Source organism: Zingiber officinale, chromosome 11A, assembly GCF_018446385.1.
Source record: "Zingiber officinale cultivar Zhangliang chromosome 11A, Zo_v1.1, whole genome shotgun sequence".
Taxonomy (NCBI): Eukaryota; Viridiplantae; Streptophyta; class Magnoliopsida; order Zingiberales; family Zingiberaceae; genus Zingiber; species Zingiber officinale.
Window position 1 is genome coordinate 94768998 of NC_056006.1, and position 71096 is coordinate 94840093.

Here is a 71096-nt window from a genome sequence, read left to right on the forward strand (position 1 = left end):
TGGGGGATTTGATAACCATGATTTTACTGTATTATTTTGATTCATTTATGAATGGTTTGATGTTGATTTCATAGGTTTAAATCATGGTTACATCACTTTTTTGTGCATTGTCTTATTCTTGGACTTAATTTCAAATTATTGTATTTTTGTGTTATTTGATGCTAATATTTGATTCTTATTTTGTAGGCATCAAAGGATCTTGGATTTGGATCTATTTGGACCAAATTTGTGCTTGAATCAGAGTTGAAACGAGAAGATCAAACCTTGGAGTTATTTGGACCGTTCATCTACAATCAAGCAGATCTGAGTCATCCATTGGAGATCTAGCTCATCCAACCTAATGAGGAGGAGATCTCAGCCATAGATGAAGATCTAGAGGTTTTGATTCAGATCTGAGTTCATACAGCCATTGATCAAGCCTGAATTAATCTGGACCGTTCATCGAAGATTGGGCAGATCTGAACCATCCAGTGAAGATCTGGTCGATCCGACCTAAGGGAGAGTAGATCCAGACCATAGATAAAGATCAGTACCTCCGGATCGAATTTTGGATGACTTTCCACCGTTGATCAGGAGCCAAATCGATCACAGCCGTCCGTTCAGATCTGGATCAGATTCAAAACAGAAGCTACAGTAGCTTCCCGGCTTCGTCGACTCCTCCACAGCGCAGCTTCGTCCCGCGGTGAGTTCTTCAGGATTCCAGCCCCTTTCTCTTCTCCAATCAATTCCCGAGCTTCAACCTTGGTGGAGAGCTTCTTAGCGGGGTCATCCCGATCATCTGGAGCCTCCGGCGGGTGTTCCCTCTGGCGAATTATGCACTTCCGGCCTTCTCTGTTCCAGCGCCGATTTGGAGGTGGTCTTCCAATCGGCGACTCCGATTCCCATCAGCAACATTTGGAGGTGGTCTTCCGGTATTCCTGAACTCCATCCGACATCACACCAACATCCACAGCATCATTCCAGATTCAGAGTTTGGAGGTTGCAGAAATCCAGATTTTTGGCCATTATTGGGTTTAGGGTTGTTTCTAGCGTGTCGAGGGTGGTTCGTCAGCACTGTTGAGCACTCCTTGAACTGAGACGCAGCTGAGATGCTCCACTGAGGTCCAAAATTGGGTGGTCTCGACTTTGGCACTCTTGTGTGACGACAAGAGTGTGTAGCTTGGTAGATTGATTGTGAGAATGGATTGGTTTACCTTTTTAGTTCATTTTGTTACTGTTTTGTAGCTTAGAATAGATTTCTTGATGTTTGTTAAGTTGTTTTAGCAAGTAATCTAGCATTTCTTTCCTTGTTGAAGTTTAGTTTGTGTTTGGTTAATTGTTAAGTGGATAGGTTTAAATTAGGGTTTTAATTGGTGCTTTAGATTAGGTTTTTCTGATGTCTTGCTATTTAGTTCTATTCTTAAGATTAGATTTAATTGCATTTCATTATTTCATATTTAGTTTAAGTGTGTTGATGGTTTAATTATAATGTAGGGTGACAATGTATTATGGTTTGATCATTGACACATAGTTAGAGTTTCATTTATGCATTAGATTAATTTCTTATTTGCTGTGCTTTTCATTTGTTAGACTTCGATTCAAGTTTAAACCCCCATTTATATGTAAAAACCTCAAAAATAGGAATAACGTACAATCCTAGATTGCATTCTACCGCAGTTCCTCGAGGTTTGATCCTGGGCTCGTTATTACAATATTATTGCGAAATTAAGGGGTTCATCGAAAATACACTTGTTAATTTGATTTACGAGTGTGACAGACATCGTTATCACTTGTCAAAGGTGTTAGAGGGTCATGTCACTCATTTATTGTAATGTGGAGATCTTGAGGGAATCACGCTATGTCATATATACAATTCCACGTGTCTGGACACCCATGTCTTCTAACAATCCATAGGAGGGCCACATACTAAAACATTTAGATATTTAGACCTAGGAGAGGCGTCGGGTTGGAGTGGAGGTGAGCCGGAGTGTCCGATCAGCAGAGCTGGTCGACCATGAGCTGGATACCCTATCAAGGAGCTGAGCCCCTAGAGTTGATATAGGACCACTCAGTGGTAGTAGGTCGGCTCGGCTGGACTGACTAGCGAGTCAGCTCGGCTGGACTAATTAGCAGGTCAGCCTTGAAAGAATGGTCAGTTGGCTCTGACTGGTTGGCCTTGGAAGATTTGTCGGTCGGCTCTGGCGAATCGACCGTGGAAGACTGGCAAGTTGCCTCTGGTAAGTCGATATTGGAATACTGGTCGGGTAGCTCTTGCAGGTCGACCGTAGAAGATTGGTAGGTCGGCTCTAGCAGGTTGGCCTTGGAAGACTGACTGGTGTGCTAGCTTGGCCGAACTAATTGTCGGGTCAGCCTTGGAATACTGATCGACCTTGGAAGACCAGTCGGTCAACTCTAGCAGGTCGGCCTTGGAAGACTGATCAGTTGATTCTGGTGGGTCGGTTGTAGAAGACTGGTCGATCAGCTCTAGAGGGTCAACCTTGGGAAATTGGTTAGTCAGCCTTGGAAGACTGGCTGGTTAGCTGAGCAAGGAAAATTGGCGGGTAGGCATTTGAAGACTGACCGATCGGCTAAACCAAGAAGATTGGTGGATCATCCTTTATTGGGTGGACTGCCTGTCAGCTTGATTGGGTAGAGATGGTCATGTTGACCACCTTTGACTTTAACCTAACTCAACATTTGATTGACCCTCATCTGTATTCGTGGTAGCTTTAATACTCATTGTATCACCCAGATTAAATGGTCGGTATTTCCGATGTTCTTTGGGAAGCAACGACTATGTTGTTCATATTTTTAGTGAGCAACAACCTATAAAGGTGAGTATTGGGTTAAAATCGAACTAAAAATAATCGAAATTGAACAAACCAATTTTTTTTTTCGAGCAAATCGAACCAATTGAAAATTTTAACACAATTGACTAAACTGAACCTATTTTTTTTCAATTAATTCAGTTTTAAATCAAATTAACCGAACTTTTGATAATTCTTCTCCCAACACTCAAAGCCGTAGGGGCAGAATTTCATGGCCAATGTTGTTCAACATCAGTAGGAATCAGATAGAATTTCACAACCAGCGGTTCGATGAAACTTTAGATCTTACCGTGTAATAAATGGCTACTAAATCAAAAGTAGGGAAAAATATATAATAAATTCGACAGTTTCTTGTGGGTGAGTTCTACAAAGAAGAAAGAACCGATGACAATTTGTGATTCAATATACGAGTGCATAATAATTGATAAGATACAATTTACAAACTTTAAAATACTAAACAAGATAGTAATCCCGTCGGTGGTCACTGATTACTATAGCGTGAGGACGAGAGGATGAGGGAAATCGGGTCTCGAAAGTAATGAGCAAGAGGTGGTGAGACGATAGTGTTGGTGTAGTAAGCACCAATGGTCAAACTTAGGTTTTGATGAATGATAAAGAGATTAAAGTTAAATGTTGTGTTGTCTAACCTTGTTACCAAGTGCAGGAATTAACGGATCTAGAGGACCTGACACCAGGCTGAAGCCCAATTAGGTCTGAGAACCTGATAACTGGCACAAAATCGATATAGGTTAAGGAGTGACCCGATATTTGGCAGAACGTCCAGCTGGATCTGTCGGACCTGACAACTGGCCAAAGTCCAGTTGGGTCTGTGGATCTGATAACTCGTGGGAAGACCTGGTGAGTCAAAGGCAAGTCAAGTGACTACAAATTGTAAGTAAGGTAAGTCACTGGAGAAGAGTGATATAGTGAGAGTGAGTCCAAGCTGGAATTATAGGCGTTGATCCAGTTTAGGTCTATTTTGAAAACCTAAACTGAGATCATAATTAGATCATGGTCTTGGTAAGACAGGATCTAATTTATAAATCTTATATTTAATTACGATAACTCTATTTTGTAAGGTATAATTTGTTATTTGGACTAACACATTTTACAAGGGTGAAATACATTTTTAAGCCTCGGATGAATAGTGTTGGAGGTGCCCTGGACAGATTGAAGGCACCCTCGCATGTTGGTTGAAGGTGTTGGAACCTCAAGGTTGTTTTGGTGTGATCAACAAGTTAAGTTAGGTCCTGTGTTGTTTTAACCTTGTGTCTAAGTGTGCAGGAGCTTAGGAGCACAAATACTCGAGCGGAAGACGTAGCTAGCGAGAAGGACGGCACGCGCAGTGCGTCCGAGGGACGAGTTGCTGCGGAAGAGTACCCCGGTAGATGAGAAGGAAGCGTGCGGTGGTTCCGAGGGACAAAAGCTGAAGCGGAAGATTGCTCGGGGAGCAAGAGACGCAGCTAGCGAGAAGGTCGGCATGGGGTGCGACCGAGGTATGAAGACTGCGGATGAGTACGCTGGTGGAGGAGAAGGAAACACACGGCGATTTCGAGGGACGAGAAGCCGGAGTAGAAGGCTGCTCGAGAAGACCAGAAGTTGGGTTCGGGTGAGCCCTTTTCCGGATGGCAGAGATCACCCAAGTGAGCGGATCCGGAGGAGAAGAACCGGACCGAGGTGGGACTGAACCAGAGAAGAGGTCCCGGATGAAAAAGTCAACATCTGTTGACTTTGGGTTCCGGGGCGCCCGGAGCCCTCCGGGGCGCCCGGAACCCTTCCGGGCGCCCAGACCAGACTTTTGACCAGGATCGAGATTTGACTCGATCTGATCGTTGGGGGATAAATTTAATCCCCCCAGGGCGCCCGGAACCCCTTCGAGGCGCCCCGACCAAGGCTATAAATATAGCCTTGATCCAGAAGCTTTTTAACGAACTCTGAATTGTAATTCCAACGCTTGTAATCTTTAGTCTAGAGTTGAGCTTCTGTTTTCTGCGCTTCAACACTGTACGAGGCTTCTCCGCCTGAAGAAGTTTTTAGTGAGCTTAATCTTCCTTGGATTAACAACCATATCGGTTGTAACCAAGTAAATCCTTGTGCCTCGCTTTTTCTTTATGCTTTTAATTTATCGGCTTACTTTATATATACAAGTGTTAGCTTAAAGAGTTCGAGGAAGGGTTGTTTTGTTTGTTTTGTTTTTGTAGGATATCCAACAACCCCTCTTCCAGCCGGCCGTAACGGTCCTACAAGTGGTATCAGAGCTGAGACGCCTCAGAAGGACTAACCGTCGTCTGAAGCAACAAAACGATGGCCGAAGCTAGCGACTATCCACCTGCATTCGAGGGGGAGTTTTCCGTCTGGAAACAAAAAATGGAGATATACCTTAATTCAGATTTTGGTATCTCTTTAATAATGAAATTTGGTTATGAAGAACCGAAGAACGCGTATGGAGAAGAAATCGATAAACGTCTCCAGACTCACAAGCAACGTGAGGAGTTTATGGCAAACACGCGAGCTAAATTTTACATTCTAACCGTAATACCAAAAAAAGATCTCGACAGAATCGGAGAATACAAGAACGCAAAAGAACTCTGGGAAAAGTTCTTGAAGATCTACGAAGAACCAGCTGAAGCCGAATCCGACTCCTTGATGGACACCGAGCCGCCAACAAAACAGTCCGAGAATAAGAAAACTGCCGAGATAGTTGATCTCTCACCGCCGAGCATCTACCAGAAGACGCAATCAGCTCTACCTCAATAAACATCGAGAGCATCAATAAAGGGGGAGTAACGTCGGAAGAAAACAACTCGACAGGGGGAGAACCAACGGCCGAAAAAGTAAGTCAGGTATGGACTTCAACTTCTGAACAATTAGTTAAATCAATCAAAATGTCGCAGAAAGAATTTTGCGAATTAAAAATTGAATCGTCGAAAGAATTTTTCGAATTAGAAAATCTTCTGACGAATAAATTTTGCAAAATACGAAATATTTTTTCAAACGAATTTTGTAAATTAGAGATATTATCGAAAGAGTTTTTCAGATTATCAACAGATTTGTTCAAATTAAAATTTATGTTGTCAAAATATTTTTACAAATTATAAAATATTTTGTCGAACAAATTTTGCAAATTGGATATGTTGTCGAAAAACTTTATCAAATTAGAATTTAGATTATCAAAATATTATTGTGAAATAGAGATTAACATGATACAAATCTTTACATGTTTAATCATGGTTGCTTTAAATATGGAAAAGTGTGATTTAAGAAGCTATGATAAATTAAAATTGAAATTTAAAATTTAAAATTTTCTGATAAAAGCATAAAATAAAATTAAAAATAAATGCATAGAAATTTTTTTTATGCATAAAGTTTTCTACTGAGAAAACTCTTAATTTTCATGACGAAAACTTAGAAATTTTCCAAAAGTTTTTTTTAACTTAAAAATTTTCTCTGATATTTTGAGATTGCTTTTGTGAAAATTATTGTAAAATTTTCAAAAGTCTCAAAATTTTCTAAAAGTTCTTAATGCTTAGAAATTTTTTAGAAATTTTCCTTGACTTAGAAATATTTTCCAGAAAATCATTGAAATAGATCTTTATAAATTTTCTAAGTGTCAACCCTTAGATTTTTCTTGTAACCCCAATTTTTTATGTGATTAAAGGGGGAGAAGAAAAAGTATAAGTCAGGGGGAGGTAGAAAATTGAAAATTGAAAATTGAAAATTGAAAATTGAAATTTTTGAAATTTAATTTTTTCCATCATGTTGCATGTTATTGCAATAAATTGTTTTATTCTATGTCTATTTTTGACCCTACCTTAACTTGGGTTGATCACATCAAAAAGGGGGAGATTGTTAGAACCCCAAGGTTGTTTTGGTGTGATCAACAAGTTAAGTTAGGTCCTGTGTTGTTTTAACCTTGTGTGTAAGTGTGCAGGAGCTTAGGAGCACAGGTACTCGAGCGGAAGACGCAGCTAGCGAGAAGGACGACACGCGGTGCGTCCGAGGGACGAGTTGCTGTGGAAGAGTACCCCGGTGGGCAAGAAGGAAGCGTGCGGTGGTTCCGAGGGATGAAAGCCGGAGCGGAAGATTGCTCGGGTAACAAGAGACGCAGCTAGCGAGAAGGTCGACACGGGGTGCGACCGAGGGACGAAAACTGCGGATGAGTACGCTGGTGGACGAGAAGGAAACACGCGACAATTCCGAGGGTCGAGAAGTCGGAGCGGAAGGCTGCTCGAGAAGACCGGAGTTGGGTTCAGGTGAGCCATTTTCCGGATGGCAGAGATCACCCAAGCGAGCGAATCCGGAGGAGAAGAACCGGACCGAGGTGGGACTGAACCGGAGAAGAGGTCCCAAACGAAAAAGTCAACATCTGTTGACTTTGGGCTCCGGGGCGCCCGGAACCCTTTCGGGCGCCCGGACCAGACTTTTGACCAGGATCGAGATTTAACTCTATCTGATTGTTGGGGGATAAAGTTTATCCCCCCCCCCCCCCCCAGAGCGCCCGGAACCCCTTCGGGGCGCCCCGACCAAGGCTATAAATATAGTCTTGGTCCAGAAGCTTTTCAATGAACTCTAAATTGTAATTCCAACGCTTGTAAGCTTTAGTCTAGAGTATAGCTAAGTTTTAAAAGATGTTTACTTTTCAAAACTGATTGAGTTTGTAAAAACTTTAAATTTAAAAACTAAAATTTAATCTCAAAACTGAAAAAAACTTAGAAAAGATATTTTGTTTAAGGTGGAGAAATAATTTTGGTGTTAATTGTTGATTTAATTCTCTCCCTAAACCTGACATCTAAAATAGCTGTCTAACCAATTAGGTACTTACTGACTATCAGAAGATAGCAGCTTTCACTTGGTTAGTCAAGTTAAGTTCATTGTAATCAGTTAGCGGTTGACTTAACTGAGTAACTTAGCTTGATCAATGTATGTTTTATATTTAACGCCCAGACTTATATCGATGCACTGATATAAGCATCTTAAGTCCAGACAATTGGCCTATACATCTCACCCCTTTCTATGTTTGTCAATCACAAGCAAGGTAAACCTAGGGTGTTGGTGAGATGCTCAAATACTAGTCTTGGGGGAACATGATTTCTAAAGGGATTTTTCTAGTCTAAGGCTAAAATTGTTTTGAAATTCTAAAAGTAAGAAAGTTTTTTTAAAAAATAAAATAATTTTAACCTAGAATTTAAAACAATTATTTTTGAAAAATAGTTTTGAATTTTGAAAGGTCCTAGTCTATTAAGCACATTCCTAATTTTCTACGCAGATTGCTAAATTCACTTTCAGGGAGTGGTTTTGTGAATATGTCAGCTAAATTGGATTTGGACTCAATGTATTTGAGTTCAATGTCCCCTTTTGTAACATGATCCCTGATAAAGTGATGTCTAATTTCAATGTGTTTAGTTCTGGAATGATGCACTGGATTTTTTGTTAGGTTAATTGAGCTAATGTTATCAATTAAGACTTTGACATTTGTAAGGTTCAAGTTAAAATCTTTTAGGGTGTGCATTATCCATAATAATTGTGCAACACACTCTCCTATTGCTATATATTCTGACTCAGTTGTGGATAAGGCAACACAGTGTTGCTTTCTACTAAACCAGTTGACAAGTGATGGACCCAATAATTGACATCCGCCACTTGTGCTTTTGCGGTCTAATTTGCATCCAGCATAATATGAGTCAGAGTACCCTATTAATTCAAAATTATTAGTCCTAGGATACCAAATACCTACATTTGTTGTTCCTTTAAGTTATCTAAAGATTCTTTTAACTTGAGTCAAATGAGATTCTTTAGCACCGGTTTGGTATCTGGCACACATACTAACTACAAATAAGATATCTGGTCAACTTGCAGTTAAGTATAGTAGGCTACCTATGACACTCCTATAGTGTTTTAGATCAACTGGTTTTCCATTGGGATCATCATCTAGGATTGTGTTTACTGCCATAGGTGTTTTTATCTCTTTGGTGTTTTCCATTCCAAATTTTTTAAGTAATTCCTTAGTATAATTTTGTTGATAAATGTAGTTACCTTCATTTGTTTGTTTGATTTGTAATCCTAAAAAGTAGGTTAATTTGCCTACCAGACTCATTTCAAACTCGTGTTCCATTAAACTTGTAAATTCATCTAAAAATTCTGAATTTGTTGAACCAAAGATTATGTCATCTACGTAAATTTGTGCTATAAAAATATCTTCTTTTATTAATTTGACAAATAAGGTTGGGTCAATTTGACCTTGGTTAAACCCTTTAGAGATTAGGTAAGACGTTAGTCTTTCATACCAAGCCCTAGGTGCTTGTTTAAGTCCATATAAGGCTTTCTTCAATTTATAGACATAATCAAGGTGTTCTAGACTCTCAAACCCAGGTGGTTGTCCTACGTAGACTTCTTCTTTTATTAGTCCATTTAGGAATGCTGACTTAACATCCATTTGGTATAGTCTAAACCCTTTGTGTGCTGCATAACTTAGTAACATCCTAATGGACTCTAGTCTAGCCACTGGGGCATATGTTTCATCATAGTCAAGTCCTTCCACTTGATTGAACCCCTTAGCAACTAGTCTGACCTTATTTCTAGTAATTTCTCCAGTTTCACTTAATTTGTTTCTAAATACCCATTTTGTTTCTATTATTTTCATATTCTTGGGTGGTGGTACCAAGTCTCAAACTTCATTACGCTCAAATTGAGCTAACTCAAGTAGTGATTCGGCTATGGTTTTGGGTTCAATTTTTGAGATTAAAGATATTTGACTTAGATTTCTAAAGGAAGATCTAGTTTGAACCCTAAGATCTGGGTCACCAATTATTTGATCAGTTGGGTGATTTGGATTGACTCTTATTGTTCTAGGGGGTTGACTCTCCTAAGGTTGTTCTTCTTCTTCATGACTTAGGATTTGGTTGGTTCCTTCAGAGTTTTTATTTTCTTGAACAAATTCAATTGATTGATGTTGTGTTTGTTCTAGGTTTTGTCTGGATTCTTCAAATTTCACATTAGTAGTTTCTTCAATTCTTAAGGTAACCTTATTGTAGACCCTGTAGCCTCTACTATTTAGGGAGTAGCCTAAGAAAATTCCATTTTCAACCTTAGAGGTGAATTTTCCTAAATGTTCTCTTGTGTTTAAGATGAAAGTTGGGCACCCAAATACTCTAAAGTATTTTATATTGGGTTGTTTATTGTAATAAACTTCAAAAAATGTTTTGGTATAGGTTTTGTTTAGTGTTGTTCTGTTTTGTACATAGCAAACTGTACTAACAACTTTCGTCCAAAAATATTTAGGTAAGTTGTATTCATTTAACATCGTTCTAGAGGCTTCAAGTAAGATTCTATTTTTTCTTTCTACAATCCCATTTTGTTGGGGGGTTTTAGGGCACAAAAATTCGTGATGGTAGTCATTTTCAAGACAGAATTTGTTAAAGTTATGATTTTTAAATTCTCCCCCATTATCACTTCTAATTCTTTTAATTTTAAGGTCCTTTTCATTTTCAACTTGTTTACAAAAGTTTGTAAAAATTTCAAAAGTTTCATCCTTATTTTTTAAAAATTTTACCCAAGTGAACCTAGAATAGTCATCTATTATTACTAGACAGTATAGACTTCCATTTATTGATTTGACTCCATGGGAGTCAAATAAGTCTAAATGTAACAGTTCTAAGATTGAGTTGGTTTGTGATTCATTAGTTGGTTTATGGGTAGATTTTGTTTGCTTACCTTGTTGACAAGCATTACATATGGTTGAATTAAGGTTAAGTAATTTTGGTAGTCCTCTAACTAGTCCATTTAGTTTGCTTATATTTCTGAAATTTGTATGTGACATTCTTCTATGTCATAACCAGGTTTCTTCTTTTTGTGTTAAATAACACTTAATTGAAAAAGTGGTTAAGTTAATCGCATAGATATTGTCTTTCCTAAACTCTTTTAGGCTTATGTTAGGGTTGTCTAAGTGTTGATTACGCATTCTGTAGATAAAAACCTAACCTTATACCTAGTATCACACAGTTGACTGATACTTAAAAGATTATACTTGAAATTTTCAACAAGTAAAACATTTGTAATAATAAAGTCAATTTTTAATTCGATATCACCTATACCAATTACCTTGAGTTTGCCGTTGTTCCCAAAGGCAACTGTTCCTAGGCTTTTGTAGGTGAGTTGAGTGAATTTTGTGTAATCTCCAGTCATATGTTTGGAGCAACCACTATCCAAATCTACTTAGTTTCCTACAATAGGTAGGAATTGGGGTTAGTCTAACAATTGGACCAAAAAATTAAGTTAAGTTTTAAAATAAAATTTTTTTAATTAAGTTTAATTTTTAAAATAATTTTTAAGTAACAAAAATTGAGTTTTAAAATAAATTTTTAAGTTAAAAAAATAAAGTTTTAATAAATTTTTAAAATGAATTTTTAAGTAACAAAAATTTAAGTTTTAATTTTTAAAATAATTTTTAAGTTTAAAAAAAATAAGTTTTAATTTTTAAAATAATTTTTAAAATAATTTTTAAAATAATTTTTAAAAGAATTAAGTTTTAATTTTTAAAATAATTTTTAAGTTAAAAAAAAAATTAAGTTTTAATTTTTAAAATAATTTTTAAGTTTTAAAAAATTAAGTTTTAAGTTTTAAAATAATTTTTAAGTTAAAAAATTTAAGTTTTAATTAAAATAATTTTTAAGTTTAAAAAAATTAAGTTTTAATTTTTAAAATAATTTTTTAAGTTAAAAAATTTAAGTTTTAATTAAAATAATTTTTAAGAAAAAAAATTTAAGTTTTTAATTTTTAAAATAATTTTTAAGTTAAACACAATTTAAGTTTTAATTTTTAAAATAATTTTTAAGTTAAACACAATTTAAGTTTTAATTTAATTTTAATTTAATTTAGTTTTAATTTTAATTCCTTAGTCATCTCACCCGATCTATGTTTTCAATCAGGGAATCCTATAATTTTGTGAGATGAATTAAGTTCAATTTTAGGATTTGTTTTTAACTTGTGTTAGATTCAGGTTTAGCTTTGGGTTCAACAAATAGGCGTTCTCTGGATAAACTTTTGGACTATGGTGAGTCACTCGGACATCATTAAAGTAACCATGCCTTCGAGGTTTTCCAAATAGTCTATCCACTTGACTTAGTACAAAACCTTGGTCTAACTGGTTAGGATTCATAAAGGGTAGCTTCGGTCGGTTCCACTTAGCCAAATGTACCAGGTCGAAGCCATATCTTCCTAGACATGCATAAACTAAGCTTCCCTAACGTACTATCATCCAATATTTCACCAGTACCATTTTTTAAGTTAAACTTGAACCCTTTTTAACTAATCCTAATTACCCTGTCGGGTAAGTTGGTTAGGGTTACCCTGCCCAGGTAGGTTAGTTTTGGAGGTGCCAGCTATTCTGGAGCCTCCTCCTGAATTAATGGCTATTTAATTTAATTTTGTTCTTGGTTTATGTCTATTTCTTTTATAATTATATTTTACTTGGTGATAGTTTACATTTTGTTGAGTTTTAATATGTTTAGATTTTAAATTTTTTTGGTTCAGGTTTGTATTCTAGTTTTTTATTTGGTTTATTTGACTTTATATAATATATTTTATCTTTAGGAATATAATATTGGTTAGCTCCTATTTGCGTGGTCAAACACGCTTTCGGAACCCAGGCTTTGTTCGTTGACTTGTATTGGGTTATTAATGATTTAAACGTTTTATTTGAGTTCGACTTATATCCGAGTCCGGTTTTGTTATAACATGCTTTTTGATTATTTAGAATTAAGTCTAAATTTTTTGATCTAGTAGTAAATTTTTCTAACATATTTTTTAAATTATTAATTTCTAATTTTAATAATGAGTTCTCCTCCTCAAGTGTTAGATCTTGAGTTGGTTTATTATTTACAACTTGTTCCTTGAGGATTTGAGTTTCCTCGAGGAGCAATTTGTTTTTATTTTCTAATTTAACTAATTTATTATTTAAGCACGAAATAATTTTAAAAAATTTCTGGTTTAAGGTTAGGAATACCTCTTCGGAACCTTTGGAAACGAGTACGGACTCGTGGCTCGATTCGGGTTCGGACCCGTCTTCCGATTCTTCTTCCGATTCTGCTTCATGGGGCATCAGCGCGAGGTGGCTCTGGTGCTTCTGCTCTTCTGCTTCCGATTCTTCCGAGGAGGAGTCGTCCCACGTCGCCTTGAGGGCCTTCTTTTTGGTTGGCTTCGGTTTGTCGATCTTCAATATTGGGCACTCGTTCTTGTAGTGGCCCTTCTTGATGCATCCGAAGCACGTCACGCTCCTCGATTTGGTTGGAGAATTGATCTTTTGAAGATCCTTCTTGCTGAAGCTTCTTTTCCTCCTAGTGAACATCTTCCTTACCAGGTTCACCAAGTGTTCTTCATCTTCAGAGTTCTAGTCAGAATCTTCTTCCGGTTCAGACTTGTTCTTCTTTTCTTTTGAGGAACCTGCAAATAAAGCTACACCTTTCTCGACCCCGGCGTTAGTTCGCTCATACAGTTCTAATTCACAGAAAAGCTCATCTAATTTTAATTTAGATAAATTTTTAGAGATCTTGTAGGCATCTACGATGGATGCCCACAAGCTGTTGCGTGGAAAAGCATTTAGGGCATACCTTATTAAATCTCGGTTCTCCATTTGGTGCCCTATTGCGTGGAGTCCGTTGAGAATGTCTTTAATTCTTGCGTGGAGTTGGCTGGCCATTTCTCCTTCCTGCATTTTTATGTTAAAAATTCTATTTAAGAGCAAGTCTCATTTTGTTACCTTAGCGTCGCTCGTTCCTTCGTGCAGCTCGATCAGTTTGTCACACAGCTCTTTAGCGTTCTTATGTGGTCCGACCCGGTTCAGTTCTTCTCTAGTCAATCCGCACTGTAGGGTGTTGATTGCCTTGTTCTCTGTTGATGCCTTCTTCTTTAGGTCTGTTGTCCAATCTTCTGGATCCAGTAGATTCCCGGAACTGTCTACTGGTATTTTGTAGGGTCTTGTGACGCTCAGCCACTGGTCGAAGTCTGTCTTGAGATACACTTCCATTCGCTTCTTTCAGTACGGGAAATCATCCCCGTTGAAGAGGGGAGGTCGTACTGTGCTGAAGCCCTCGATCTGCGACATTTTTAATCTGCACACAAAAAATATAGAGAGGTTCCAAGACTTGGTCTTGGATTAGTAGTGCGGGAGGAATTAAAAAATAACTAAATTGGTATTGTACCAATTTAGTTTCAATTATGACGAAAAAAATTCCAAAAGGGTAATAATACCAGTTTGGATCTTTACGAAAAACTGAAATCTGAAAAAAATAAAAAAGCAAATCACCCCCTTGTCTGATTGGTGGTTGCACCAAATCAGAGCGGTACCTGCTCTGATACCACTTGTTGGATCGTATTCGTTCGATAGAGGGGGGTGAATATCGAAAAACGTTCGTCGATAAGAGAGTTAAACGCAGCGGAAAAATTAAGACAATGCAATGCTAACACAAGAACCAATTTTACTTGGTTCGGAGCCTTTGGCGACTCCTACTCCAAGGCCTGCACACAAGGCTACTTTCGTTGGGCAATTCACAAGCAATTCGAAGAATGTTACAATTAAGAATTACAGGAATGCTAATAAAAAAAATTAATACCGACAAACTGAAAAGAAGTAAACTGAAGACAGTGCTTTGTCGGAGTAGCCTCAAGGCGTCGCAGGAGCACAGTAGAGCAGAGAGTTCTGAGTTGTTGTTGAAGCTCCACCCCTGCCCCTTCTTTTATATGAAGCTCGGGGTGCCCCGGATCCCTTCCGGGCGCCCTGGTGGGGCGTGGCAGATCCAACCAGTGAGCTCCACGTGGCGACGATGAGTTTGGATAAAAGTTGCATCCCGGGCGCCCGGATCCTTTCCGGGCGCCCGGACCTCCTTTCTCCAGAAGAATTCTTCTCCTGCAAGACAAGATTAGTCCGAGGCAAATATATAATTTATAACCTGCAAAATAGAGTGTTAGTTCAGTTTATAGTTTGACAAAAAGAGTATGACTTAGATTCCATCTTTCCGAGACCGGAATCTAGTCACGATCTCGACTTAGATATCCGAAATGGATCTAAGCCGGATCGACGCCTAATGTTCCCTTCCCGGGAACGGGTCCTCACAGTCACTCCCTTCCAGTGACTTACCTTTACTCACCTGTCAGACGTCCGGTCAGCCCTTCGACCCACCTAGACTTCTCGCCAGCTATCCGGTCAGCCCGTCGACCTAGCTGGACTTCTCGCCAAACGTCCGGTCAGCCCGTCGACCCGCTTGGGCTTCGTGCCAGACATCTAGTCAGCCCGTCAACTTGTCTGGACTTAGCCTGCACACTCGATCAGAGTGTTAGATAACGATGAACCTAACTTAACCTGATTTGTCATTCATCAAAACCTGAGTTAGACCGTTAGTGTTAACCGTACCAACAAGTTCGACATCCAATACTAGCCCCGAACGACCATCAAGGTGTAGTAATTAGTGGATTTCGTCATTGTGGTACACAATCCTGAGACTGAAGCCATTTGGAAAATATATGTGGATGATTCATCTACTCGGCAAGGGAGTGGGATAGGTATATTGCTCATCTCCCCCTAGGAAGAGTGGATGTAGCTGTCCGTTCGGCTGGACTATAGGGCACAATGAAGCCGAGTACGAGGCGCTGATAGCTAGCCTGCAAGCCGCTCGACACGTTGGAGCCATTAAAGTCTTCATCTATTCGGACTCATAATTAGTCGTCTAGCAGCTGACCGGGACGTTCGAAATAAGTAACACTCGTCTCAGACTCTACGTCGAAGCCTTTGAAAGCTGAAAGCCAATTTCCGAGAAGTTATCATACAGAAGATCCCCCGATCGGAGAATCAGGCTGTAGACGAGTTGGCCAACCTGGCCAGCTCATTATCGTCGATCGTCATTGCACAGCCGATCGAGTAGGTATCCCTAGTAGCCCACATCGACAAGATGGAAGGACTCACCTTCCTGAACGATTGGAGAACTGCTCTGATAGAATTCTTACGGTTGGGAGCTACGCCAGCCGATCAGGAGGAGACTCGCTTATTGACGAAAATGGTTGGTCGGTTCACCCTCATAGGAGATCATCTCTACAAGAAGGCCTTCTCTCGTCCTCTACTTAAATGCGTCAGATCGGAGGACGCTGACTACATACTGCAAGAGGTACATCAAGGATCCTGCGGAGGACACCCGGGCAGCCGATCGTTGGCATGGAAGATTCTGCTGGCCGGATACTTCTGGCCAACCCTTTAGGAGGATGCTGTTAATACAGTCTGACCTGGCTGTTGTTTTGATGTTGATACTGATTTAAATTTGTATCAGATATTAATTAAACTCAGACTGATTAATGATCAAGGTTGATCATGTGGAGAGGAAAAGTCCAAGTACGGATACTTGGCACGCGTAGTCGGAGAGGGCTCGGTAGCTCGTTCTCCGGACTAGGTCAGAGAGGGCTCGGTAGCTCGTTCTCTGGACCGGACGAAGTTGGAGAGGGCTCGGCAGCTCGTTCTCCGGACTAGGTCAGAGAGGGCTCGGTAGCTTGTTCTCTGGACCGGACGAAGTCGGAGAGGGCTCGGCAGCTCGTTCTCCAGACTAGGTCAGAGAGGGCTCGGTAGCTCGTTCTCTGGACCAGGAAGACGTTAGGATTTAGGGCTGGGAAGTTGAGAAACTCAAGAAAATGCTTGAGAAATTCTCAACTAGCTCTAAGACCTTAGATATGATTCTAAATGCCCAAAGGGCGGTCTACAACAAGGATGGGTTAGGATATCAACCTAAGGAGTCTAGTTTCATTTCCCTAGTGTCTAGAACCCAATTTCATATATCACATGCTTCTAGGGTTCATGAGACTAGGAAGGGTGTGACCAAGGCATGGGTTCCTAGGTCTTTCATTGTAGATGCATTAGGTCCCAAGATTTGGGTACCTAAAACATCTATCTTTCGTGTCTTGTAGGCATTTGTCAAGGGGGAGCATCTATCAACTTGGTTTGTTGATAGTGGATGCTCCAAGCACATGACCGGGGACAAGTCACTCTTTACTACCCTTTAAAATAAAAATAGAGGTAATGTGTCCTTTGGTAATAATGGTAGCCTTAAGGTTATAGGAGTTGGAGATATTCATATATCTGAATGTTTCCAAATCAAAAATGTCCTTCTAGTCAAGGGGATGACCTTTAATCTCCTAAGTGTCAGCCAATTGTGTGATACGGGTTACACAATTGAGTTTCATTCAAGTCAATGTCTGGTCAAACATATTGACACACTTGACACGGTACTAGTAGGCACAAGGGTAGATAACATTTATCAAGTATTTTTTAAAAGTGCTACTAATGCCTCTACTAAGTGTTTCATGTCAAAAGAAGAAGAATCATGGCTGTGGCATAGGAGGTTGGCCCATGTGAACATGAAGAATATTCGAAAGCTAGCCAACAAAGGATTAGTGCAAGGCCTACCAAGCATCAAGTACCAAAAGACAAAATTATGTGATGCATGTCAAAAGGGTAAGCAAACAAAAGCGTCTCATAAAGGTAAAAGTGCTGTAAGTACCTCTACTGCTTTAGATTTATTGCATATGGACTTATTTGATTGTAGTAATGTCATTTCATTGAATGGAAGTAGATATTACTTAGTGATCATTGATGACTTTACTAGATATACATGGACTTTCTTTTTGAAAAATAAGGATCAAACCATAGATATTTTTGTTTCCTTTTGTAGAAGAACTGAAAATGAAAAATCAACAACAATTAAAACAATTAGAAGTGATCATGGTGGAGAATTTCAAAATCATAGATTTTTAGAATTTTGTCAAGAAAAAGGATATAGGCATGAGTTCTCTACTCCAAGGACCCCACAGCAAAATGGGGTTGTGGAGAGAAAGAATCGAGTCTTGCAAGAAGCTGCACGAAGCATGCTCAATGAGTACTCACTACCGAGTTACTTATGGGCTGAAGCTGTAAATACAGCTTGCTATGTGCAAAACCGAGTCTTGATACATAGGTTTTTAGGAAAGACCCTCCATGAACTTTGGTTTGGAAAACCCCCTACAATTAAACATCTTAGGGTGTTTGGTTGTAAGGTGTTCATCTTGAACACCAAGGATCATCTTGGAAAGTTCACGGCTAAGGCTGATGAAGGGATACTGGTCGGGTACTCTCTCATCAGCAAAGCCTATCGAGTCTACAATAATAGGACTAAATTGATTGAAGAATCCTCGGATGCAGCATTTGAAGAAATACCTAAATCAAATGATAAATCGAGGGATGTAGGAGAAATTCAATTTGAACTTAGAAGGCTAAATTTGAATGATTAAAACATAGAAAGAGTCGAAATTGACTCCGATGATGATGAGCAAAGGCAAGAGAGGGCTCAGTCTGATCCTTTGCCTGATACTGAGCCCTTGCCTGTGTCTAGTGAGACCACTCATGAGGCACCGCCAACACCAAGGCAATCTAGGATAGCCTCTAGTCATCCCTAAGACCAGATTGTGGGAGACATTCAACAAGGGGTTAGGACTAGATCATTCTTTAGAAATGAGTCTAATGAGGTCGCCTTGATCTCAGAAATCGAACCAAAATTAGTTGATGAGGCATTGCACGATCCTGATTGGATCGTAGCTATGCAAGATGAGTTAGGTCAATTTGAAAGGAGCCAAGTGTGGGACTTAGTTCCTAGACCTAAGAAGACCACCATTATTGGAACCAAATGGGTCTTCAAAAATAAGTTAAACCAAAAGGGAGAAGTCGTAAGAAACAAGGCAAGACTTGTAGCCAAGGGCTATAGTCAAGTCGAAGGCCTCGATTATTATGAGACTTATGCTCTCGTGGCCCGATTAGAGTCCATTAGTTTGATGCTAGCTTTTGCTGCACATAGAGGCTTCAAGCTCTATCAAATAGACGTTAAATCGGCCTTCTTAAACGGTTTCATTAAAGAAGAGGTCTATGTTGAACAACCACCGGGGTTTGTGAATACCGAAGCTCCAAACCACGTGTACAAGCTCAAGAAAGCTCTTTATGGGCTTAAACAAGCACCTCGAGCATGGTACGAAAGGTTGTCAACTTACTTACTAGAAAAGGATTTTGTAAGAGGTCAAATAGACCCAACACTATTTCTGCGTAGAGATGGTGAAAACATATTTGTAGCCCAGGTGTATGTCGATGACATAATTTGTGGCTCAAATAATAAGGACTATTTGAATGAATTTATCACTCACATGGAAAGTGAGTTTGAGATGAGTCTGGTGGGAGAATTGACATTCTTCCTTGGATTTGAAATCAAACAAACTCAAGATGACATTTATGTCCATCAAACAAAATACACTCAAGAGATGCTCAAGAAATTCAAAATGAGCGACTCTAAGGAAGTATCAACTCCAATGGCGACGAACACTCGCCTTGACAATGATGAGAATGGAAAACCAGTTGATCTAACGCAATATAGAAGCATAATCGGTAGTCTTCTAAATCTCACAGCTAGTCGATCGGACATACTTTTTGCTGTGGGCATGTGCGCTAGATATCAAGTATGTGCCAAGGAATCTCATTTAATTGCAGTTAAGAGAATTCTGAGATACCTTAAGGGCACAATTAGAGTAGGTCTCTGGTACCCTCGTACTGAGTCTTTTGATTTGATAGGTTATACCGACTCCGATTATGCTGGGTGCAAATTGGATCGGAAAAGCACTAGTGGGGGTTGCCAATTTTTAGGTTCATCATTGGTTAGTTGGTCAAGTCGGAAGCAACATTGCGTTGCTCTCTCCACAACCGAGGCTGAATACATTGTCATGGGAGAGAGTGTATCACAATTGTTGTGGATGATCCACACCCTAGAAGATTATGGGCTTTCGTATAAGGGAGTGCAAGTGCTATGTGACAACATCAGCACAATAAACCTAACGAAAAATCCAGTCCATCATTCAAGGACCAAACACATTGAAGTGCGTCATCACTTCATTAGAGATCACGTAGCTAGGGGAGACATTGCGCTCACATATGTTGAGTCAAAATCAAACCTAGCTGATATTTTTACCAAACCTCTTCCGGAAAATGAATTTAGTCATTTAAGGAGAGAATTGCGAATGTGTTTGGCTCAATAGGCCATTAGGACTTCATCATGATCGATAAGGACATTAAAACGACAAGAGGAATTGGGAAATTAACTTGGGCAACTTAGGGACATCTCACACAAACTATAAGGTTTAACAAATTATTTTTGTTTGCTAGAAATGGGGTGAGATGCTAGGATCAGCCGAATTATTCAAAATGTATCATGCATCCCTTGAATAATTAGGTTGAAGAGACATAAATTGAGTATGGGGAAGACCATTACATAATTCATGTGTATTTGGTTCCTAGATCTTACTCATATATTCCGACCAAGGAAACTTTGTTGGACCTTTACCTAGAATTTATCTAACTTTGGTTAATGTGTTGATTGATATCTTTGATCGATACCTTTCATGTTTTTTATTGAAACTAGGACAAGTCCTTGAAATAATGATAGCAATTTGGTTATATTTTGACAAACTTGAAACTGAACATAACAAGGTCGAAAATTTCAGTTTTCAAGCCTTGAGTTGTCTTTTTTCCAAATGTCTGAAACTTTCGGACTATAAACAATTTCAGACCATAATCGTTAGGAAATAGTTATGCTTGTAGATTCTTCAGGTTCTAGGTACTGAATTTGGAAGTTTTACTGGAGAAACTTCTACAAATTATCGAACACCTCTACGAATTTCAGTTACTGAAATTACTAGAGAAACTTCAGTATCAAACATTGATCGGTCTACAGCCCGATTAAGAGAAGGTGGATCGATCTGTCGACCGATCCAAAAATCTCTCCAGACCCTCCTGTTTGTAATCTGATCGGTCCAGGGACCGATTAGGTTCGTTTTGTACGCCAGGAAGCCTACTGATCGGTCTACAGACCGATCAGGTCAGTCTGGTACGCAGAGAGGGCTACTGATCATTTTCTGATCGGTCTACAGACCGATCAGGAGGTTCTCTGATCGGTCCAGAGACCGATCAGGAGGTTCCCTGATCAGACTGGTGACCGATCAGGAAGTTTCTGATATCTCCTGATCGGACAGCCGTCCGATCACTTCAACACCTGGACCCTAGCTGATCTCTCTTAAATCTTCCCGATCCTTTCTCTTCTCCTTTCACGCTGAAGCCCTAGCCGACACTTTCCTACACCTCAACTCTTCTCTTATCTTTGCATGCCGAAGCCCTAGCCAAAGCCCTAGCCAAAAGATACTTCAATGGCACCAAAGTAACTCCATACTTCCCTAGAACTACTCACCTTGGCATTTCAGTATCATTTCTCACCGTATCTGTGCATTTTGTTTTGGCTTTCGGTTGTTGGTGGCTCCGGTGCTCACTTATTTACCCCATTGTATCACATTGTTAAACCTTAGGAAGAAACAAGTGGGTGAAGGAACCTCTAAGTCGCCTGAGAAGTCTAAGACTAAGGCTCCCTCTCGACCTCAACCATCTGTCTCCGGGAGATTCCCAAACCACCATTTTGAACAAGCCTTTAAACAACGGAACTTCAAATTGCTCCCTTGTAGGTCTATGGATCGAAAATTCATGGACGAATTTTGTCCATCTGTGTCAGAAATCATTGCCTATTACAAACTTGATTCACTTGTCTATTTAGAACGAGATATCAATTATGACTTAGTATCTGAGTTTTATAACAATCTTCATCAAACTAATAATGTAAGTTATAAAACAAAAGTTGCTAAGCAGACTCTTGATTTCAGTTTCTCAGCCTTCTTTGATTATCTAGCTTGCCGTAGGTGTTCAGGAAATGTATTTTCCATATATCCTGACTTACCAGACCCCTTATCTTCACTCTTTGATGTCTCATCTGACTCCATTTATGAGTATTTCTTCGGACATCCTAGACCGGGTGGGCTAGATGAATTAGATGTTGATTTTCCTACTTTTGCAGCCTTGAGATTATCTGCCCCAGATTACATTCTCTTTAAGATTGTCACAAACTGCCTTCTGCCAATCACATCTAAACCCTTGTCTGAGATCCGACCATATCATTGCCTGATGCTTTATGGATTGCGTCGGCGTCTCGACTTTGACATCATGTCTAGCATCTATTCTTCGATCATCTCCTATAGTGAGCCAAACAGCTTCACTGTTTATATGCCTTATGGGCATATAATTACAGATTGGCTCGAGACCCTTCAGATTGATGTCTCCAAGGGTAGAATAGTCAAGATGGTCAGGCAGGACTGCAGACTTGGGAAACGGGCATTTTCCAAGTCTGGCATCATAGGACAGAATGGGGAGGTTCGGTGGAAGGATGGGAGAGCACTAGGTGAGTTACCATGGGCACCTCCACGACAGGTTGCGGCTGTTCCTGTTGCTGCTCCTCCTGTTGCTGCTGCTAACGATGGAGAGGCAGATCATGATCTGCGCTGGCAGATCGCCGAGCTGGAGAAGACGATGAGCTGGTTCGAGCTCCACGGATGCGCTGCTGATTGACCAGCCACGATGATCTGTGATCGTGATTGGCGACACATCAGCGATTATGGGATGGATGGCCGATACCCACCTCCGCAAGATTTCGGCTATCCATCCTCGAGCAGCGGCATGCCACCTCAGGGACCCACTCCTCCAGCTGATGATGCTGATACTCCTCATGATGAGGAGGTTGATTGATACACATTGTTCTATGCTGTCATTTTGATTATCTATGTTTTGGATGTTGTTTGTTGGATACTTATGTCTGACCTGGATACTTGCTGATTTCATATATTTATGCTGCTCATTTTCTTGTTTTTCTTTATGTTTCACTTCCTATTGGCTATTAATATGCTGTTCATATGCCATGTCTTGTATGTCTCTTATTTCTTTATCACTGTCTTATAATACACTTAGAGGGCATTCTAGGTGGATTAAGAAAAAGACAGTATGGGTTAAGGGGGAGTCCTTTAACGTTTTCTTACCTAATTCGCACCTTTTCGGTGTTTGACAAAGGGGAAGAAGATAACTAAGTTTAGAGATAAATGAAAGTTTGGCTTTAGGGGGAGGATCTTGATTCTCCTATCCTTACATGGTGTTGTATCTGTCTTAGGGGGAGGATCTTGATTCTCCTAAAATTAGGGAAATATGAACATTTCTGATCTAAACTTAAATCGTGTTGTCAAACAACAAAAAGGAAGAGATTGTTAATACAGTCTGACCTGGCTGTTGTTTTGATGTTGACACTGATTTAAGTTTGTATCAGATATTAATTAAACTCAGACTGATTAATGATCAAGGTTGATCATGTGGAGAGGAAAAGTCCAAGTACGGATACTTGGCACGCGAAGTCGGAGAGGGCTCGGTAGCTCGTTCTCCGGACTAGGTCAAAGAGGGCTCGGTAGCTCGTTCTCTGGACCGAACGAAATCGGAGAGGGCTCGGCAGCTCATTCTCCGGACTAGGTCAGAGAGGGCTCGGTAGCTCGTTCTCTGGACCGGACGAAGTCGGAGAGGGCTCGGCAGCTCGTTCTCCAGACTAGGTCAGAGAGGGCTCGGTAGCTCGTTCTCCAGACTAGGTCAGAGAGGGCTCGGTAGCTCGTTCTCTGGACAGGAAGACGTTAGGGTTTAGGGCTGGGAAGCTCTAAAACCAACAGAGGCATTGGATCAGTCTGTTGACCGATCCAGTGATACTTTGGCTGTCTGGATCGATCTGTCGACCGATCAGAGAACGGTCGAGCGGCAACCTTAAACCCATGTCTTCACCAAATCGTCGAGAGACGACGTTAAACTCTAGTCTCCATCGACGGTCGAGTGGCGACCTTAAACCCGAGTCTTCACCAAATCGTCGAGTGGCGACGTTATGCCCTAGTCTCCACCGATGGTCGAGTGGCGACCTTAAACCCACATCTTCACCAAATCATCGAGCGGCGACGTTAAACCCAAGTCTCCACCGACGATTGAGTGGCGACTTTAAACTCACGTCTTCATTAAATCATCGAGCGACGACGTTAAACCCTAGTCTCCACCAACGGTCAAGTGACGACCTTAAACCCTCAACTTCTTCAAATCATCGAGCGACAACGTTAAACCTCTGTCTCCACTGACGGTCGAGCGGTGACCTTAAACCCACGACTTCTTCAAATCGTCGAACGACGACGTTAAACACGAGTCTTCATCGACGGATGAGCAGCTCAAGAGGTATAAACCTTAAAACATGAGCCGTCACAGAAGTCGTCCGTTCGGGACTGTGTGGCTGACGTTTACCGCCGATCGGGAGGGTCAGGCAATCGTACGAGAGAAAAAAAAATACAAAATGAGAATTAAGCCAAGCGGTGAATATTCATTGAACAAAAGAAGGAACCACCGAACGGCGAGCATATAGTCATACTTCAAAAACTTTCTTACAAACTCTCCGCCTCACTCAAGATAATCGAAGACGTCATCAGACATCGAGTCGTTGAACAGGATGCGATTGATAATGCCATCATTCAGGGCTTCGGGGAGGTGACCGTTCGACTTAAGCTGGTCGAATTTCTCGTCGATAGCTAGATCGAAGATCCGGATGATCCGATGGACGACTTTGTCAGTAAATTTGTCCGAGCGGAGGTATTCCTGTTTCACCACCTCAAATCTACTCAGCTCGGCCTCCTGGTAGGTCCTCAGTGTTGGTGCAACCTTAGGTAAAGGTTGACTTGGTTGACCTGACTCGAGTTGACCTGACTCGAGTTGTATTTTGATGTTTGACGAGAATAGAAAAGTTCTATTCTGATGTTTGACGAGAGTAGAAAAGTTATATTCTGATGTTTGACAGAATATAAACTTGGGAGATTGTGGGTGCAATCTTTGGTCAAGGTTGACCTGGTTGACCCGAGGTGAGTCGACCTGATTCAGGAAATCCTGGTGAGTGAAGCCAGGCAAGGGAAAGTCCTGGTGAGTGAAGCCAGGTAGTTGGAAAGTCCTGGTGACTGAATCCAGGCAAGGGAAATCCAGATAGGTCAAGGTTGATCAGACATCTGGTGAAAAGTCCAAGTATGGAGACTTGGCACAGAAAAGTCCAAGTATGGAGACTTGGCACAGGAAAAGTCCAAGTATGGAGACTTGGCACGAGAAAAGTCCAAGTATGGAGACTTGGCACGGAAAAGTCCAAGCAGAGAGCTTGGCACGGGAGAAGTCCAAGTATGGAAGCTTGGCATGGGAAGTCGGAGAGGGCTCGGCAGCTCGTTCTCTGGACTAGGTCAGAGAGGGCTTGGGAGCTCGTTCTCTAGACCAGACGAAGTCAGAGAGGGCCCGGTAGCTCGTTCTTTGGACCGGACACTTGGTGGGGAGTCTTAGCAGGTCAAAGGAGTGACCGGATGCTAAGCATGATGTACCAACAGGTCAAGGTTGACCGGATGTTGGTGTGGGAGACTTGAGACTTGGTATTGGAAAAAACCAAGCTCTGGATCGATCTGGGGACCGATCCAGTGATACGGCTGATCGGTCTGGTGACTGATCAGTAACCAAACAGAATGCTTCTGTGGATTATCTGATCGGTCTGAAGACCGATCAGGAAGCAAACAGAAGAGAAGAAGGAGAAAGGTTGATCGGTCTTGGGATCGATTAGACTCCTCCTGGACCGATCAGGACATAGCCTGATCGGTCCAGGCTTAGCCTGATCGGTCCCCAAGACCGATCAGGGACAGTGTGGACCGATCAGGTTGGAGCCTGATCGGTCCAGGCCTAGCCGTTGTGAGTGACAATGGCTAGATCTCGGTCTTCTGTGTTTTCTTCTGCCTTCACAGGTTTGCAGGTTCAGCTATATAAAGAGTCGAGCGACTCTACAGGACCTCCTTCTTGCTTCTGCAAGTTCTTCCAGGTTCCTTCTGCGAGCTTTGCTGAGCTCGTACTTCTTGAAGCTTCGCGTGAGCTTCCCTGCTGCTGGCATCCGTGAAGCTGCTGCTTCATCAACGGACTCCAGACGAGAAGGCAAGCTTGTTTGTTTTACATTCATATTGTCTTGTGCTTCTTCGTATTTTGTGTACTTCTATCTTGCTGTTGCAAGAGTTATTGTGGCGAGGTTTCTCCACCCAGAAGGAGTGTTTATTAGCCGGTTTTCCGGGGTCTCATCCACCGACGGATTGAGAGGATTCGTCCACCTTACGGACACGCCGAGGAGTAGGAGTTTCATCTCCGAACCTCGTTACATCGCTGTGCTTGAGGTTTGATTTCTCCATTTACGTTTCTGTTGTTATTTTTTCCGCTGCGCTAACTTGATTTGTAGAAAGAAACGCGAATTTGGGGTCGGCTATTCACACCCCCCCTCTCTAGCCGCGACCGTCGATCCTAACAAGTGGTATCAGAGCGAGAACGCTCTTCGTCGGATTAACACCCGGGGGAGCACGAGCTAGAGAATGGATGGACTTGGAGAAGACGTAACGATTCCACCCTTCTACGATCGCGACGACTTCGCCTTTTGGAAGGTAAGAATGAAGTACTTTCTTATGACTAACTTAGTTAATTGGAAGTGTGTACAAGTAGGTTTTGTTCCTCCAAGGGATGAAGAAGGAGAAATTCTTGAGAAGAAGAAATTCTTGAGAAGAAGAGGTGGACGAAGGAACAAATCCACCAATCCGTAATCAACGACGAGGTAATGAAAATTTTTGAATTCTCATTACCTAACGATATCTTGTGTAAGATAGGTGGTTACAACAATGCCAAGGAATTGTGGAACAACTTGGCCAAGCTCCATGAGGGAAGCTCCAATTCAAGTCATGATGAGGAGTCAAGTGAGTCAAGTAGCTCACTTCATGGAGGCAAGGAATTAGAAGTTGAGGGCTACTCAACATCTAAGGAAGAAGAGGAGGAGAGTTCTTCTTCAAGATTGGAGCAAGAAGAAGAAGCTTCTACCTCCGGAAGGGATGAAGGAGAAAGCTCATATCCACCCTCAACACTAGGTAACTCAAGCAATTTAATTTCTTGTAAATTACATATAATGTGCTTTGAGTGTAGGGAATATGGACATTACAAGAGTAAGTGTCCAAAGAGGATTAGGAAGATTCCACCGGCGCCAAAGGCCAAGGAAGCCGGAGTCCCGATACGCAAGGGCAAGGAGCACGTGGTGTGTTTCCAATGCAAGCAAAGGGGACACTATAGGAGCCAATGTCCGAGGGGGAGGCAATCTCACAAGGACAAGAGACCGAGCACGTCTATAGGGGGAGCTAAGGCAAACCCTAAGGTAATCTCTAAGGCACATTCTTGCAATTCTAGTAGGATGCATGCTAGTAGCCTTATTGCTATTGTCAATAATAATAAGCATGATAACTATAGTAACCGATACACGTGTTTAGGTGTCAAACATGTTAGCCTAGATAAGGACAATACTAGAAAAACCAACCCTAGAATTAACTCATCTAAGGTTAAGGAAAACCTAGGTAGGAATCCCAAAACAACTAGACATATGCCTAGGTATACCTCAAGGAAAAATGACAAATTAAAACTTGAGGTATTAGAGAAGGAAAATCAAGTCTTAAGGTCAAGACTTGACACTTTAGAAAAGGCCCTTAAGAATTTGGAGAAGTCAACTCTAGGGTCTAAGGGTCAAAAACAAAAGCCCAAGGACATGAGAGGTTTGAGTCACAAACCTAAATCTCAAATGGTCAAGCCCACTTATCATAATGTTCCATTCGATTATGGAACAAGACCTAGGGCTAGGAAGACCATCACCAAGGTCACAAGGGGAGTCACCCCTAGAGTTGATCTTGATGAGTCTCAAATGACCAAGGCTTTAAAGCCTAGGAGGGTCATTAGGAGGGTTGCTAGGGAAGTCATCCCTAGTGAATATTTAGTGAACCCAATGAGCTCAAATAGGTTTTGGGTTCCTAGGAGCGTGATTCCATCACGCTAGATGGTTTAGGGTGTGCCAACCTTACTTGAATAGGTAGTTAACCTAATCATGGCAAAAGGTGTCACTTTAGGAATTTTCAAGGTGTAATCAAGTCTTGAAAATGAAATGAAAAGTTATTCCTAAGGTGATTAGGATGTGCCAACCATATTCGAGGAATTCTCTAGGGTCAATCTAATTGGCACATAGTGATCTAAAAATCTTTAGTATATGATTTTAGGTCTATTACACTTAGGAATATGGAATTTATGGCAAAATGATCAAAATTATCAAAAATGACAACTAAGGCTAGAATTAGGTATTTTCTATACCTTTATATATTATTTGTCATGTATTGTTTGTCATATGCCATGTCATGACATCATATTTAATTTATTATCATTTGAAATGTCATGATAATACTTAGGTTAGCAATAGGTCATGCCTTATTTAAGTTTCATACTTTATGACATGACATCATGACATTGGCACATGTTTTTACTTATGATATTATTTTATGTCATGTCATCATCTCTTGCATTTATCAATTAATTTGATTTAAGGATAAAAACCCAATTTGATATGGAGATCAAATTGTTGTTTAGAAAATGCATGAGAACTTAGATTAAGATGACCTAAACCATATCTCACATCAAAATTGACTTGGATGTGTTTGATACACCTTAGATGTGTGTGAGATATTAGGATCATGAGTTAGGATCATGGTGCATAGCTCTTGTACCTAGATGAGCCTAATTCAAAATGGAGGATCATAGGGAAAGCTTGTGTACAAGTCATGTACACTTAGCCCTAAGATTGTGGTCCTAAATTGAATGGTTTAAAATCATTTCAAAATTGATTTGAAAAACCTTGATGAAGCTTTTCTAGTGATAGCATTCATCATTGAGCAAGTTGATACAAAGTAGAGGTAAACTTGAACTATTTCAAAGTTTTTAAACTTTATATCAAGATTTGAAAATGGAAGTTATTCTCATAGAAAACTATTTTCCCATGATAGTATATGTTATGAGGAATGTATCCTCAAAATTTTATAATTTTTGGAATTTTCTGTAATTTTGTAGGGGTCTCTGAATTTCGGGAGGAAGAAATTCAGAAATCAAAAATCAGCATGGGTGACCGATCAGGAGGTTTCCTGATCAGTCCAGGGGATGCTGGATCGGTCACTGGACCGATCCAGGGAGCTCCTGATCGGTCTGGTGACCGATCGGGCGTGCCAAAATGCTAATTTTCGACTGTGTTGTCTGAAATTTCAGCTGAAAGTTAAAACATAGTTTGTGTTTTGGATTTCTAAAGGTTTGAAACTCTCCAAGACATTGTTGGTGCAATGGTCAAGGAGGAGTTGACCTTTAGGGGGAGTTTTATTTATTAGTCAAGGGGGAGTTGACTTTTAGGGGGAGTTTTTACTCTAAAGACTTGAGTGATATGGGATTATCACTAAGTTGATTGTTGACTTTAGTATCAAGGGGGAAATTAAGGGTTTCAATGAAAGGTATGGGACTTTCATTAGGAATAAACTCTTGACCTTGATTCACTCTTTTTGATGTGTGTCAAAAAGGGAGAGAATGGGAGAATGTCCAAAGAATGTTCAAGGAAGAACATTAGAGTTTGGAGAGAATGTTCAAGGAAGAATATTGGGAAACCTAAGTTAGGTTATCGGGTTAACCTAACTTGTTTATGGTTTTGTCAAACATCAAAAAGGGGGAGATTGTTGGTGCAACCTTAGGTCAAGGTTGACCTGGTTGACCTGACTCGAGTTGTATTTTGATGTTTGACGAGAATAGAAAAGTTCTATTCTGATGTTTGACGAGAGTAGAAAAGTTGTATTCTGATGTTTGACAGAATATAAACTTGGGAGATTGTGGGTGCAATCTTTGGTCAAGGTTGACCTGGTTGACCCGAGGTGAGTCTACCTGATTCGGGAAATCCTGGTGAGTGAAGCCAGGTGAAAGTCCTGGTGAGTGAAGCCAGGCAAGGGAAAGTCCTGGTGAGTGAAGCCAGGCAGTTGGAAAGTCCTGGTGACTGAAGCCAGGCAAGGGAAATCCAGATAGGTCAAGGTTGACCAGACATCTGGTGAAAAGTCCAAGTATGGAGACTTGGCACGGAAAAGTCCAAGTATGGAGACTTGGCACGGGAAAAGTCCAAGTATGGAGACTTGGCACGGAAAAGTCCAAGTATGGAGACTTGGCATGGGAAAAGTCCAAGTATGGAGACTTGGCATGGAAAAGTCCAAGCAGGGACCTTGGCACGGGAGAAGTCCAAGTATGGAAGCTTGGCATGGGAAGTCGGAGAGGGCTCGGCAGCTCGTTCTCTGGACTAGGTCAGAGAGGGCTTGGGAGCTCGTTCTCTGGACCAGACGAAGTCAGAGAGGGCTCGGTAGCTCGTTCTTTGGACCGGACACTTGGTGGGGAGTCTTAGCAGGTCAAGGGAGTGACCGGATGCTAAGCATGATGTACCAACAGGTCAAGGTTGACCGGATGTTGGTGTGGGAGACTTGGGACTTGGTATTGGGAAAAACCAAGCTCTGGATCGATCTGGGGACCGATCCAGTGATACGGCTGATCGGTCTGGTGACCGATCAGTAACCAAACAGAATGCTTTTGTGGATTATCTGATCGGTCTGAAGACCGATCAGGAAGCAAACAGAAGAGAAGAAGGAGAAAGGTTGATCGGTCTTGGGATCGATCAGACTCCTCCTGGACCGATCAGGACATAGCCTGATCGGTCCAGGCTTAGCCTGATCGGTCCCCAAGACCGATCAGGGACAGTGTGGACCGATCAGGTTGGAGCCTGATCGGTCCAGGCCTAGCCGTTGTGAGTGACAATGGCTAGATCTCGGTCTTCTGTGTTTTCTTCTGCCTTCACAGGTTTGCAGGTTCAGCTATATAAAGAGTTGAGCGACTCTACAGGACCTCCTTGCTTCTGCAAGTTCTTCCAGGTTCCTTCTGCGAGCTTTGCTGAGCTCGTACTTCTTGAAGTTTCGCGTGAGCTTCCCTGCTGCTGGCATCCGTGAAGCTGCTGCTTCATCAACGGACTCCAGACGAGAAGGCAAGCTTGTTTGTTTTACATTCATATTGTCTTGTGCTTCTTCGTATTTTGTGTACTTCTATCTTGCTGTTGCAAGAGTTATTGTGGCGAGGTTTCTCCACCCAGAAGGAGTGTTTATTAGCCGGTTTTCTGGGGTCTCATCCACCGACGGATTGAGAGGATTCGTTCATCTTACGGACACGCCGAGGAGTAGGAGTTTCATCTCCGAACCTCATTACATCGCTGTGCTTGAGGTTTGATTTCTCCATTTACGTTTCTGTTGTTATTTTTTCCACTGCGCTAACTTGATTTGTAGAAAGAAACGCGAATTTGGGGTCGGCTATTCACACCCCCCCTCTCTAGCCGCGACCGTCGATCCTAACACTCAGAGCATCGCGGGAGGCCTCCAGAGCATCTTCGAGGGTCTTCAATTGCCCCCGAAGAGCAGCCTCCCTAGCCGAGTGGTTGTCCCGTTCAGCGACCAGTAAATCTTCCGCCTCCTTAAGCTTCTGGACAAGGGAACGAGCCTCCTGGTTTTTCAGCTCCAGGTCGGTGATGGCTCAGTTTTTCCTTGTTGTGGCCAGCTCGATCTTCTTATCATAAGTGTTCACCTATGCCTCGAGCCGACCTAACATGATAGCTTGATCGGCAGACTTCTTTCGCTCGGCCTCCAAGAGCTTGTTGGCCTTCTCCATATCGGCTTGAACTCAGCGACTGATGGCCCTTGGGAAGAGGATGTGCCGCTAGAGGTCTTGAGCTTCTTCAACTCGTCCTCCACAAAAGCGAGTCGCACGCTCTCCATTCAGTACTGCAAAGGAACAGAAAAATGTTAGCGTCGATCGGAAGTAACTAGTGAATTGGTAGTGAAATATGTACTCCGGTGGACATCTGCAGGTGGTTGTTGTCGAGCTGTCTCGGGGACATCGTCGTCGTTCGGGCCCTCGCTTCCTCCCAAACACCGGCAAGTGGCCCTTGGATCAGGATTTTGTGCTCGGGGACCTGCGGACGGGCGCACTACTCGAGGTAGTCCTCTGTCGAGAGGTTGAGGATCGCTATCACAGATCGTCGGCCGCTTGGGTCCAACTGGAAGAGGCCGCCGGATGGGATGGTGCGGTCGTGGACACAAGATCGATCCTGGACCACAGTGGTCTCTGCCGGGATGGATGCAAAGACGCGATCGATTGTGCGGCGATAGGCTCTTGTGGTAGATTGGCCAAGGAGGGTGTCCGATCAGATGAAGTGGCCTCCGCTGTTCTGGGGAGTACCGCCGAAGACAAGGCACCGACCCTCACTACAGAAGTGGCAGATCAGGAGGGTGTGGCAGTCTGGCGTCTCTTGCGCCAAGAAAGGGGGACGCCATCACCTGAAGACTCCGAGCCTTTGGCTCAGGCGGCGAGCTGTGCCTCAGAAGTTGGAAGTGGGTCACTCGCCACTTCCATGCTAGGTGTTTGGTCGGTGGTGCCTTCGCCTACAGTGGGTGTTCCCCCTCTCTCGACGAGCGTGCATTCGTGAGAGCCGACCGACATCAAACCTAGGCTCGTCATTTCCTTCGCTGCGGCCACCTCGATCGCAACATCCTTGAGCTTGGTTAAACCGGCCGCACGTGCTCGCATCATGATTTCAGTTGCAAAAGAAAAGAAGAAATCAGTTATATTCTAGGGGAAAAGGCAAGAAATTCCATACCTAAGCCGTTCGGGAGCCTCGTGCATATCGAACTCAGCCCGAAGATATACATAGCACCCTCTAGCAGCAGCTTATGGATGTCATATTCCTGACCAGCGAGCATGGAAGCGACATGGAGATAAGCTGGTTGGCTCTTGTATTTCTTCAGATCTGGCTAGGGTGGTAGTCTGACCTACCAGCGCGTCCAAAAGCTCGGTCGTTCGGGGAGTCGCATGAAGAAAAAAATACTCCTTCCAATGCTTGTTGGAAGTAGGCATTTTGTCAAAGAATACTAGGCCGACCCGAGAATAAAAAAGGTATGTCTCTATCTCGGACTACTTGGGATAGTAGAAGTAATAAAAAACTTGAGGGGTCAGAGGGATGTCGTGCAACCGGAACAACACTACGAGGCCGCACAGCAAACGGAAAGAATTTGGAACGAGTTGAGGAAGAGGGACACGAAAGTAATTGCAGACTTCGATTATGAAAGGGTGGATGGGGAAGCGGAGACCGGCCACAAATTGGTCTCTGAATAAACAGATAGTGTCGATCGACGGATCGTTTGGCCGATCGGACGGAGAAGCCAAAATGATTTCATGGTCAGAAGGAAGTTCGACAACATTCCTAAGGCTCTCAGCGTCGTCCGCATCAAACCTGATCTCCATGGAGGTATACCAAAATCCGGGAGCAGGGTCCGATGGTTGTGAATAGCTGGCCATTGCCGGAAAGTGAAGGAACACAAAGTTCGATGAAGAGAAAGGCGAACGGAAAGCATAACAGATGCTGGAAAGACTCAAGGATTCAAAAGAACTGCAAAAGATGGCAGAGAGCTTACTGAAAAGGGGAAAAAGTGGTCGCAAAGGAAGACTAAGGATTGTCAGAGTAGGGCACGCACAGGGAGTCGCCGGAGCACTTTCGCAGAAGACGCAAAGGATGAAGAAGAAGCCGACACCGCGGCTTTATAAAGTTTGGGCTCGACCAACCGGAACCAGAGCACAAATCCAACCATAGAACTCAAACTACCAGACGTCACATCAACTCCTGTCGATTCGGACGTGTGGCGACTGCGGCGGTAACACGTGGCATTCACTCATTGGTTTGCATTTAAGGGGCACCATTAACAGGCGTGGGCGCGTGCTCAGCCTTAATGGGGATTGATTTGCACGAATTCCCAGGAGATACGGGTGACGCCAACGTTGACTGCTCTTGGCCAAGGATACAAAATGAAAAATTCTCAAGTGCAAATGTGCCAAGCGCTGAGCAGTCTCGAGGAGCAGTCCCAGGGCCGTCCGACGCCCTCGGGTGGACCCGTCAATCCAGCCAGTATCATGGCCGATCGGCCAGTCGATTTCCAGACTTAATTGTCTAGTCAGTCAAGCTTACAACCTCCTTCGACTAGACTTGAGGGGGAGACACATGATCTGGTGGTAAGACAGGGCCCGCCCTGTAGATGGTCATTGCCACACTAGAGGTCAAAGTCAGGGCGGTTAACGATTTTAGGTCATCGTCCGATCAGACGACCCACTCGCCTGATCGGATTGAGGAGTATTTGATCCAACATCATCACAGCTCGGTCGTGCACCGAGTTTTCGACGCTCAGAAAATCAAATTCCCGCTCGGCCCTAGGGACGATAGCACCAGGAAGACGACGACTGGCCAAGAGACTCTCCAGCTCAGCCCCGAGAGAGATAGCCATCCGGATGGACGAGGATCGGCTGAGCGACTCTTCCGCTTGGCCTAGTAACAGACAAAAGGAGCAGATGGTAATATTCTTCTGGGAACCAGTGCCACCGACAGGCAGCGTGGTTGACAACATGATTAGGCAGAAGATCGTACGTACGACGGAAGCTTCCACTGTCTTGTCAGAGATATGCTCGGGTCGTTAAGGTATGGTGTTAGGGACACTTCACTAACACGTCTTTTCAGGGTAAGCTTTAAGAAGCATGCATGCCTCGAGAAGCGTGCACGCACGCCCCCGGAGCCCTATATAAAGGGCCTCAAGCTTCGACGGAGGTATGTAAGTTCTACTGTAGCTACTGTTACGCTGCCTCTCTTGATCCGCTCTTTTGCTTAGCTTTCCTACCACCGGTGATTTGACTTGAGCGTCGGAGGGCCAACGCCGGGGAACCCCTCCCTGGCTCGGCACTAACGTTTTGTGGTTGCAGGCTCGGCTAGTTGGAGGTCCACACTCGGTCAACAGGAACACCACGCTCCCTGCGTCCGTCGCCTTGACTTTCGGACAGGATCATCGATGACATTGGTTATTTCGGTGTCATCCATCCTAACGTCTTAGTTTAGGTTTTAACTCGGTGTTCCCACAGACGATATCAATTTGTTCTTGCTTGAGTTTGTCGACAACAAACCACCGATGAGTTGGTGTCGATGTTGACTTTGTTGGGGAGAGAGCACTAAAAAGAGAGGGTTTAAATGACAGCTGGAGGTTTCCCCAGTGTAGTCACTTTGATGCTCAAGTAAGTGTTCGGTAGAAGAGGAAGAAAGGAGGAGGAGATGAATAGTAGTCTAGAGTTTGTGGACGCGTGTATGTGCATATCTATGCCCATAGGATCAGGCTACCTTTTATAAAATTACGGCTATGCTCCACATGTCCCGAGATCTCCACTGGCGTTACCCACGTTCCTTAAAATAAATGACCATGTTACTCGCTTTTCTCGGATTAAACGGTTGATGTTTTCCACATTATTTAGGAAGCAACGACTACATTGTCTTTAAGTTAGGTGTGTTGCTCCGGTTAGTTAGCGTGATTCAGAATCGAGATCCTCGTGGAGGCAAGGTTGCTTGGAGTCAAAGCCACATGGAGTCGGATTGTTTGGAGTCGATGCTGCATGGAGCCAGGGTTGCATGGAGTCGGGTTGCTTTTAGTCAAGGCTGCATGGATCTGGGGATGACCATGATCCAGAGTGATGCAGAGTCAGGCCAATAGGAAGTCACTAGAGGATGGAAAATTGAAGAGCAACTATTTGTTGACTTTGATCGTCATCTTAGTAGGATTATTAACTTCCTTAACCACTTGGCACCTTCTAGTTACCTCCCACATCACCCCGAGTACCTTCAATATTGTTTCATACGATCTAGAAGAAAGATAAATTACAGAGGGCTTTGCCCAGCATAATGACTCTTTGCATGGGTGTTAAGATAACCCACGATGTATATCGTACACACTAGAAATTAACCCTGATCTATCAGGGTAACATCATGCGTAAAGATCAGCTGTGCCAATTTGTGGGAACAAAATGGAAATATGATTTTAAAAAATTGATTATGGAAATGGAGGTTTCATCGACTTAAAGAAATTTATCACGAGGAACTTGGATGGGTTAAGAAATTCTTGATTGTTCTTACCGCATATGATAAATTAACTGATGGTTATTGCTTGGTGGGTGGGCGGGGACTTAAGGCATGAGACTACGATCCCAGTCGATTGTACGTTGAATTCATGGCCATCAAAAGCCGGTTTTGACAGTGGAGCCTCGGCCGTTTTATTCAGTCCTGTAGACATGAGACTTTCGACCTCTGTTTGGTCCTTCACAACTTCCATGCTCTTTTGTTGCTTTCTGTCCTCGAAGCTCGCACAAACAGCTGATGGAAAGGAAATTGATATTTTGAAACAAAATCATACTATGCAGCAATTGCTAAGAGAATTTTGTTCATCATTGAGTTTTGAGTTTCAGCAATGTGAGATCCGTGTCATGCTCATTGGAAAGTTCTTGCAGTAATTAAAATGGAATTTACCAGGAAATACTGCATTTTCGTTCAAATGTACAGTCCCAAAGCATTGATTTGGATGATGAACTCTGTCAACGAACAAAGTTATTGATCATAATTTAAATAATCGCGCAGTTTTTTCCTCTGGCTCCGGTTTCTCCATGATCATGCTCGTGCTCATGTTTATTCGCTAGTGTGCAAGCTTCGTACAACTTGCAATTCATGATGACCTCGAGAACGAGCAGCAATGCGTATAAGTAAACGATGGAAATGGCCTCCCACAGCAAAGACGAGCTCAATTCCCCTGAAATGTTGTATTGCCGGATCACCCTGTACTGGAACAGAGCCTCCACAGCGGCCATTCCGAGGTTGGCCGGTAAAGCCAGTGTCAGGGCCGTCGACGCATGCCCCCTCACGAGGAAGCATGCCTTGAGCACCGGGAGCAGCCCGCCACAGCCGTCCACGGCGGCCACGACGATGGCCAGGTTGCAGATCACGGTCGCGTTGGCGATCACGACGGAGTACAGGACGGTTCCGGCGGCGGAGAGGAGGAGGAGGAGGGTGGAGTTGGAAGCCACGCTGAGGGCGTCGGCGGCGTTGAAGGCGAGGAATAGGAAGGCGAAGACGGCGGCGTTGGCAGAGAGGATGGCGAAGGAATTGAAGAGGTGTGTAGGCAGAATCGAGCAGTAGCGGCGCAGAGCGGCGGACAACGGCGGCGACCCATGCCGGCTCCTCCGGCCGCCACACACGACGAGGATGACGCAAGCCTTGGCCACGAGGAGGAGCGTGAGGACAAGCGGAAGCGTGGCCACGAAGGTGAACACGGTCTGTGAGAGCTTCAAGTTGAGCAGGGCGAAGAAGTCCGACGAAGCAGGGAACCTCGCGGCCAGGAACATGGCCGACAGCCGGAGAGAGATAGTCTTGATGACGGGCCCCGACAACGGAACCATCGCCTGCGACAACAGAATGGAAGTCGAAGCCGGCAAGACGAGCAGAGCAGCAATGGAGGTAAAAGACTGGTAGCCGTCGAAGAAGACATTGATAGAGCTCCTCATGATCATGAGAGCCATGGAAGAAGAAGCAAGCGAGCTTGCAATTGGCTTCGATCTTTGAATCCTTGCGGAATATAAACTACCAACTTCATGGTAGGCAGTGCATGGTTTTCAGTGGAACATGCAACTTACAGTAACTATCAAATTAAACGAAAACAAACACAGATATAATTAGCTTTGTGATGAAGAAGAGAAGGGAACTCTGATGCTGTTAGAAGTTGGTGACATGTAGCAAGCATAAAGAATATCATGGTATGTTATTGTAATGGTAGGTGCATTGTCTTAACACATCAGCCGACACTAGCTAAACCTCTGTTCAGAAATCACACATCACTGTATCAGCCAATTTCAATCCATTATAACTTATCAATAAGACTATGCTTTCAGTCTGTTAGGGTAGCTAATTAACAGGTTTACTTCATTTTTATACAAAGGTAATGGCCGAGAATCTGGTTAAGTAGCTTCTGGTTTTGTTTGCAAAGGAATTGGGGAGTAATAGGAAAGGATGAAATGACTTAGGTGAGGGGTCAGGTCAGCTCATTTGGTGGAGGTGAGGCCACAAGGATGCATTCGTACTAAAATTCATAATAAAAAAAAAAACGAATCGCTTTCATTGATCCAAGAAGCCTCCATTGCTGACAACTTTGTTTAAAAAAAAAAATCAGCTTGGCCAACGAATAATTCAGGAACTAATAATAGATTATTGACAAACTTTTAAGCATCTATTATGCAGCATACTGTTCGTGATTTTTCTATTCTTTTTCTATTGTTTCCTTTGAGTTTCTTTGCCAAGTTAACCCTGAATAGCAATTTCGAAACTTTAACTGAATCGGTACTTGATATACATTTTCCGTTTCTGTTTAAGCTGACAAATGCGTCAAAAACCTTTGTCCCTAATGATCAAAGGATAAGGAAATAAATTTCTCCCACCTAGAAGGTCTCTCGGTATCGTAATTTACTATCCTTTCACATGTTTTGGGATGAAGCGTGGAAAAGCACTAGAGATAAACATTATAACCTTTCTGAACCCAAAGGATAAGTGATCATTGTTTGGATGTAAGACCTACTTAATTAAAAGCTCAGGGCGAGGACAATGTTGTAAGCATATGCATATATATATATATATATATACAAAAATTAATATTTTGGATTTATCTAAAAATGGATTTATCAAACTCATTCCTTACGATGGTAGGGTTCATTTCTATCATGAACTATGGAACTAGGAAAAGCTGAAAAAGAATCAGCTGCCGACACTGAGAATTGCAAGCATATACGTGGATACCTGCTGACTGAAATGGTACAGTGCAGACAGTAGCTTATTAATTAAGGGCCTAATCCAAGTTGTTTATTAGTCGTGGAGCAAGAATTTTAGTATCTTAAAAAAAAAAGCAATGTGTTATAATTTATGATCATTGTTGATTTTATTTAATATGCATTGGCTTTATCAATGTAATTTGCAATGTGAAAAAGTAATCGTATACTTCACTCGAAAACATCAGAACCATGCACAAGGCTTCTCTTTTTTGTAGGCGTGTGCCTACTGCTAACTCTAGATATTAAAGATGGCGTCTCTTAAAAATCTATGCACGGTTCGCTTAAAGATTTGTCTGTTAATAATGAAAATATATGCATATGAGTTCTCCCGATGACTTCTTTTGGCAGCATCTGTAGTTTTTGCTAGTTCAAAGTGAATATGAAAACGAGACTCATCTAACTTTCCAACTATGTTTACTTTGAATTTCAGGCAAAGAACTTAGTTGAAAGAATCGCCAAGGATTAGCCATTCAAAAGGATACTTCCTACCCATTTTGCTGCTCTAACAAGTGTGCTAGTAGGCCAGACTTGTTGGCAGCTTTGGCATTTCTGGATGAGCTCCGGGATGATCGTTACATCACAAAACCATCATTGTCGCTTCTATTTGTTTCAATAGAGTTCTCCATTTTCCTTGGGCAGAAGTCACTTCCCATGAGCCCATTCCTATAAAATTTTTAGGGGCCTCCTGACCTTTGGGTACATGGAGTCTATAGTGTAAGATACTAACGATCGAGGAGATAAAGGAGAGGGGTGTAGACTAATGCATGATTGTCAGTGGGATTAAAACATCTGTGGAACAAAAGCCCTATGCAGGTGAAATGGAATAGACGACCAGCCATCAAACTCTATTAGCCTGATTAATTCTTACCGAGGATAATCAAGAAAAACGGGAAACAGATACATTGGCAAGCAAATATATCAGTCCTAGCATGGCATAAGATATCCATTATCTGCCAATTTTTTACGTTCATTGTTTAGTGAAGTTCGAAATTAAAAGACAATTGGCCAAAACAAGTCTAACTCACATCTCCATGCTGATAAAAATGGGCCTAAAGATATTTGAAAGTCGTCAGACACGTCCAGCTACTTGATCAAGGTCCCTCTGCCCTTGAGAACTAATCTTCCTTCCACTGAATTCAAAAACAGAAAAAAGTATCATCGCACTGTAGTTATTAAAAAAGACATACAACATGCACTAAGATCAGACTTTATGGAACAGATAGTATCAAGAATTCCTGTGCAATGAAATAGAATGCGTGACATACTTCTACTGCTAAGAAATATATAGGATGCCAAATGACAGGCATGGACTGATATTCAATGATGAGATGTGCTTACCCTTTAGGGTTGATTTCAATGATATTCATCGTCTCCAATTGTTGCAAAATGTGACGAGCAATCGCCCCGCTGCTCTTACAGAAATGCGGTGGACGGCTTCCGTTCCTCTTGCGCCCCCCATAGATTTTCTGAAAACCACCAACTCCAATTCCCTGGCTCAGATATATCTTCCGTGCCATTGAGGCTACAAGCATAGTCAATTGAAGCGATCAGGATCGAATGAGATCTCATGCGGCAAACACTACACTGTTAAAGAAGCATGAATCATGTGCACCGTATTACCAGCTCTGATATAGTACCAATCAGGGTCATAAGGAGCCAGTTCCTTGAACCTTCCAGTCTTCACGATGTCTGTCCATTCGGGAAGTTCCATCTGTTTGACAGAAAATAGCCCGCAGTCAATTGTGGTAGAATAGGACATGGGCAAGCCAAAATGTACAAATATAAATACTTCGCTGTTCATTCGGCGCTCATGCAACCATTCACACGACAATGGCATCTCAACTGAGCATTTCAGCGAGCAATAATTTAAATCTTGAGTTTAAGCAACCGAAGTAAGCTTAGCTTAAAACTTGATCAAATAGCACAGCAGCAGTAACTAAACAACATGAGCGTCGATCACCCTGTCAAAAGTTTCAAATTAACAGAGCGCACAGATCCATCAATAGGAACCAACCTTGCCCGATCTCTTCAAATGGGATGAGTACGCCTTGACGAATTCGTGGGGAGAGACGTCCTTCACGGTCTTTGACGCGCTGATCTCCATGGCGCTCCCTTCTCTTCTTCTCTGCTTCGAGCGCGATGCAGGTGGTGGAAGCGGCGGACGCAGGACAGCAGGCGTTAGGGTTTGGGGAAAGTGAGAATAAATACGAGCAATAAGAAGCCGCTTTTCCTACTAGACGGCCTTCGGCCCGTGGATCATAATGGGCCCATCAGTTTCTTACTCATGAAGCCCGTTCGTATAGAACTTAGAAGATAAAAATAAACAGTGAAAATAATATTATTCTAGCTCAGCTTTTGAATTGTACCGTATAGGAAAAAAAATAATCAATTTTTTTTTTTAAAAAAAAAACAATCACAGATTAAATTTTAGGCAAAATCTTTATCCAAGACAATGTTTTACCATTGCCACTTCAAATTATCTACCTATATTGCAGAGCAAAGTTCTTGCTCAATGTCCTAAAGTGAAAGATCCGAATCAAGGTTCAGGATCAAATAGCAAAGCAACAGTGACAAAACAAGCTCAAACTTGAAGAGGGGAATCGACTTCTACTTACTCAAGAATGACATTTCAGTTTCAAGTTAACATTGATATGGAAGCTCCTAGTAAAATTTTATCATCTTTATGCCGCCAATAAACTTACTTATGACAGACGTTACAGGGAGACGACAGTACGAAACGTTCCAGTTTTATAATTGGGAGCAAAAAGGCGACGGCGAGGTGATCGATCCCATGGAAACATCGTGGAGGAGAATGAGTGAGGATCGGCTTTCCCTCAAAAGTGAAAAGGATGGTCACATCAGGAATATAATCACATCCCACTGCGTGGGCCTCCCACTACAAATGAGTGATTAGAGATCACTTTCCGCCGTCTAAAATGTACTACCGCCGTTGCATAGCCGCCGCCTCTTGCCATTCCTGTTCACCCTTCGAACTCCATAAAAGCGAGAGCCGCCGCTACCGCCGCCTGCCTCATCATTGGCAGCTGCAGCGGCGCTTCATCTCCCGATCCCTAAAGCCCTAAAAGCCCCTCCTCCTCGCAACTCCCACTCAGATCTCATTTCCAAGCTTTCTTTCCTTCCGACCCAATGGATTCTCCCTCCGTCTTCGATTCCTCTTTGCACCTCGTCTTCCTCCCAACAGCAGCGGCGCTCCCTCAGATAGCCGCAGTCGTCGCCGTCGCTTTCGCGGTTCTGTGGTTCCACCCAGGCGGCCTCGCGTGGGCTCTCTCCAGGGCTGGTCGTTCGATTCCTGGCCCCAACAGCATGGTCCTCGCCCTCTCTGGCTCTGTCGCCCACCGCGCGCTTTCAAGGCTAGCCCACTCCCTCCGAGCCGCCGACTTGATGGTCTTCTCCGTCGGCCTCACCCGTTTCATCCTCGCGAGTCGCCCCGAAACCGCCCGCGAAATACTCAACAGCTCGGCCTTCTCGGATCGCCCTGTCAAGGAGTCCGCGTACGAGCTCCTATTCCACAGGGCCATCGGCTTCGCGCCCTTTGGCGACTACTGGCGCAGACTCAGAAGGATCTCCGCCACGTACTTGTTCAGTCCCATGAGGGTCGCTTCCTTCGAGGAGCACCGGGTGAAAATCGGGCAGCAAATGATCCGGGGCATAATGGCTTGCATGGATTCCACCGGGGTCGTCGGCGTGAAGAAAATTCTCCACTTCGGTTCTCTCAGCAATATTATGATGAGCGTTTTCGGCCAAAAATTCGATTTTGACCACGGCGAAGGCGCGGAATTGGATGAACTTGTCACGGAGGGGTACGAGCTGCTCGGTGCCTTCAACTGGAGCGACCACTTCCCTCTGTTGAGGTGGATGGATCCTCAGGGCATCAGGAAAAGGTGCAAGCGATTGTCGGCCACGGTCAATGTGTTCTTTGGAAGAATCATAGAGGAGCACCGTCGAAGGAGGGTCGATGGAGTTTTGCCCGAAGGTGTAACTGCCGACTTCGTGGATGTGTTACTAGACTTGCAGAAAGAAGAGAGTCTCTCCGATTCTGATATGATCGCCGTCCTCTTTGTGAGTTGTAACTGATCAATCGCGGCCTGATTAATTGCTTCAATAACAATTTTAAAAATTTGATCTTCGAGTCGATCCGTTGCAGGAAATGATCTTTCGAGGAACAGATACAGTGGCCATCCTCCTCGAATGGATCATGGCGAGAATGGTCCTGCACCCGGATATCCAACGCAAAGCCCAATCGGAGATCGACGACGTCCTCGGCTCCTCGCGCCGGCCCATCTCCGACTCCGACGTGCCTCGCATGCCCTTCCTCCAGTCCATCGTGAAGGAAGCCCTGCGGCTGCACCCTCCGGGCCCCCTGCTCTCCTGGGCGCGCCTCGCTGTTCACGACACCCACGTCGGCGACCACTTCGTCCCCGCCGGCACAACCGCGATGGTGAACATGTACGCCATCACCCACGACGAGAGCGTGTGGGAAGACCCGGAGGCGTTCAAGCCGGAGCGGTTCATGGAGGAGAGCGTGAGCGTGCTGGGGTCGGACCTGAGGCTCGCGCCGTTCGGGTCCGGGAGGAGGGTGTGCCCGGGCAAGGCCCTGGCTCTGGCCACCGTACACCTGTGGGTGGCGCAGCTGCTCCAAGGCTTTTATTGGGTCCCAGCTGCTCCTGATATAGAAGTCGACTTGACCGAATGCTTGAAGATGTCCATGGAGATGAAGAACCCTCTGGTTTGCAGGGCTTTGCCAAGATCCTAATGGTAATGGAAGAAGCGAGCTAATTAGGTTAATTAATTCTGCTCCGGATTGTCGTCTTTGCAAATCTGTCAACATCTTTGTTTGTTTGGTGTTTTCCGTACACGTGTATACATCTATGATCTTGGGCTGTTTGTGCATGGTGTAGTGAGTGGTCAGTGTGTGCATGTTCCACAGCTTCGTACGAATAAGACTTGGAGTTTAATTAGCAGGAATCAAACTTAATTATTCCACTGTTTCAATTCCACAGTCTAGATTAGTTATTGCATGAGGTTTAATGAAAGATCAGCTACACTGCACTTATTGAGATAAGCTTATATAAAGGCTTATGAAACCTATTTCTTTCAGCTTCAAAGGTTTTAGCTTTTCTGTGATGATTGTTAGATTCGAAGGTGACATGTATTTGTTTGTGAAAGCTAATTTACTTTTTCTATTCATCTTTTCTTGATGATTGAAGAGCATTTTTTTATCCATCTGCCACAACTTTATAATCTTTTCACGATTCATCCTTCAAATGCCTTAGAACTTTTAAATTGGCATGTACATTGGTATGGTACTTATGCACTGATAAAAATCATGGCTAGGTTGTCCTTTTGTTTCCTTTTCTTTATTCTTTTGGTTTGTTATTTGCGATCAAATGATTGAAGAATAAGAACCCACTAACTTGATTCCAAGATACCACTTTTGTAATATCATATCACCAAGGAATATTTGCACGTCTTAAAAAGTTAAGATCTTTTAATATTTGTTTGTAAAAATATCTATGTAACATGGAGATTGAATATCCTAACTGTCCTACAACCCTAAAAGTTAAAGCTCTTTGTGTTTTTTAAATCCTATGTTCTCTTTTCTATCCTATAACCTCTATCTCCTATTCATCCTCATAACATTATTTGAGGTATGGAAATCTCTTCTATATTGATCAATGACTATGTATAAGTTTCTAAGCAAGTAGAGAAGTGAAATTTCTACTTTAGTAATATCATAATTTCATTAGGATTGAGATATAACATTTTAAAGGGAAACAAGGATACGCCTTAAAAAAAGAGTAATAAACAAAGATTATTAATGGATAAAAGAATTGCACTTTGAGAAGTGAAAGCCTAGCTATAAAGCTGATCTCCTTTGGAATATATGTACTGCGATTTGATGGAAGAACAAAGATTTGATTAGCACCTAACTAGCTTTTGGGCAATTATATTTAGCCACTCGAAGCATTAATTCTATAAGTCATGTTCTAGTAATCATCTTTGCACGATAGCAACCAATCTGAGTCGTTTAATTAATCTCGAAGGAAGAATAAAAAATGATGGTAGTAGATTACGGTGTGCGCGCAGATATGATTAGTGTACTGTCACGCGGATGCATATATATGGTTTATGATCGTCTCTGAAAATTAGAATTGGCGTGCTAGGTATTTAACTATAGTGTTGACTGAAAGAAGACGTTGAGCCGACGAAGAAGACCATGAATAGGGATGAAAATCCTTCTTGCACAAACTTAGACGGGCAGACAAATGTTAGTGCCAAAAACTAAGGAAAAGGTCTCTGACAAGGATCTTCCGACGCTCAAACCAGTGTTGTGTCCGAGCAGGAAAAGAAGAACATTGGAAACTCGTGCGTAGATGAGACTACTGTAAAAAGCATATTCAGCATACCTTGCCATCGGAGAGAACCTCCCTTATATATCACCTCTATAACCTCCAAAATCGTGAGATGACAGAAAATGTTGGACGTCAGAAATTGTCAAGTAAGGGAATATGTATAACCTGGGAGGCATATAATCACCATATGAGAAATCTTTCGTCATCCATGTGCACCATTTTTGTAACTTACACCATTAATATGGCAGTTGAAGGAATATGCTCTCATAATATTGTTGGTGCAATATCCCTCAGGTCAAGGTTGACCTGGTTGACCAAGCTTGAGTCTTGGTTTGAGTTTCGATGTTTGACAATACAAGACTTCGATGATATGGGCAAGTGCAGGTACAATTGTTCATTTGGAGAGATTGGTTGGTGCAATTCCCCTCTGATCATGGTCCGATCAGGTTGTTTGAAGAAGAGTCAAGTAGGTCAAAGGAATTGACTAGATACTTGACTGGGAAGTCCTAATTGTGAAGCTAGGCAAAAAGAAAATCCTAGTGAGTGAAGCTAGGTGAAAGACTTGGTGAGTGAAGCTAGGCAGAAGAGAAGTCCTGGTGAGTGAAGCTAGGCAAAAGGAAAATCCTGGTGAGTGAAGTTAGGTGAAAATCCAGGTGAGTGAAGCCAGGTGAAAATCCTAGTGAGTGAAGCTAGGTGAAAGACCTAGTGAGTGAAGCTAGGCAAAAGGGAAGTCCTGGTGAGTGAAGCTAGGCACGGGGAAATCCAGATGGGTCAAGGTTGACCAGACATCTGGTGAAAGTCCAAGTAGGTCAAAGGAATTGACCGGATACTTGGCACGAGGAAGAAAAGTCCAAGTAGGTCAAGAGAGTGACCGGATACTTGGCACTATGAGTAAAAGTCCAAGTGGGTCAAAGGGATTGACCAGACACTTGGTGAGAGAGTCCTAGCTGGTCAAGGGTGACCGGATGCTAGGTTTTATGTACCGACAAGTCATGGTTGACTGGATGTTGGTTTAGGGGGCTTTAGACTTGCTTTTGGGCAAAAACAAAGACCTGGATTGATCGGCTGATTGATCTAGCAGATCTGGATTGATCAGCTGATTGATCCAGCAAATCTGGATCGATCAGCCGATCGATTGGATCATGCCCAATCTATCAGCTGATCGATCGGGTGAGTCCCCACGAACAGAACCCCTTTGGATCGATCCGTGGATCGATCCAAAGGTCCCAATCGATCAGTGGATCGATTGGGAGCTGCTGTTTATGCGCGATAAGCCCTGGATCGATCAGCCGATCGATCCAGGCTATTCCAAAGAGCACAGAGGCGCTCTGGATCGATCGGTTGATCGATCCAAAGCCCCCCCGATCGATTGGGAACAATCCAATCGATCGGGATCCGACCGTTGGCGTCGTATTTAGCTGCAGGCGAGCGTTTCCTTCAGCAAGATCTTCACCGATTCATCTCAGATCATTTCAGCGCTTCCACAGCTTCTCCACAAAGATCAGATCGCCAGTTCTTGAAGGTTTTTGGAGGTTTTCCAAGTCAAGAGGCGGATCTACAGCTGAAGAAGAAAGCTAGGGTTAGGGTTTCTATACTCATTGTAAGCTTTTGCTTGTATTTGTGTATCCTTTCCCTTTCTTCTTGTAGTGTGAACTTGTAGGGCTTCTCCGCCTTCGGTAGTTACCGAAAAGGAGTGTTTATTAGTGGAGGTGTGTGTGTGTGCGTGGATCCTTGGACTAGTCACCTCTTGTGAGGTGGATACCAAGTAAAATCCCAAGTGTTAGCGTTGTATGTTTTTGTTTCTTGTATTACCGCTGCACATCTTCGAAGAAACAAGCAACGTCAAGCACCGAGCACGCGCCGAGCTATTCACCCCCCCTCTAGCTACATTTTGGTCATAACAAGTGGTATCAGAGCAAGGTCGCTCTTCACCGGAATCATCGCCGGAAGGGGCAAACAAAACAAGCAAAGCTAGAGGGTGAAGAAGTTGGAGCAAATTCATCAAAGTCAAAGAATTCAAGACGCTCAACTTCAAGATGTAATTCCAAGATGGACTTGGATTTGACACAAGGGTGGCTCCACCGTACACATCTAATAGCTTCGATCTTTGGAAATCAAGGATAGAAAACTTCTTAATGGTGGAAATAGAGCAATGGTTTGCTTTAATGGAAGGCTTCGAGGCTCCAAGAAATTCAAAGGGCAAAGTCCTCAAGAAAAGCAATTGGAGCCAAGAGCAAATCCAAAGATGTGAGGCCAATGATAAAGTGACCAAACTTTTGGTCAATCTATTGCCTAGCCACATTCTTGGAAAAATTGGAGAGTTCAAGGATGCCAAGGAGCTTTGGAGCAAATTAACATCAATCCATGAGATCCCCTCCACTGTACCGAATCAAGAGGAATCCAAAGAGGGCGACTCATTGGAGCAAGATCAAGAGGAGGACTCCGAAGTTGAGAGATGCTCAACTTCCGAAGAAGAAGTTCAAGAAGAAGCTTCATCTTCAAGGGAATGCAATCAAGGGAACAAGGAGGGAGCATACTCCTTGTTCCACATACAAGATGAAGATGAAGAAGCCTCCACCTCTAGGATTGAGGGAGAGCAATCTTTGGTGACACCGGATCAAGAAGAAGGAGAAGCTTCTACATCCGGGTCAGAAGAAGAAGAGGATCATGAAGCTTCCACCTCCACAAGTCAAGCAAAATCAAATGGAGGAGTATCATCTTCAGATCAAGAGGAAGCTTCTACCTCCGGATCAAAAGGAGAAGATGCCACCCCTACAAACAAAGGTATAACAATTTCAATTAATAATAAAAATCATATTATATGCTTTGAATGTAGGAAAAAAGGGCATTACAAAAGTAAATGCCCTAAATTGGTCAAGAAGAAGGACCAAGTGGCACAAAAGGGCAAGGAGAAGCCTAAGGAGACCACTCCCATAACAAGGAAGAGCAAGGAGTACATTGTGTGCTTCTCTTGCAATCAAAAGGGTCATTACCGAAGTCAATGCCCTAAGGGGAAGAAGGTGGTCAAAGCTCAAGGAGGAAGCACAATTCAAGGGGGAGCCTCCAAGGTAAAAAGGAAGGTATCGTTCATTGAACCTACCCCCTTTAATAATGGTAAAAAGCATGATAGTTCTAATCTATATCATTTTAATGCTATTTACCATGAAAATAGAAGGCATGATAAGATTAAGGAAAATCATGTAGCTTACCATGCTAAGACTACCACACCTAGGGTTAGGAAGGTAAGTAAAAGTCTAGGCAAGAACTCTAAGGATTTTAGCTACAAGCCTAGAAACAAAAACGCTCACGGATTTAATGGAAAACAAAAAACTAAGGACTTAGTGATGGAAAATCAAGTCTTGAGGTCAAGACTTGACAAACTAGAAAAGACCCTAAAAATGATGGAAAATATCCTTAAAGGGCAAAATGAGCAAAATCTAGGTTTAGGACAACAAGGGTCATCCAATGACCATAGAGGTTTGGGATATAAACCAAAGGCCAAGAAGGATGTAATTTCCTATCATAGGGTTCAATATAGCTATGGAACTAACCCTAGGCCTAGTGGACAAGCTGAAAATACTAGGGAGGTCATCCCTAAGAGTATTTTTGCAATAAATGTGACTAAGGCTTCTAAAAAGTCAAAGAAAGTCACAAAGAAGGTCACAAGGGAAGCAATCCCTAGAGTTGACCTAGAAAAAGTGACCAATGCTTCTAAGAAGTCAAACAAGGTCACTAGGAAGGTATCTAGGGAAGTTGTCCCTAGTGAATACCTAGAGCATCCAAGGAGCACCAATAGGTTTTGGGTTCCTAGGAGCATCTTCTCTACCCCATAGATGGGTTAGAGAGTATCAACTCTAAGAAAAAGGGTAGTTAACCCAACTTTGAAGAAATTGACACTCAAGGAGCATTTTCAAGGTTATTATTAACCTTTGAAAATGAAATGGATTTATGATTTACTCTTTGAAAGAGTAAAATGTGCCAAATTTGAGAAGTTTTGATTTTATTTTAAAATGGCACATATTGGAAAATCATAAGAACTACCAAGTTGGGATTTTGGTATGTTCTTAGGAAATTAAAGGCAATTTGAGCCTTAATTTAAAGTGCTACTCTTGTGGAAAAATGAAATATGCCAACATTTGAGGAATAAGCTTAATTTCAATTGGCATAAATTAATCAAGAGAATTAGAAATGCCCATTTAGGTTTTGACACTTTCTTGAAGCACTTTGGGCAATCTGGGGTTTAAGTTTTAGGATTAGCTAAGTTTAAGGATACTTAGATAGGTAATCTAGGTATTGTATTTATGCTAGACCTTGCCATGATTGTTTGCCCATTATATGCCATGACATCATGTTTTATTTTTGCACTCATGCCTTATTATGAAAATATAAAAATACCATGTAATGTCATACATACATCATATACTTATAAGAAAATTTTCTTTTGAAAATTATTTCTTTTTGATGTATGCCATAACATCATCATGCATTATGTTTATTTCCTTAAAATTAAGGACAAATGACATTTATCAACAAGTCAACAAGTGACATCCTAGGTGGATGTTCAATATCCACAAAATGCCTAGATAGATATGCATGAACCCTAGATTAGGGCAAAACCAAAATTTTACATCTCATAAAGATCTATAAGATAACTTGTATATGTTTTAGTGCACATTAGATACAAGTGAGATGTAAGGATGATGAACAAAACTCAAGATGTTGATTTAGTGCATTCTTTTGAGTTTTAAATTCGTCAAAACACATAGTTATGTGTTTTCCCATCATTGGGAAAGCTAATGTACAAGTCATGTGCATTAAGCCCAAGGAACATGGTGGGATATTGGTTTTGAAAATGTTTTTTAAATGATTTTGGAAAACCTTGGTGAAGGCTATCTTTTGATAGTAATCACCATTGAATAGTTAGACACAAACTTAGAGAAAACACTAAAGTTTTTGCAAGTTTTCAAGTTTGTGTCAATCTTTGAAAATATGAATTATTTTCTTAGAAAACTATTTTTTCATGATAAAATATACCCTAAATAATGTCTACACAAATTTTTACGATTTTTGAAATTTTATAGATTTTTCTAGGGGTTTCTGAAATTCACTGAAAGTGAATTTCAGAAATATCAGGACCTCAATCGATCACCCGATCGATTTAAGGGTCTCAATCGATTGGGCGATCGATTGAGAGCAAGCTTCTCGTGAACAAAAGTCGTCTGGATCGATCCACCGATCGATCCAGCCCTCCTGAATCGATCAGTGGATTGATTCAGCATGGTCCGATCGATTGGGACCCAACTCCAATCTATCGAAGTTGCTGATTTTGGCTGGTAAAGCCTGATTTCAGCATTTTTGAACCATGGTTAGTCGAAGTAACCATTCCAAACCCTTAAAAATACATTTATATACATAAAAAGGGTGTTTTCGTGTTGAAAACAAGGATGGATTGGTTAAGAAAGACTAAATTGAAGTTTAGGTTGAGGTGTTTCAATACTCAATTTTTGAACCTCAAAAATTCTAAATTTGGGTTTCCTAAAGGTTTAGGGATTCCAAGTCATTGTTGGTGCAATGACAGAAGTTACCACCATGTCTTTAGGGGGAGTTACTCTTTAAGGACATGAAAATTATTTTTCATACACCTTGGAAGGTGGTTAACCTTCGTTTACGAACATGCTCAAGGTTGAGCGTTTGAACTTAAATGGGGAGTGGATATCCTCATTGTTCAGATGGTTCAAGTTGGTATATGCTCATGGATGGGCATTGGACTACATTGGGGAGAATGTAGGGTTAAGGATAAATGAAGGGTATGGGACCTTCATTATCGTGTTGATTACAACGAATGAAGTTGTGAACAACGATGAGCAACTCTTCAGGGGGAGAGTCTCAAAGGGGAGAGGCTTCAACAAGTGAATTTGTTGATGTGTGCCCAAATATGGAGAATATAGTGATGTGTGCCAATAGGGGGAGAATGAAGGGTTTAAGTTAGGACTTCATTATCTAAGAGGGAGTTTGCTCTCTTAGAAGGAGAATGAAGGGTTTAACTTATGCCCTTCATTACCTAGTGGCATGAAGGAGGTTTAGGCTATGGGATTAACCTAACTTAAATGAGGTATTGTCAAACATCAAAAAGGGGGAGATTGTTGGTGCAATATCCCTCAGGTCAAGGTTGACCTGGTTGACCAAGCTTGAGTCTTGGTTTGAGTTTCGATGTTTGACAATACAAAACTTCAATGATATGGACAAGTGCAGGTGCAGTTGTTCATTTGGGGAGATTGGTTGGTGCAATTCCCCTCTGATCAAGGTCCGATCAGGTTGTTTGAAGAAGAGTCAAGTAGGTCAAAGGAATTGACTAGATACTTGACTGGGAAGTCCTAATTGTGAAGCTAGGCAAAAAGAAAATCCTAGTGAGTGAAGCTAGGTGAAAGACCTGGTGAGTGAAGCTAGGCAGAAGAGAAGTCCTGGTGAGTGAAGCTAGGCAAAAGGAAAATCCTGGTGAGTGAAGCTAGGTGAAAATCCTGGTGAGTGAAGCCAGGTGAAAATCCTAGTGAGTGAAGCTAGGTGAAAGACCTAGTGAGTGAAGCTAGGCAAAAGGGAAGTCCTGGTGAGTGAAGCTAGGCACGGGGAAATCCAGATGGGCCAAGGTTGACCAGACATTTGGTGAAAGTCCAAGTATGTCAAAGGAATTGACCGGATACTTGGCACGAGGAAGAAAAGTCCAAGTAGGTCAAGGGAGTGACGGGATACTTGGCACTATGAGGAAAAGTCCAAGTGGGTCAAAGGGATTGACCAGACACTTGGTGAGAGAGTCCTAGCTGGTCAATAGTGACCGGATGCTAGATTTTATGTACCAACAAGTCATGGTTGACTGGATGTTGGTTTAGGGGGCTTTAGACTTGCTTTTGGGCAAAAACAAAGATCTGGATTGATCGGCTGATTGATCCAGCAGATCTGGATTGATCAGCTGATTGATCCAGCAAATCTGGATTGATCAGCTGATTGATCCAGCAGATCTGGATCGATCAGCCGATCGATTGGATCATGCCCAATCGATCAGCTGATCGATCGGGTGAGTCCCCACGAACAGAACCCCTTTGGATCGATCCGTGGATCGATCCAGAGGTCCCAATCGATCAGTGGATCGATTGGGAGTTGCTGTTTATGCGCGATAAGCCCTGGATCGATCAGCCGATCTATCTAGGCTATTCCAGAGAGCACAGAGGCGCTCTGGATCGATCGGTTGATCGATCTAAAGCCTCTCCGATCGATTGGGAACAATCCAATCGATCGGGATCCGACCGTTGGCGTCATATTTAGCTACAGGCGAGCGTTTCCTTCAGCAAGATCTTCACCGATTCATCTCAGATCACTTCAGCGCTTCCACAGCTTCTCCACAAAGATCATATCGCCAGTTCTTGAAGGTTTTTGGAGGTTTTTCAAGTCAAGAGGCGGATCTACAGCTGAAGAAGAAAGCTAGGGTTAGGGTTTCTATACTCATTGTAAGCTTTTGCTTGTATTTGTGTATCCTTTCCTTTTCTTCTTGTAGTGTGAACTTGTAGGGCTTCTCCACCTTCGGTGGTTACCGAAAAGGAGTGTTTATTAGTGGAGGTGTGTGTGTGTGCGTGGATCCTTGGACTAGTCACCTTTTGTGAGGTGGATACCAAGTAAAATCCCAAGTGTTAGCGTTGTATGTTTTTGTTTCTTGTATTACCGCTGCACATCTTTGAAGAAACAAGCAACGTCAAGCACCGAGCACGCGCCAAGCTATTCACCCCCCCTCTAGCTACATTTTGGTCCTAACAAATATTATTGGCTGGTGGAAAATGTAGTCATCTTCGGAGAAAGTTCCATTAAATGCTCATATAATAATAAAAGAATATTCTCTGATAAATAGTTGTTATTCAATGACAGGTTGTTGTGATTTTCTGACGATATTGTCTCTTGAGTATATCCTAGGCAGACATTTAGCCGACTGGGTGTATATAATAGCAGACTGACATGAATGAAATACTGAGCTCTGTAAGGAGGTTCGACCCATAAGACTAACCTGATATAGGCTATATGATGTTGTAGATTTGATTATAAAGCAATGGAAATCCAAGTCCCCTAGGCACGGGCGGTTGTATGACTAACTAACCATTTACAAAGATACTTGTTCCTGAAGAATGGGGAACTGAGCCCCGAGAGGCCTAATCAGTGCTTTCAACTGGTCGTCCTTATATCAGAAGGTTTGTCCCTGGCCCTTGAAGTAATATCCTGAGCTTTAGGAATTCGATCAGATTTCTTCTGAGATTTGCCTTGTATGTTATTTTGTGGAGACAAGATACTGAGCTATGTAACTTTGGTCAACTTTATACCTGGCCGCTCATGTCCAAGAGGACTGGAGAATGAACAATGAAAGCACAAAATGTCTAACCAACTGTATATTAAGTTGCTCTGAGAGTACTAGGCTGGATCACTGAGACCCGAACGAATTTATTCTCGGACAACCTTATGGCAAGCTAGTCCTCTCTTCTACCAGCTATACTCAAAATAAGACGATAGAAGGTTGTCTCCTGGACCTAGTCGAACATATTCTCGGTCTTTCTTTTAATAGGTCGATCATCTTTTAAACCCTAGCTGGTAATGAACGGTTGGATATATGTTAAATGTTTTGGCACATGAGTAGAACACTAGGTCCCTTGGGTCCGACCAGCCATTGGGCAGATCATCCTTGGATTAGAGACCTTAGTGTCAGGAGTCCTTTGACTGCTACCTCTCCTTGACTTTGACTGCCCTGTCATCTTAACTTCCAATTCCATGTGATCCTAGGGTCCACTTTAACACTCCGTTCTTTTGACAGACCGATCATCTTTTAAACCCAAGCTGGTAATGAACAATTGGATATACGCTAAGTGTTTTGGCACATGAATAGAACACTAGGTCCCTTGGGTTCGACCGGCCATTGGGTTGATCGTCCTTGGATTGAGGACCTTAGTTTTGGGAGTGACCCTTTGATTGCCACCTCTCTTTAACTTGGGCCATCACCTATCCTTGACTTTGACTGCCCTATCACCTCGACTCCCAATTCCATGTCACCTCGGGGTCTGATTTTAATAGCCAGTATCAGCTTAAGTTATGGGTTTGTTTTGTACTAATTAGTAAAAATTGATTATGTTCATCCCAAATACCTTACTCGCAGTTGTTTAGTACTTATTACTTGGGTTTAATGTGCAATTAGAAGCAGTTCCAAAAGTTGGTTTGGGTTGGTACTATGTTCAAAGATGGCTAATCAATTCAATCAGAGTTGAAGGTTTATAGGGTATAGGGAAATGAAAGGAACATTTGGCAATGCAATAAAAAGTGATTTTATTGATCTGAAAATTTCTAGTGATATGGCCTTTATAAAAGTTAAATTGAATAATAAGATCCATGTGATCATGAGTAATTGGTGTAGAAATTGAGATAAGGAAAAAGTAGTCATGTTGATAAAATCAAAAGTATATGAGAAATAAAGAGTACAAAGCCTTAATAGATAGATTAAGAAATCCTAAACCCTAAATTGAAAAGATAAAATACTAAATTATCCTAAAGGTTGTAAATAAATAATTTTAATAAATATATATAATATAACAATTGGAACATACATGACTTTCATGATTATTTTGATTAGAACATGATTCCTAGAGTAAGATCAAAATTTTATTGTGGTAAATTGGAAATATTCTTTTATGTCCCTTGATCCTGTCTGAGCGCTGAGTCGACGGACGCTGGGGACGTGGCACGCTCCGCTGTCTCCGACTGGTGGTGTAGCTCTCCGGCGAACCTGCAAAGAAGCCGAGCCGGGAGGGGTTTCCCGGCGACGGCCCTCCGACGCTCAAGTCAGGTAACGAGAGAGGTAGTGTAACTGTGGCTACAGTAGAGATTTTCGCATACCTTTGTCGACGTCTGAGGTCCTTATATAAGACCCCGGGGAGGCGTGGGCACGCTTCTCTTTGTGTGCACGTTTCCTCAAACATACCTTAACGATCCCCTGTCACAAAAGTACCTCTGGCGCCATTCCGCAATCATCCGAGCATATCCCGGATGTGACGGTGGAAGCTTCCACCGTATGATCCTGTGTACGGCTCGCCCGCCAACTCTGCTGTTTGTCAGCGGCAGACATCTCGAGGATGATGTTATCCCCTGTCTCCTTTGTCCTCTTGCGCTTCTTGTCTGTTCCGGGCCGAGCGGTTCAGCCGCTCGGCAGGCATATCACTCTACCTCGGTCGTATGCTCGGATGAGATTGCTCCTGACTCTTTGTTGCCTTATGCCCCGGCCGAGCGGACATCCAACTCGGCCTTGAAACCTTTCTACCTTGAGCATCGGAAACCCAACCCCTAGTCGGGTTGTCTTTCATTTGGCTCGGGGGATTCCCGCCGGTCGGCCATCTCATTACGGTCGGTCGATGCCGGTCGGCCCTCTCAGTCCGGTCGGTCGGGTCTCAGGGTTGCATCTCTTGACCTTTGACCTCCACGTGTCGTTGACTTTCCGCCAACGAGGGTCCCCCGTCTTTATCACCGGATCACATGCCTCCACCTCAAGTCTATTCGAAGGAGGTGCTAAGTCCGACTGACTGGACACCTGGTCGGCTGGAGTAACACCGCTTTGCCACTCCCGGAAGTATATCTTCGCTTGGCCGACCGACGAGTTGATGACTATGCCTTGTAGTTTTAGTTTCCATTCGCTGCTTGTTGGCTACTGTTTTGGGGGCGGTCGGAGTCGTCGGGTCTCCTCGGAATTCGTGTCAATCCTCATTAAGCTGCCCACGCGCGAGTAATGGCGCTCATTAAATGACGCCCAATCGCTGATCGCCACTTGGCAAGTCCGTCGTCATCGTACGGTGAGGGCATCAGCTTCAATTGGACAGGCGTCGGTTCAAATCTGACGGTCCGATGCTAACATTTGTTTCGATGACCTGGATCGGACGGTTGTGGTGGACTGAGCCCGGGGTTTATGAAGCGCCGACGCAGATTTTCCTTCCAGCGTTCATGCCTTCGTGCTTTTGGTGCTTCCTCTCGTGCCCAGATTCCCGACGCTCGCTTGTCTTGGTGCTCCGACGAACTTTCGACCTCCTCCTTCACGCTTTGTTCCCAGTAAGCCTTCTCCCATCTCTACTTTCTTCCGTTTTCTCCCTTCTGGTGGTCTTTGCGTCCGTTCAATATAGTTTCGATCTCCTTCGTCAACCTTTTCATTCTTCTTTCCTCGGTCCTTTCTTCATTGGTACTGTTCCGACGATGGCTAGCACCTCGCAGCCTTCGGATCCCTCTCTCGGCATATGGTATATGACCATGGTAAGCCAGTTTGACAAGACTGACGCGGGACGCTTCCTTAACGAATTCAAAATTCCTCTTGACCATAGACTAGCTTTGGCCACCTCTTCCGATCGGCCCCACAATCCGTCGACCGGCACCGTTTGCTTCTTTCGTGACCAATTTGTGGCCGGTCTGCGCTTCCCTCTACATCCCTTTATCCGTGAGGTTTGTAATTATTTTCGCATCCCGCTCGGCCAACTTATCCCCAAGTCTTTTAGGTTGCTGTGCGACGTAGTAATCCTTTTCAAGTTGCACGACATTTCCTTAGTCCCCAGAATTTTCCATTACTTCTACTATCCCAAACAGTCTAAGTGGGGTACTTTCCTCTTCTAATCATGGATCGGCCTCGTCTTCTTCGATAAGATGTCGACCTCGAACAAGCACTGGAAGGAAAGTTATTTTTACCTTCGCTTTCCCGAACTGCCATCCTTTCGCACCCAATGGCAGACCACTGTGCCGAGCCCGCCGGACCTCGGTAGATACAAGAGCCAGCCGGATTATCTTCATCCAGCCAATCTATTAGCTGCCCAGAGGTTCAACATCAACAAGCTACTTCACGAGGGGGTGTTGTACATATTCAGCTTGAGCCTGATCCGAACGAAGCTTCCAAGCAGCATGGGTAAGCACTTTCCTTGTCCTTTTTCCTTTTGGTCTAACTGATTTATTCTTCTGTTATGCAGCTGACATCATGTGGCGCGCCAAGGTTGCTGATCGGCTGAAGTTGAAAGCTGCTAAAATGGAAGCGGTGGTGGCCAAGGAGATGGTCGATCGAGGCATCGAGCTGATCGGCTCGCATGAGGGCGAAAGTGGAGGAACTCCAACTAAGGCCCGAGAGTCTGCCGCTCAGGTCCCTGCAACTGGAGCGGCCGGGGATGCTATCTCTTCGGCCAGTAAACAGCCTACGTCAGAGGACGCGGAGCGGTCGGCAGGCGATTCCCCATTGATAATACGCAAGCGACGTCGGACGGCCATTGCGCATGCGGAGCCGGTGATTGGGCCAGTCGACACCCCTTAGAGGCAATCAACCCGCTACCCGCCGCACATGAGGCCATCTCGTCTGATCGGACTCCCTCCCAGCTCGACCAGCCAACAGTCTCAATTGGGGCGCAACCCGTTAGTTCTTTGCCCCGGGTTTGCCTTCGGCTCAGACGCTCGGACATTATTTCTGCGCCGCTCGGTGAGTCATCCAGTCGAGCCATCTCTTCCCAATCCGATCCGAGCGGTCGTCGAGTGATCAAGTTCGTCCTCCGTCTTCCTACCGAGGAGTTCCTTTTGGCGGCGAATCGGCCCACTGCTCCCGAGCATCAAGTTACCATCCGAGGGCCGCTTGCCAAGACGTGGGAAGATGCGAGGGCTCGAGTTGCCCTGATGATTCCCGGTCAGCTAGCGGACAGCCATATGCAGCAAGCCACCGGGGTATGTTTCTTAACACGCTATTATGACGACTTCACCAGGTTCTTGACATTATCCCATCCGAACGCAGCAATGGGTGGAGAACATTACGGTCAGCAATCGTCTAACCGCACTGGAGGAGGAGTTGAAGAAACTCCAAATTTCTGGAGGGGCGCAGGCTGAGGGCCCTCGTATGCTATGCTTAGGTCCGAGCTGACCAAGACAGAAAAATTGCTAGCGACCGAGCGACACAAGTCTTCCGGCCTGGAAACCAGGGTAGCTGGACTCGAAGTCCAAGTCAAGTCCCATGACCACCAGATCACTGTGGCCACCAACAGAAAAAATAGGACCGTTGCTGATCTGGACGCGATGAAGGTGCAGGTCCGAGCGCTGGAGCAGCGCATTACAGAATTGACCGACCTGCTATCTGCTGAGCAAGAGAGTCGATCTGCCACTGAAGCTAAACTTTAGGCAGATAAGAAAGATCTCCAAGTAGCTCTCGACGCCTCCCGAGCGGCGCTAAAGGAATACCAGGACGGAGAACCTGACCGCTTCAAGGTGATGAAACAGAACTACCTTCGATCGGACGCATTTGCTGACAAGTTTAGCGATCGGCTAGTTCTATCCTTCGAAGAGGCCATCCGGGCGACAACTGTCTACCTGAAGGTCAAGGGTCATCTCCCTGAGGATACCTCTATTCCTCCTCGAGACATGGTCGGCTGCTGGAAGCTGTTCCGGAGTCCATCTTCGAGCCCCTGGAGTGAGGAGCGCCTTTGTTCTTTGTCTATTTCAAGGTCTTCTTCGTCTGCCTACCGTTCGGCGTGTCACTGTTATCTGCTTTGTTTTTTGCACTTCTAGACAATTAATCAATATCAAAAACTTATTTTTGTTGCTACTGTTTGAGCCCATACTTTCCGGGCAACATTCGTTAGTGTGCTTCCGGTCGGCAAACAGTTGAATGTAACTTGGGATGTCAACTTTTGCTCTGTTAGCCTTTCTTTTGGTGCTCCTTGTGACTGCGTCATCCAGTTAACCTTTTTCCCGTATGGAATTTCTTACCTCGGTCGATCGGTCGAACGACTTCTTACTATGCCTGGTCACTCTTAACATCTCAACTTCGTCGCCCGGTCTAACAACTTTCCATTTTACATGGAATTTCCGCTAGCAACTCGTTGAAGTGCTCTTGCGAGGCGCTATCTCGACTGGGGGGTTTATAGTCGCTGGATCGACTCTAGGGTTTAACGTCGGTGCTCGACGGTCTTCCGACCGGAGGGGGGGTTTATAGTCGCCGGTTCGACTCTGAGATTTAACGTCGCTGCTCGACGGTCTTCCGACCGGGGGGTTTATAGTCGCCGGTTCGACTCTAGGGTTTAACGTCGGAGCTCGACGGCCTTCCGGCCGGGGGGTTTATAGTCGCCGGTTCGACTCTAAGATTTAACGTCGCTGCTCGACGATCTTCAAGCGGGGGGTTTATAGTCGCCGGTCCGACTCTAAGATTTAACATCGCTGCTCGACGGTCTTCAAGCCGGGGGGTTTATAGTCGCCGGTCCGACTCTAAGATTTAACGTCGCTGCTCGACGGTCTTCAGGCCGGAGGGTTTATAGTCGCCGGTCTGACTCTAAGATTTAACGTCGCTGCTCGACGGTCTTTAAGCCGGGGGGTTTATAGTCGTCGGTCCGACTCTAAGATTTAATGTCGCTGCTCGACGGTCTTCAAGCAGGGGGGTTTATAGTCGCCGATTCGACTCTAAGATTTAACGTCGTTGCTCAACGGTCTTCAGGCCGGAGGGTTTATAGTCGCTGGTTCGACTCTAGGGTTTAACGTCGGAGCTCGACGGTCTTCCGGCCGTGGGGTTTATAGTCGCCGGTTCAACTCTAAGATTTAACGTCGCTGCTCGACGGTCTTCAAGCCGGGGGGTTTATAGTCATCGGTTCGACTCTAGGGTTTAACGTCGGAGCTCGACGGTCTTCCGGCCGGGGGGTTTATAGTCGCCGGTTCGACTCTAAGATTTAACGTCGCTGCTCGACGGTCTTCAAGCCGGGGGGTTTATAGTCGCCGGTTCGACTCTAGAGTTTAACGTCGGAGCTCGACGGTCTTCCGGCCGGGGGTTTATAGTCGCCGGTTCGACTCTAAGATTTAACGTCGCTGCTCGACGGTCTTCAAGCCAGGGGATTTATAGTCGCCGGTTCGACTCTAAGATTTAACGTTGTTGCTCGACGGTCTTCAAGCCGGGGGGTTTATAGTCGCCGGTCCGACTCTAGGGTTTAACGTCGGAGCTCGACGGTCTTCTGGCCGGGGGGTTTATAGTCACCGGTTCGACTCTAAGATTTAATGTCGCTGCTTGACGGTCTTCAAGCCAGGGGGTTTATAGTCGCCGGTTCGACTCTATGATTTAACGTTGTTGCTCGACGGTCTTCCGGCCGAGGGGTTTATAGTCGCCGGTTCGACTCTAAGATTTAACGTCGCTGCTCGACGACCTTCAATAATGAGCTTACAGCTCGGATAATATACACCCGGCCGAACGGCACGGGGTCTTCACCACTAAGCCTATGGCTTGAATAATATACGCCCGACCGAACGGCACGGGATCTTCACCATGCCTTTATACAGCTATCCAATGGGCGCACAATGCTCATGTCTTTGCTTTGTTCTTATAACTTTCATTCCTGCAGCCAAAGGATACATCCGAACGGAATATTTATGAAATATATTACATCGGCGCACCTTTCATCCGACCCGATAGGGCTGGAAGTGGTTTGCACTCCATGGCCTATCCAGCCATCGTCCATCTTCATCCTCCAAGTAGTAGGCTCCCGATCGGAGCTTCTCGACGACCTTGAAGGGTCCTGCCCAGGGAGCCTCCAGCTTGCCTACGTCCCCGACCGGCTTCACTTTCTTCTAGACCAAGTCACCCACCTGGAATGCTCGTGGAATCACGCGGTGGTTGTAGTTCTACTCCATCTTGCTCCTTGTTCCGCTGCGCCTCTGGTCCTTAGAAGGTTCCACGCTTTGCAAGATTCGATCCGCGACATAAATAGAATTTTACATTTTGATCCTATATTCCATAAAAGGAATGTACATGTATCTAGATCAAAAATAAAATCCTAATAAAACTAAATACAGCTCCTGCTGTATTTGAATACAATCATGCACACACATTTAAATGCCCTTGACATACCCAATCACACACATAATAACTAAAAGCCATAATAGTTGGATCCTGCATCCACAAAGTTAGCACATCCTACTATTAACCTGCCTAAATTATGTATGACATGTGCATAATTAAACTAAATACCAAATACACAGAGGCAAAACCCTAGCTCTGATACCAATTGTTGGTTGCTACTCGGAAAACCTATAGGTTCCATTGTACAAAAATTTTGTACAAAGGTCTGAACCTTTTCCTAGCTACCATGTGTTCTTTTAAATTAAATTTTGGATCATGAACTTAACACGCTTGATCCAAAACTTAATCTATTTGTTCTTTTAGGTTTTGACTTGGATCTCCTGAACTTTACACGTTCGACCCAAGTCTCCTTAAGTTATTAATTCCATTAAATATTAATTTCCATAATTGGTTCCCAGTACTGACGTGGCGAGGCACATGACCTTCTTGGATATGGGAGCAACCACCACCGACTAGACAAAACCTTTTATAGAAAGCTAATATTTAATTTCCTAAAATAACTTTAGGTTAACCAAAGAGAACAATCAAATCACAAGGAAAAGAAAAAACAAAAGAACACAGCATCGAAAAAACATATTCGAAATTCTAGAACGTAAGCCTCTTGTATTTGGTATTATTTCCATAAATAACTAGTATGATGCGGAAATAAAAATTACTAGTTATACCTTGTAGAAAAACCTCTTGATCTTCTATCGTATTCCTCTTCTAACCTCGGACGTTGTGTGGGCAACGATCTACCGAGATGAGAAACCACCAACCACCTTCTTCTCCTCCAAGCAAGGTTCGGCCACAAAGGAAGACCTTCACCCAAGAAGAAAACCAAAATACTAACCAAGCTCCAAGAGATGCTAGCTTTCTCTTCTTCTTCTTCTTCTTCTCCAAGTAGTATCCGGCTACCACAAGAACTCCAAGAGAGATGAAGTATTCGGCCACCACAAGAGGAAGAGAGGGAGAGGATGATGGCCGGCCACAACACCAAGGAAAAGAGGGAGAGAAAACAATAGAGGTTATCTCATGAAGGCACCCTCACCCCTTCTTTTATATTCCTTGGCCTAGGCAAATTAGGAAATTTAATTACAATAAAATTTCCTCAATTTCCTTGACATGATTTTATTGAGAAAAATAAAATAAAATTTCCCAAATTAAAACCAATGGCCGGCCACATCAATGAAGGAAAAAATTAGACAAGTTTTAATCAACAATTAAAACTTCCTAATTTGTTTCCGGAAATTTTAAAAAAATAAAATTTCTCTTTAAAATCTCTTCATGGTTGATAAAAGGAAATTTCTATAATTTTAATTTTATCAACATGTGAATAATTTTTAAAGAGAAAATAAAACATCTCTCCAATCTACAAATAAGGAAAGAGATCTAATCTCTTTCTTTAATCTTTTGTAGATCTTTTACAAGAGAGATATTTTAATTTTAATTCTCTTTAAATTATATCTTCCACATAATAATAAAAATTAAAATTAAATTTCTTTTTAATTTAATTTGGCCGGCCCTACTAGCTTGGGTTCAAGCTAGGGCCGACCACTCCTAGGCCGGCCCTAGCTTGTTCCCAAGCTAGCTTGGCCGGCCCCTATTAGTGGGTATAGAAGGTGGGTATAGGTGGATATAATTCTCTATATATAAGAGGCTACGATAGGGACCAAGAGGAGGAATTGGTTTTGGTCTCCCGTTGAAATTAAGCTTCCCATGTTCGCCCCGAACACCCAACTTAATTTCATCAATAATAATTCATACCACTAAAGAATTATTATTGAACTACTGCACCAATCCTAAATTACATTTTGGGCTCCTTCTTATTATGAGTGCGTTAATCTCCCTGTGTTTAAGATGTCGAATGTCCACTAATTAAATGAGTTACTGACAACTCACTTCAATTAATATCTTAGTCCAAGAATAGTATCACTCAACCTTATCGTCATGTCGGACTAAGTCCACCTACAGGGTTTAACATGACAATCCTTATGAGCTCCTCTTGGGGACATTATCAACCTAGATTACTAGGACACAGTTTCCTTCTATAATCAACAACACACACTATAAGTAATATCATTTCCCAACTTATCGTCCCTTTTGATTCATCGAGCTAAATCTCACCCGTTGATAAATTAAAAAAATAAATACTAAATATATGTGCTTGTTATTATATTAGGATTAAGAGCGCACACTTCCATAATAACCGAGGTCTTTGTTTCTTTATAAAGTCAGTATAAAAGAAACAACCTCAAATGGTCCTACTCAATACACTCTAAGTGTACTAGTGTAATTATACAGTCAAGATAAACTGATACCTAATTACACTACGACCTTCTAATGGTTTGTTCCTTTCCATTTTGGTCGTGAGCTACTGTTTATAATTTATAAGGTACTGATAACATTATCTTCTGCATGTGACACCACAAGCTATGTTATCTACAATATAAATTAATTGAACAACTACAAACAAATGTAGATAATTTGACCAAATGTGATTCTTTATTCATGACAAATGTTTACAAAAGCTTAGGCTTTCAGTATACACTCCAACAAAATTCGCTTAGCTCCGTCATCCACTTGATGAGTCGTCCGGATGCTTCAGGGTTCGGGAGTACCCTTGCCAGAGGGCTATTCGTCATCACAATAATGGTGTGCGCTAAAAAGTAAGGGCGCAACCTCCGAGCGGCAAGGACCAAGGCGAAAGCCAACTTCTCGAGACCGGTGTAGCGAGACTCAGCATCCTTTAAGATATGGCTTAAAAAGTACACTGGTTGTTCTTCGTCGCTTGACCTTACTAATGCTGAGCCCACAGCATGCTCAGTTGAAGATAAATAAATGCGAAGTGGCTCACCTACGACCGATTTTGCCAACATGGGTAAGGAATTCAGGTAAGTCTTCAGTTCCTCGAATGCCCGATCGCACTCCTCGTCCCATTGAAACTTGGTAGCTTTACGGAGAATCTTGAAGAATGGCAGGCTCCGGTCGGCGGTCTTAGAGATAAACCTTGACAGCGCCGTTATCCGACCGGTGAGACGCTGTACCTCTCGGAGATTTCTGGGAGGCGGCATGTCTTGTAATGTCTTTATCTTGCTGGAGTTCGCCTCTATGCCCCGCTCGGTCACAATGTAACCCAGGAAGCGCCCGCCTTTTGCTCCGAACAAGCACTTCTGAGGGTTAAGTTTGACGCCATATCTTCTTAATATTTGGAAGGTCTCCTCCATATCCGCATAGAGATCGGCTGCCCGGAAGGATTTGATAAGTATGTCATCCACGTACACTTCCAAGTTGCGTCCGATCTGCTCCCTGAAGACCTTGTTCATCAGACGCTGGTAGGTGGCTCCTGCGTTCTTTAGCCCGAATGCCATTACATTGTAGCAGTAGGTGCCGTCCGCCGTAACGAAGCTGACCTTCTCCTGGTCTTCTCGGGCGAGCGGCACTTGGTGGTAGCCTTGGTATGCATCCAGCATGCATATCAGCTCGCACCCGGCCGTGAAGTCCACCAGTTGATCGATCCGGGGTAGGGGTAGAAGTCCTTCGGGCATGCCTTGTTCAAGTCCCGGAAGTCGATGTAGACTCTCCACTTATTGCTCGGCTTGGAGACCAGAACCACATTTGTGAGCCAACTCGAGAATTGCACTTCCCTTATATGGCCGGCCTCCAGAAGCTTCTCTACCTCCGCCCGGATGATTACATTTTGCTCAGTGCTGAAGTCCCTCTTCCTTTGCTTCACTGGCCGAGCGTCCGGCCGGACGTGAAGCTCGTGCTGCGCTACGCTCGGCGAGACCCCTGACAGCTCATGGGTCGACCAAGCGAAGACATCACAGTTTCGCTGTAGGTATTTGATCAGCTTTTCCTTCTGCCTCGCCTCCAGGTCAGATGCTATAAAGATGGTGGCCTCCGGTCGGGAAGAATTAATCTGCACCTCCTCCTTTTCTTCATAAACCAAAGAAGGTGGTTTCTCGGTTATAGTATTTACCTCGACCCGCGGTACTTTCCGAGCGGACTTGGCCTCGGCTCGGACCATCTTCACATAGCATCTTCGAGCGACAAGTTGATCTCCTCGCACTTCCCCTACTTGATCTTCCACCGGGAACTTGATCTTCTGGCAGAAGGTAGAGACGACCGCCCGAAACTCATTGAGAGCCAGTCGTCCCAAGATAACGTTGTACGCCGAAGGAGCATCAACCACGATGAAGGTGGTGATCCTTGTCCTTCTGAGCGGCTCCTCGCCCAACGAGATAGCTAGCCGGACCTGGACGACCGGCAAGACTTCGTTCCTAGTGAACCCGTAGAGGGGGGTCGTCATTGGCAGGAGTTCAGCTCGGTCTATTTGCAGCTAGTCGAAGGCCTTCTTGAATATCATGTTGATCGAGCTGCCTGTGTCACTGAAAATGCGGTGAATAGTATAGTTAGCTATTACCGCTCGAATGATCAGGGCATCATTGTGTGGAACTTCGACTCCTTCGAGGTCCCTGGGCCCGAAGCTGATCTCGGGTTTGCTCGCCCTCTCTTGGCTGCAGCCGACTGCATGTATCCTCAGCTGCCTTGCGTGTGCCTTCCTGGCTCTATTGGAGTCTCCTCCGGTCGGGCCTCCGGCAATGATGTTGATCTCGCCCCGAGATGCGTTGCCCCTATTCTCCTCCTCCCGAGCGGATGGTCGAGGTCGTTCATGCGACGCCCGATGGTTGGCTCCGTGCTGCTGACGATGTTGCCATTCGGGGGATCTCCTTTCTATTCTTTGAACGGGGCTCCGTTGTCGATGTCGCAGGTCTGGTGAAGGCGATCGGCGGCGGTAGCTCCTCAACGCAGGATGAGCAATGGGGAGAGGCTCTGATAGTCGCGGGTGTTGTGAGTAGCCGACTGATGGAGTGAACAAAACATCGTGGTCCATACCTTCCCCTTGGGCTTGGGCCGATCAGCCGCGACTTGCTGGACGACGTGCGGCTGAGTGTGCTGATGAGGACGGGTGGCTTCGGCTCTCGGTCCTCTGGGTGGATGGTGACTGATGGGCTTCTTCCGCTCGGCGGAAGCTAGTTGGTCACTCAGGGCTTCTTTCCTTCTCACCGCCTGGGCTTCCTCCACATTGATGTATTCGTTGGCCTTGTGCAGCATGTGGTCGTAGTCCCGAGGCGGCTTCCGGATGAGTGAGCGGAAGAAGTCACCGTCCACGAGCCCTTGCGTGAACGCGTTCATCATTATCTCCGAGGTGACCGTTGGAATGTCCATGGCCACCTGGTTGAAGCGTTGAATGTACGCTCGGAGCGGCTCCCTCGCGCCTTGCTTGATGGCAAACAGGTTGATGCTTGTCTTCTGGTGGCGCCTGCTACTTACAAAATGATGGAGGAACACCGTTCGGAATTCCCTGAAACTTGTGATAGATCCGTCCGGCAGTCTCCGAAACCACCAATGCGCCGATCCCGAAAGCGTGGTGAGGAACACTCGACATTTCACACCATCTGTGTATTGATGTAGAGTGGCAGTGCTGTCGAACTTACCCAGATGGTCGTCTGGGTCTGTTGTTCCATTGTATTCCCCGATCGCAGGGGGTGCATAATGCTTCGGCAGTGGATCACGCAGGATGGCATCTAAAAACTGTCGGTTGATTCGCTCGGGTGACGCGTCCGTTCGGGGCGCTTTTCCTTTTCTAACGTCCCGGACGGGTGCTTCGTCCGATGAAGATCCCTTGTCTTGATTAGCTTGCGCTACCTCCGAGGGCGTCTGGAACAGAGCCCGATGAAAAGGTATCGGGGTGGGCGGCGCCCCGATCTGGGTGCCGGCCGGTCCCTTATTCTGCCCCCATATTGAGAGCTGCTCCTGCCTGTCTTCGAGTGGCGCTCGGGCCCCCGAGGCTGATGTCGCCTGCTGCGCTGCCCGCTCGGCCTGAGCTTTCTGCTGTTGCTCCACGATTTTTGCTGCTCGCGCTTGGACGAGTGCTTCGAGCTCCTTGGGAGAGAGCGTTACCAGAAGTTGACGTCCAACTTCTTCCATCTTCTAGGCTCGGATTCAGGTGCGTTCCCACAGACGGCGCCAATTTGATCCTATCCGAGCGCTGAGTCGACGGACGCTAGGGACGTGGCACGCTCCGCTGTCTCCGACTGGTGGAGTAGCTCTCCGGCGAACCTGCAAAGAAGCCGAGCCGGGAGGGGTTTCCCGACGACGACCCTCCGACGCTCAAGTCAGGCAACGAGAGAGGCAGCGTAACTATGGCTACAGTAGAGATTTTCGCATACCTTTGTCGACGTCTGAGGTCCTTATATAAAACGCCGGGGAGGCGTGGGCACGCTTCTCTATGCGTGCACGCTTCCCCCAAACATACCTTAACGAGCCCCTGTCAGAAAAGTACCTCTGGCGTCATTCCGCAATCGTCCGAGCATATCCCAGATGTGACGGTGGAAGCTTCCATCGTATGATCCTGTGTACAGCTCGACCGCCAACTCTGCTGTTTGTCGGCGGCAGACGTCTCGAGGATGATGTTATCCCCTGTCTCCTTTGTCCTCTTGCGCTTCTTGTCTTTTCTGGGCCGAGCAGTTCGGCCGCTCGGCAGGCATATCACTCTGCCTCGGTCGTATGCTCGGATGAGATTGCTTCTGACTCTTTGTTGCCTTATGCCTCGGCCGAACGGACATCCCGCTCGGCCCTGAAACCTTTCTACCTTGAGCATCGGAAACTCGATCCCTAGTCGGGTTGTCTTTCATTTAGCTCGGGGGATTCACGCCGGTCGGCCATCTCATTACGGTCGGTCGATGTCGGTCGACCTTCTCAGTCCGGTCGGTCGGGTCTCAGGGTTGCATCTCTTGACCTTTGACCTCCACGTGTCGTTGACTTTCCACCAACAAGGGTCCCCCGTCCTTATCACCGGATCATCCCTTTTTTTGAATGATAAGAGTTGTATTTGAGCTTCTATCTATATTCTATTTTGTTGACAGTAGTCTATTTTGTTGATCAGAACACAATTCTTAGAGTAAATTTCGATGAAAATTTTATTGTGTGGTAAATTAGAAATATTCTTTTATGTCCCTGAGGAGGAGTTTCTAAAGTTGTTTGTGTGTTTTTGAACCATAAGAGTTGTATTTGAGCTTTTTATCTCTATTCTATTTCAACATTATTTTATTGTATAAGTTGAGGTATTACAATTAGCTTTGTTGTGGTTGTTTACTGGTTAAATATAATATTTGATACTGTGTTATATCTAAATTTTTGATTTCCCCTGCCCTGAAGCCTGCCAGATTACTGGTCCTGCCACTGCAGCTCAAATCAAGAATTTTGCTCTGTGCCAGCATTTGCGGGAGATATATGCACGTGTTTCTCTCACAACTTCTCCACTTCTAGCTATCGCTTCAGATGTCCTGTCTCCTTCACTTGGTGTCATCTAAGGAGTTGCGTGGGACTCGGTCACCTCCTTATTCAAAGCTATACTTGATCAATTGGAATCCTGCATACTGCAAATCCATGAGTAAGACTACGGATCCGAAGGGATCGACTCAATGTTGGATAACAATGCCACAAACTACATGGATGGATTACAGAAATGCTCACTCCATTTTGGAAATGAGTTCCTATCCAAGCTTCTACCTTCTGGCTCTCATTCGGAGACTATATGCACAATGCTAGCACGTAGAATGGCTTCTCAAATTTTAATCTTCATCAGGCATGCTTATCTTGTGAGACCTGCCTGAATCCGGTAAGTTGCTGCTGGCCAGAGATACGGCTGAGCTGGAGCACGCTGTTGGCCAGAACATGTTTCCTTTCGAACAACTTGGTGCACCATATCGAGCGCTTCGTGCTTTCCGACCTATCATCTTTTTTGGAGACAGATCAGCCTCCGAGTGTTATACTCCTCCATCACCTTTACTCTAGAGCTCCTGATGAGTTGCAATCTCCATTACAAAGCAATCAGCTGACACCTAAAAATTACTCAATGTGGCTTGATGATTCACATGGTGAGGATCAGATTTGGAAAGGAATTAAGGCAACACTTGATGATTATCAGAGAAAGGTCAGAGCTCGAGGAGACAAGGAATTTAGTCTTGTGTACTCTCTGATGCTTCAGATAGGGTCATCGTTAGCTGAAAATACTTCTCAATAGTGTCATTGGATCTATTTCATGAGCTTCATATGTTAGAGCTTTAACACTTAGGAACATTTTGTTTTTTAAGGTTGGCCTTCAAAGAATGTCTACTTCATGGCAGCTGAGGCTGATGAAAATCATTTGTTTATATTAATTGTCTACATCAATATTAGATAGTTTTTTAGAGCGTATGCGATTAGATTCTTCCATGAAGTTCATTATTACTTTGAGGGTTATTTAGATCTACATGTTTTGGTGAGTGTATATGCTACTCAAGGAACCGTTAAGTCCACCACGCAATCGGATTCTCGGCCCAAGGCCTCCTGCATCTCCTTTAAGGACTCCGCGACTCCGCCTGCCGATGCTTCGGCTACAATGGTGTCCAAGATGAAGTACGAGGATTCCTTGACAGGGCGATCCGAGAAGGCCGAGCTGTTGAGTCAGGGCCATCTCAAGGAATCTTGCGGCACAAGGCAAAATATTAAAAAAATAAAATTCTTTAATATATTTTAAAATTTTTCCTAACATTTTCAATTTGGATTTGGGAAAAAATGATAGATTTAAAAAAAATTGATTGTTTTTAAATTAAATATTTTTTTTAAAAAATAAATTTTTATATAAAATTTAGTTTTCTAAATTAATATTTTGATAATAATTTTATTTTTGATTAATAAAATTACTAAATTATTTAATTTTTTAGTAAATAAGATTTTATTAATTTTAATTTTAAAAAAGTTTTTTTTGCTAAAATATTTTATTTGTGTTGTATGGATAAAAAATCTTTAATTTATATTATTATAGAGGAAGAAAAAGAAATAGAGAAAAATATTATCAACAGCATACAGAATAGCTGATGAGAAAAGAAAAAAGGCACAAAGCGGTGATGAGAGAATAGAATCAGTGATGAGAGAAGATTAGGATTTTTAAAAAATATTGAGAAGAAAAGAGTTTATTAGGTTTTATAAGAAATATAATTGAATAGAATATGGTTACTAATTGTAAAATAATAATAATAATAATAAATATGTAAATTAATAAATGAATTATATTTAAGGTAAAATAATAGAATCTCATATAAAATGGAAGATAATTAATGAGAAAATAAAGATAAGGTGTAAATAGAAAGCAGAATCAATAATAAATTAATTGATAAGATGTCAAATTAATAAGACATTTATAATTAATTAATATTAATTATGTCAATTTAATTATTTTAATGTTATTAATTAATTAATCAATGGACCTAAGAGCATCTCCAATGGGGGATATTTGGAGAGGATATTTCTCCAAATATCCCCCATTGTGGGGGATATTTGAAAAGAGAATAGAAATCACCTGTCACAATTCATTGTGGGTGGTAGGAAAGTAGGTCTCACAAGTTGTGATTGAGAGATAAAAATATTTGGTAGGCGGGGTCCATAAATATTTGGTTGAGGATATATTTTATTGTGAGTTTTGGGATATTTGATAAGTGAGATATTTAATTAATGATATGGAAATGAGTCCCATAAATATTTAGAGAAAATATTTGATGTCATTGCTCTAATAAAATTGGGCCTAAGGCCTTGAGCCGGACCTATGTCAAGTATTCCAGGGGCAGTTTCGGGCCGGCTTACGAGGATGAAACGGGTGAGGCCGACGGAGAAGATCATCAAGTCAGCGCTCCCTCAGATAGCCGCAGTCGTCACCATCGTCCCTTTCGCGGTTCTGTGGTTCCACCTAGGCAGCCTCGCGTGGGCTGTCTCTGGCTCTGTCGCCACTTACCTCATCATTGGCCGCCGTCACTGCGCTCCATCTCCCGTATAAGTCCATTTCAACGCGGCGCTAGGTGCAACGGACTGTCGAAATCCGAAGCAGGTAACGACAGCGGTGACAGCGCCGCCAGCGGTGGGACTATATTACTACAATACACTTACCTTATTTCCCATCCCTAAAACCCTCCACCTCCTCCCAACTCCCTCACCCAGATTTCACTTTCACGCTTCTTTCTTTCCTTCCGACCCAATGGATTCTCCCTCCGTCTTCGATTCCTCTTCGCACCTCGTCTTCCTCCCAACAGCAGCGGCGCTCCCTCAGATAGCCGCAGTCGTCGCCGTCGTTTTCGCGGTTCTGTGGTTCCACCCAGGCGGCCTCGCGCGGGCTCTCTCGAGGGCTGGTCGTTCGATTCCTGGCCCCCACAGCATGGTCCTCGCCCTCTCTGGCTCCGTCGCCCACCGCGCCCTTGCAAGGCTAGCTCACTCCCTCCGAGCCGCCGACTTGATGATCTTCTCCGTCGGCCTCACCCGTTTCATCCTCGCGAGCCGCCCCGAAACTGCACGCGAAA

The 71096-nt window shown here is 43.6% G+C and overlaps 4 protein-coding genes across 5 annotated transcripts in view; 2 read left to right on the forward strand and 2 right to left on the reverse strand.

Moving 5' to 3' along the window:
• Positions 1 to 35711: 35711 nt before the first annotated feature.
• LOC122031613 lies at positions 35712 to 37131 on the reverse strand. Its single transcript, XM_042590705.1, has 3 exons — positions 36272 to 37131; positions 36089 to 36150; positions 35712 to 35935 (listed from the first exon to the last, which is right to left on the reverse strand). Exons 1-3 carry the CDS (start codon positions 37129 to 37131, stop codon positions 35712 to 35714), a joined length of 1146 nt encoding a protein of 381 aa, XP_042446639.1.
• Positions 37132 to 39304: 2173 nt separating this feature from the next.
• On the reverse strand, positions 39305 to 40612 carry LOC122032501 (40S ribosomal protein S19-like). Of its 2 annotated transcripts, none has more exons than XM_042591797.1 (4): positions 40445 to 40612; positions 40051 to 40141; positions 39769 to 39952; positions 39305 to 39560 (listed from the first exon to the last, which is right to left on the reverse strand). In XM_042591797.1, exons 1-4 carry the CDS (start codon positions 40532 to 40534, stop codon positions 39500 to 39502), a joined length of 426 nt encoding a protein of 141 aa, XP_042447731.1. In that variant the 5' UTR covers positions 40535 to 40612; the 3' UTR covers positions 39305 to 39499. The 2 variants fall into 2 exon arrangements, with proteins under 2 accessions (XP_042447731.1, XP_042447732.1); XM_042591798.1 differs by lacking the exon at positions 40445 to 40612 and adding an exon at positions 40220 to 40417.
• Positions 40613 to 41376: 764 nt separating this feature from the next.
• On the forward strand, positions 41377 to 43415 carry LOC122030981 (cytochrome P450 78A5-like). The gene is made up of 2 exons (XM_042590028.1): positions 41377 to 42510; positions 42596 to 43415. Exons 1-2 carry the CDS (start codon positions 41578 to 41580, stop codon positions 43202 to 43204), a joined length of 1542 nt encoding a protein of 513 aa, XP_042445962.1. The 5' UTR covers positions 41377 to 41577; the 3' UTR covers positions 43205 to 43415.
• A 27047-nt stretch (positions 43416 to 70462) lies between these two features.
• The window catches only part of LOC122032137 (cytochrome P450 78A5-like), a 2164-nt gene continuing 1530 nt past the window's right edge, over positions 70463 to 71096 (forward strand). The window contains exon 1 of the mRNA XM_042591396.1: positions 70463 to 71096. This exon is cut by the window's right edge and continues 614 nt beyond it. Within this exon, the coding sequence (XP_042447330.1) occupies positions 70778 to 71096 (319 nt within the window). The 5' untranslated portion in view covers positions 70463 to 70777.

Excerpts from the sequence above, each read along its gene's own strand:
- LOC122031613 (XM_042590705.1), bottom strand. The coding sequence starts at position 37,131 with ATGGCTCTCATGATCATGAGGAGCTCTATCAATGTCTTCTTCGACGGC. Across the intron at positions 36,151-36,271 it reads GTCATCATGAATTGCAAGTT|AGTTCATCATCCAAATCAAT; the intron begins GTACGAAGCTTG and ends GTTCGTTGACAG. Across the intron at positions 35,936-36,088 it reads CGAAAATGCAGTATTTCCTG|CTGTTTGTGCGAGCTTCGAG; the intron begins GTAAATTCCATT and ends CCTTTCCATCAG.
- LOC122032501 (XM_042591797.1), bottom strand. The coding sequence starts at position 40,534 with ATGGAGATCAGCGCGTCAAAGACCGTGAAGGACGTCTCTCCCCACGAA. Across the intron at positions 40,142-40,444 it reads ATTTGAAGAGATCGGGCAAG|ATGGAACTTCCCGAATGGAC; the intron begins GTTGGTTCCTAT and ends TCTGTCAAACAG. Across the intron at positions 39,953-40,050 it reads TTGGTACTATATCAGAGCTG|CCTCAATGGCACGGAAGATA; the intron begins GTAATACGGTGC and ends CTATGCTTGTAG.
- LOC122030981 (XM_042590028.1), top strand. The coding sequence starts at position 41,578 with ATGGATTCTCCCTCCGTCTTCGATTCCTCTTTGCACCTCGTCTTCCTC. Across the intron at positions 42,511-42,595 it reads ATATGATCGCCGTCCTCTTT|GAAATGATCTTTCGAGGAAC; the intron begins GTGAGTTGTAAC and ends GATCCGTTGCAG.